This window comes from Pseudorca crassidens, chromosome 5 (assembly GCF_039906515.1).
Source record: "Pseudorca crassidens isolate mPseCra1 chromosome 5, mPseCra1.hap1, whole genome shotgun sequence".
NCBI lineage: Eukaryota > Metazoa > Chordata > Mammalia > Artiodactyla > Delphinidae > Pseudorca > Pseudorca crassidens.
The window spans coordinates 90761851-90833939 of record NC_090300.1 but is presented as its reverse complement, the minus strand read 5'-3'; the positions used below and the strand labels follow the sequence as shown (position 1 = coordinate 90833939).

Here is a 72089-nt window from a genome sequence, read left to right as displayed (position 1 = left end):
ACACCTAAAGCAATTAGAGAAAGAACAAAAAAACCCCAAAGGTAGCAGAAGGAAAGAAATCATAAATATCAGATCAGAAATAAATGAAAAAGAAATGAAAGCAAAGATCAATAAATCTAAAAGCTGGTTCTTTGAGAAGATAAACAAAATTGATAAACCATTAGCCAGAGTCATCAAGAAAAAAAGGGAGAAGACTCAAATCAATAGAATTAGAAATGGAAAAGGAGAAGTAAAAACTGACACTGCAGAAATACTAAAGATCATGAGAGATTACTACAAGCAACTCTATGCCAATAACATGGACAACCTGGAAGAAATGGACAAATTCTTAGAAATGCACAACATGCCATGACTAAATCAGGAAGAAATAGAAAATATGAACAGACCAATCACAAACACTGAAATCGAAACTGTGATTCAAAATCTTCCAACAAACAAAAGCCCAGGACCAGATGGCTTCACAGGCGAATTCTATCAAACATTTAGAGAATAGCTAACACCTATCCGTCTCAAACTCTTCCAAAATAGAGCAGAGGGAGGAACACTCCCAAACTCATTCTACGAGGCCACCATCACCCTGATACCAAAACCAGACAAGGATGTCACAGAGAAAGAAAACCATAAGCCAATATCACTGATGAACAATAGATGCAAAAATCCTCAACAAAATACTAGCAAACAGAATCCAACAGCACATTAAAAGGATCCTACACCATGATCAAGTGGGGTTCATTCCAGAATGCAAGGATTCTTCAATATATGCAAATCAATCAACGTGACACACCATATTAACAAATTGAAGGAGAAAAACCATATGATGATCTCAATAGATGCAGAGAAAGCTTTTGACAAAATTCAACACCCATTTATGATAAAAACCCTCAAGAAAGTAGGCATACAGGGAATTTTCCTCAACATAATAAAGGCCATATATGACAAACCCACAGCCAACATCATCCTCAATGGTGAAAAACTGAAAGCATTTCCACTAAGATCAGGAACAAGACAAGGTTGCCCACTCTCACGACTCTTATTCAACATAGTTTTGGAAGTTTTACCCACAGCAATCAGAGAAGAAAAGGAAATAAAAGGGATCCAAATCAGAAAAGAAGAAGTAAAGTTGTCAGTGTTTGCAGATGACATGATACTATACATAGAGAATCCTAAAGATGCTACCAGAAAACTACTAGAGCTAATCAATGAATTTGGTAAAGTAGCAGGATGCAAAATTAATGCACAGAAATCTCTTGCATTCCTATACAATAATGATGAAAAATCTGAAAGTGAAATCAAAAAAACACTCCCATTTACCACTGCAAAAAAAAGAATAAAATATCTAGGAATAAACCTACCTAAGGAGACAAAAGACCTGTATGCAGAAAATTATAAGACACTGAATAAAGAAATTAAAGGTGATACCAACAGATGGAGAAATATACCATGTTCTTGGATTGGAAGAATCAACATTGTGAAAATGACTCTACTACCCAAAGCGATCTACAGATTCAATGCAATCCCTATCAAACTACCACTGGCATTTTTCACAGAACTAGAACAAAAAATTTCAGAATATGTATGGAAACACAAAAGACTCCGAATAGTCAAAGCAATCTGGAGAAAGAAAAACGGAGCTGGAGGAATCAGTCTCCCTGACTTCAGACTGTACTACAAAGCTACAGTAATCAAGAGAGTATGGTACTGGCACAGAAACAGAAATATAGATCAATGGAACAGGATAGAAAGCCCAGAGATAAACCCACACACATACGATCACCTTATCTTTCATAAAGGAGACAGGAATGTACAGTGCAGAAAGGACAGCCTCTTCAATAAGTGGTGCTGGTAAAACTGGACAGGTATATGTAAAAGTATGAGATTAGAACACTCCGTAACACCATACACAAAAATAAGCTCAAAATGGATTAAAGACCTAAATGTAAGGCCAGAAACTATCAAACTCTTAGAGGAAAACATAGGCAGAACACTCTATGACATAAATCACAGCAAGATCCTTTTTGACCCACCTCCTAGAGAAATGGAAATAAAAACAAAAATAAACAAATGGGACCTAATGAAACTTCAAACTTTTGCACAGCAAAGGAAACCATAAACAAGACCAAAAGTCAATCCTCACATTGGGTGAAAATATTTGCAAATGAGGCAACTGACAAAGGATTAATCTCCAAAATTATAAGCAGCTCATGCAGCTCAATAACAAAAAACAAACAACCCAATGCAAAAGTGGGCAGAAGACCTGAATAGAAATTTCTCCAAAGATGACATACCGATTGTCAACAAACACATGAAAGAATGCTCAACATCATTAATCATTAGAGAAATGCACATCAAAACTACAATGAGATATCATCTCACACCTGTCAGAATGGCCATCATCAAAAAATCTAGAAACAATAAATGCTGGAGAGGGTGTGGAGAAAAGGGAAAACTCTTGCACTGCTGGTGGGAATGTGAATTGGTACAGCCACTATGGAGAACAGTATGGAGGTTCCTTAAAAAACTACAAATAGAACTACCATATGACCCAGCAATCCCACTACTGGTCATATACCCTGAGAAAACCATAATTCAAAAGGAGTCATGTATCAAAATGTTTACTGCAGCTCTATTTACAATAACCAGGAGATGGAAACAACCTAAGTGTCCATCATCGGATGAATGGATAAAGAAGATGTGGCACATATATACAATGGAATATTACTCAGCCATAAAAGGAAATGAAATTGAGTAATTTGTAGTGAGGTGGATGGACATAGAGTCTGTCATGCAGAGTGAAGTAAGTCAGAAGGAGAAAGACAAATACCATGTGCTAACATATATATATGGAATATAAGAAAAAAAATGTCATGAAGAACCTAGGGGTAAGACGGGAATAAAGACACAGACCTACTAGAGAACAGACTTGAGGATATGGGGAGGGGGAAGGGTAAGCTGTGACAAAGTGAGAGAGTGGTATGGACATATATACACTACCAAACGTAAAATAGATAGCTAGTCGGAAGCAGCCACATAGCACAGGAAGATCAGCTCGGTGCTTTGTGACCACCTGGGTGGGTGGGAGGGTGGGAGACGCAAGAGGGAGGAGATATGGGAACATATGTATATGTATAACTGATTCACTTTGTTATAAATCAGAAAGTAACACACCATTGTAAAGAAATTATACTCCAATAAAGATGTAAAAAAAAAGAAAAAAGAAAAAGCGGGAGAGGACTGAAATCAATAAAATTAGAAATGGAAAAGGAGAAGTTACAACAGACACCGTAGAAATACAAAGCATCCTAAGAAGCTACTACAAGCAACTCTATGCCAATAAAATGGACAACCTGGAAGAAATGGAGAAGTTCTTAGAAAGATATAACATTCCAAGACTGAACCATGAAAAAATAGAAAAGATGAACAGACCAATCACAAGTAATGAAATTGAAACTGTGATTAAAATTCTTCCAACAAACAAAAGTCCAGGACCATTTGGTTTCACAGGTGAATTCTATCAAACATTTAGAGAAGAGCTAACACTCATCCTTCTGAAACTCTTCCAAAAATTTGTGGAGGAAGGAACACTCCCAAACTCATTCTATGAGTCCACCATCACCCTCATACCAAAACCAGACAAAGATAATACAAAAAAAAGAAAATTACAGACCAATATCACTGATGAACATAGATGCAACAATCCTCAGCAAAATACTAGCAAACAGAATCCAACAACACATTAAAAGGATCATACACCATGATCAAGTGGAATTTATCCCACGGATGTAAGGATTCTTCAATATACATAAATCAATCAATGTGATACACCATATTAACAAATTGAAGAATAAAAACCATAGTGATCATCTCAATAGATGCAGAGAAAGCTTTTGACAAAATTCAACGCCCATTTATGATAAAAACTCCCCAGAGAGTGGGCATAGAGGGAAACAACCTCAACATAATAAAGGCAATATACGACAAACAGAGAGCAAACATCATTCTCAATGGTGAAAAACTGAAAGCATTTCTTCTAAGATCAGGAAGAAGACAAGGTTGTCCACTCTCACCACTATTATTCAACATAGCTTTGGAAGTCCTAGCTACGGCAAACAGAGAAGAAAAAGAAATAAAAGGAATACAGATTGGAAAAGAAGAAGGAAAACTAGTTTGGAAGTCCTAGTCATGACAATCAGAGAAGAAAAAGAAATAAAAGGAATACAAATTGGAAAAGAAGAAGGAAAACTCTCACTGTTTGCAGATGGCATGATACTATACATAGAGAATCCTAAAGATGCCACCAGAAAAAGATGCCATAGAGCTAATCAATGAATTTGGTAAAGTTGCAGGATACAAAATTAATGCACAGAAATCTCTTGCATTCCTATACACCAGTGATGAAAAATCTGAAAGAGAAATTAAGGAAACACTCCCATTTACCATTACAAGGAAAAGGATAAAATACCTAGGAATAAACCTACCTAAGGAGACAAAAGACCTGTATGCAGAAAACTATAAGACACTGATGAAAGAAATTAAAGGTGATACCAACAGATGGAGAGATATACCATGTTCTTGGATTGGAAGAATCAATATTGTGAAAATGACTATACTACCCAAAGCAATCTACAGATTCAATGCAATCCCTATCAAATTACCAATGGCATTTTTTACAGAACTAAAACAAAATATCTTAAAATTTGTTTGGAGACACAGAAGACCCCGAATAGCCAAAGCAGTCTTGAGGGAAAAAAACAGAGCTGGAGGAATCAGTCTCCCTGACTTCAGACTGTACTACAAAGCTACAGTAATCAAGACAATATGGTACTGGCACATAAACAGAAACATGGATCTATGGAACAAGATAGAAAGCCCAGAGATTAACCCATGCACCTATTGTCAACTAATCTATGACAAAGGAGGCAAGGATACAAAATGGAGAAAAGACAATCTCTTCAATAAGTGTTGCTGGGAAAACTGGACAACTACATGTAAAAGAATGAAATGAAAACACTCCTTCACACCATACAAAAAAATAAATTCAAAATGGATTCTCTAATGTAAGACCAGACACGATAAACCTCTTAGAGGAAAACATAGGAAGAACATTCTTTGACATAAATCACAGCAAGATCTTTTATGACACACCTCCTAGAGTAATGGAAATAAAACAAAAAAGAAATAAATGGGACCTAATGAAACTTAAAAGCTTTTTCACAGCAAAGGAAACCATAAACAAGACGAAAAGACAGCCCTCAGAATGGGAGAAAATATTTGCAAATGAATCAACGGACAAAGGATTAATCTCCAAAATTTACAAGCAGCTCATGCAGCTCAATATTAAAAAAACAAACAACCCAATCCAAAATTGGGCAGAAGACCTAAATAGACATTTCTCTAAAGAAGACATAGAGATGGCCAAGAAGCACATGAAAAGCTGCTCAACTTCACTAATTATTAGAGAAATGCAAATCAAAACTACAATGAGGTATCACCTCACACCAGTTAGAATGGGCATCATCAGAAAATCTACAAACAACAAATCCTGGAGAGGGTGTGGAGAAAAGGGAACCCTCTTGCACTGTTGGTGGGAACGTAAATTGATACAGCCACTATGGAGAACAGTATGGAGGTTCCTTAAAAAACTGAAAATTGAATTACCATATGATCCATCCATCCCACTACTGGGCATATACCCAGAGAAAACCATAATTCAAGAAGACACATGCACCCCAATGTTCATTGCAGCATTATTTACAATAGCTATGTCATGGAAGCAACCTACAAGCCCATCAACAGACGAATGGTTAAAGAACATGTGGTACATATATAGAATGGAATATTACTCAGCCATAAAAAGGACCAAATTGGGTCATTTATAGAGACATGGATGGATCTAGAGACTGTCATACAGAGTGAAGTAAGTCAGAAAGAGAAAAACAAATATCATATGTTAGTGTATATATGTGGAACCTAGAAAAATGGTACAGATGAACTGGTTTGCAGGGCAAAAATTGAGACACAGATGTAGAGAACAAACGTATGGACAGCAAGGGGGGAAAGTGGTGGGGAGGTGGGGGTGGTGGTATAATGATTTGGGAGATTGGGATTGACATGTATAGACTTATGTGTATAAAATTGATGACTAATAAGGATCTGCTGTGTAAAAAAATAAATTAAATAAAATTCAAAAAAGAAAAACTATTTTGATCTGTCAAGAGAGTTTTAATCTCCCAATTTTTTATTGATAGCATGCTCTTACAATATACTGCCATTAGGGGGAGTGTTTGGGTTGTATTCATCTTATGTATAATCTCAGTCTTTATATCTCTAGGTCTGAGAATGTGCTTGAAAGCACACCCCAGCTGAGACAGCCTGGCATGGACACCCTAATGAACCACACACCTTAATGAACACAGGTAATTGGCAGATGTGTGATTTTTGCTGTCATTGTGTATACTTCAAACTTAAGACTTACCCTTCCATATTAAATCGTCCATTTGGTAGCAGCAATTATCATTTTAAAAATAAGTGGAAAAAATTTGTTTATATATCCAATTTCATGAATTAGTAATTTCAATTGAGGTTATATTAATATTACTGTCTTGGAATGTTTCTATTCATTCACTGTCTATTCACCCCTCCCACTGTCACCAGTTGAATGGCTACTCTGATTTGGGGTGTACTTTTTCTGATTATTAATAAGTATGAGCCTGTTTTGTTATGCACTCCCCTTCTGTGAAGTTCTTGTCTACATCTTCATGTGACTTCGGGTAGGTGGACTGTATTTGTAGAAATTGTAGAATATCATAGATTCTGTAAATACCAGATATTTATTACTTCTCCCTATTTGGCCTCACTCCATTAAATTTCTCAGTTATATAATTAAAAGAACAGGGGTCTTTAATGCTTTAATGTTGTTAACTCCATCACTTTTTTACCTACTTTTGAGTTTGGGGTCTTATTTAAGAAGTCCTCATCCACCTAAATTCACAAAAATACAATGATATTTATTTTTCTATTTTTCTATTTTATATTTAGGTCTCTAAACCTTTATACATAATGTAGACTTGATAATATAGTGCTAATTTTCATCATATAATGATCCAGATTTCCTAACATCAGCTACTATACGATATATCCTTTCCTTACTGATGAGTTCTGTTTCCAGCTCTCTCAGGTGGAACTTTTGTCCCATTGTTTAATTTTTTTTTCATGTATACATAGTTTTTATTACTGTGGTCTGTGTTAGGTGTTAAAATGTGGTAGGGAGAGGTTTCCTTTTTTTCTTTTCTAACTTGATATTTCAATTCAGGGATACACAAACATACACATGTATCAAGAAATAAGTTTATTAAGTTCTTAAAAAAATACAGCTGGAATTTTGCTTAGTCCTATGTTGAATTTATAGATTAATTTTGGAAGTTTTGTATCTTTAGTGTAATTTACTCCACCTATAAATATGTTATCCGTTTATTCAAGTCTTTCTGAATGTCTTTTAGGAAAGTTTAAAAATTTTTTCTCTGTAGGTTTTGTGGAACTTTTGCTAAGTTAATTCTTTGGTACTTTTTATTTGTGTGCTATAATTAATGGTATCTTATTTTTTAAATGAAATCTTCTAACTTGTTATTAGTGGTTTAGGAACTGTTATGGATTTTGTGACTTAACCTGTAGCTGGAAACCTTGCTAAACTCTTTATTAACTCAAAGTTTTTCTGTTGATCTAATGATTTTCCACATAGATAACCATCTCCCTTGCACATAATGACATTTTTGCTTTAAAACACTTCTAAATTTAAAAACTATGTCTAAAATTTCTCTAAGTATGATATTTCCTGCAGTGTTTGGTCTTTAAGCATATTATCAAGTTTAGGAGATGTTTCATTATTTCCAGTCTCTGTGGTTTTAACATATATAGGTTGTTGAACTTAAGAAGTAATGTTTTTGTACCTGTTGAGATAGTGACATGAACTTTCCAAAGTGGTTCACTAACATCATAAATTACATTGACAGATTTGCAAATGCTAAACCATTCTGGGAATTTTTGCTGCTTTATAAGTAAAACAGGACTATACTTTGATTTTTTTAAAATCATCTTTCCTTGCTTTGAAATAAAAGTTTCAAATTAAGGTTTTGAAATTAACACTCAAAGAAAGAGCTTAGTCATACAGTATTTCTCTTTTTAGAAACATATATAAGATAGAGATTTCTATTCCTTGATAGCCATCCGGATCTATGGATTTTTTGGCAGGGGAATTCTTTGATTTCATTTATTTCCTTTCAAAATTATTGGATTATTCCATTTTAAATTTCTTATAATTTGTATAATATTATTTCTCTTTTTAACATTTTATTTTATTGTGGTAAGAACATTTAATATGACATTACCCTCTTAATAAAAATCTTAAGCCTACAATATAATATTGTTGATTATTGGTACAATGTTGTAGAGCAGATCTCTAGAACTAATTCATGTTGCTTAACTTACACCCACTGACTAGTAACTCTCTACTTCTCTCTCTCCCTAGCCCCTGGCAACCACCATTTCACTCTCTGATTCTATGAATTTGACTATTTTAGATACCTCACATAAGTGGAACTGTGCAGGATCTGTCTTTTGTGACTGGTTTATTTCCCTTAGCATAATGCCCATGAGGTTCATCTATGTTGTCACATATTTCAGAATTTCTTTCTTTTTAAGGCTGAATAGTATTCCACCACATACACCATATTGTCATTATCCATTCATCTGCAGATGAATATTTAAGTTGTTTCTACCACATTTTCATTATCCATTAATCTGCAGGTGAATATTTAGGTTGTTTCTACACCTTGGCTAATGTGCATAGTGCTGCAATGAATACAGGAGTGCTAATATCTCTTTGAGATCCGTATTTCCATTCTTTTGGATAAATAGCAGAAGTGAGACTAGGTCATATGTGGTTATATTTAAACATTTTTAAGAAACCTCTGTACTGTTTTCCATAGTAGCTGCACCATTTTGCATTCCCACCAATAACAAGCAAGGGTTGTCACTTCACCACATCCTCATCAACACTTGTTGTCTTTTGTTTTTTAATAATAGCCATCCTGACAGATGTCAGGTGATATCTCACTGTGGATTGATTTATATTTCCTTGATGATTAGTGACATTGACTACCTCTTGGGTGTTTATATATTTGGAGAAATATCTGTTCAAATTCTCAGCCTATTTGTTCATTGGATTATTAGGGTTTTTTATTGTTGTTGTTGTGTGTATATTTTTTTTGCTATGAGTTATAGGAGCTCTTTATATGTATATGTTTTGGAGAGTAACCTCATCAGATATATGGTCTGCAAATTTTTTTCCCAGGGTCATGTTATCTTTTATTACTAGCACTGATTAATTTAAAAACACATCTGGAAACATGCTCTAAATAAAATGAAAACTACTTTTAGAAACTCATTAGGTCAGATAATGTGACTATAATTGGAAGAAATTAGGTGCAGAGGCTCAGGACAGTTTCTCGTGCAAGCACTTTGGGGCTGAAGAAAGACCTCCAAGATTCACATGGAGGACAAACCCTGACAGTGACCAAATGTTGTTGCCTATCCTGGAGCTACTTGTCTGTGTAACTGAGTAATTGTTTCCTGTTCCATATCTGGAACACACATGAATAAGTTATGGGTTAACTGTCATTAATGATACTGAGAAACCAATATTTGCATGCTTGTGATGGTTTTATGACTCTTAACGACTCCTGGAAATATTTCTCATATTCTTTAGGTTGCCCTTTCATGCTGTCATTGTTTCCTTTGTTGTGAAGAAGCTTTTTAGCTTGATATAATTCCATCTGTATATTTTTGCTTTTGTGGCCTGTGTTTTTGGTGTCACATCCATGAAATCATGCCAAGACGAATGTCACGAAGTTTTTCCTCTATGTTTTCTTCTAGGAGTTTAACAATTTCAAGTCTTACATTTAAGTCTTTAATTCATTTTGAGTTGATTTTTCTGTATGGTGTAAAATAAGGGTCTAATTTCAGTCTTTTGCATGTGGATATCCAGTTTTCACAACATCATTTGTTCAAGAAACAATCCTTTCCCCATCATGTGTTCTTGGACCCTCCCTTGTCAAGCACCCTTGTCAAAGATCAGTCAACTGTATACATTTGGATTTATTTCTGAGTTCTCTCTTCTATTCCATTGATCCATATGTCTGTCATTACCCCAGTTCCATACTGTTTTGATTAATGTAGCTTTGTACTATATTCTGAAATCAGGAAGTGTTATACCTCCAGCTTCATTATTCTTTCTCAAGATTGATTTAGCTATTGATGGTTTTTTGTGTTTGATATGAATCATAGTTGTTTTTTTCTATTTATGTAAAAAAATGCTATGGGAATTTTGATAGGCATTGCATAAAAAACCCTAATTCTACTCCTTAGAGATCTAGAAAAAGAAGAAAAAACTGAGCGCAAAGTTAGCAGAAGGAAGGAAGTTACAAAGATTAAATGAAATAGAAAATAAAAAAATAATAGAAAAAAATCAACAAAACTAAAAGTTGGTTTTTGAAAAGATAAAAAAATGACAAACCATTAGCTAGACTAAGAAGAAAAGAAAGAACACTCAAATAAATAAAATCAGAAATGAAACAAGAGACATTAGGATTGATGCACAGAAATAAAAAGTATCATAAGAGACTACTGTGATATATTATATATCAAAAAACTAGATAACCTAGAAGAAATTGATAAATTCTTAGAAACATACAACTTATCAAAACTAAATTATGAAGAAATAGAAAGTCTGAATAGACTGATAACTAGTATGCAGATTGAATCAGTAACCAAAAACCTTCCAATAAAGAAAAGTCCAGGACTAGATGGCTTCATCACTGAATTCTACCAAACATTTAAACAGGATTTAATGCCAATGCTTCACAAACTCTTTCAAGAAATTGAAAGGGAGGGAACAGTTCCAAACTCATTTTATTAAGCTAGATTTACCTTGTTACCAAAGTCAGACAAAGACAGCACAAGAACAGAAAAACTACTGGACAATAGCTGTAACAAATATGTATGCAAAAGTCCTCAACAAAATGCCAGGAAACTGAATTCAGTGGCACATTAAAAGGCTCATATAGGCTTGGACTTGGCCAAGATGGTAGAGGAGGAAGACTCTGAGCTCACCTCCTCCCATAAGCACACTAAAATTACAACCATTTTAAGAGCAAATATCAATGAGGACAACCCAAAGACTAACAGAAAAGATCTTCTACAACTAAAGATATAAAGATGGAACCACAACAAGATGGATGGGGGAATGGAGACTCAGTATAGTCAAGACCCACACTGCCTGGTAGGAGACCAGCAAACAGGAGGATAATCACAATTGCAGAGCTTCAGGAGTGAGGGGTCCAAGTTCCATATTGAACAACCCAGCCTGGAGGTCCTGCACCAGGAAGATGAGCACCTAGAAAATCTGGATTTGAAGGCCAGTGGGGTGTGCTTTCAGGAGAGCCAGAGGGCTCTAGGAAGTAGAGACTTCACTGCTAAAGGGTGCACACAAAAATCTCACACAACAGAGACCCAGGGCAGAAGCAGTAATTTAAAAGGGCCTGAGTCAGACCCACTTGCTGATCTTGGAGAGCTTCATGAAGAGGCAGGAGGCAACTTGGTCTCACCCTGGGGATATAGATGCTGGTGGAATCTGGCCTCAGCTGCACCAGGACATGGCCCTGCCCACCAGCAGGTCAGCACCAGTCCTGGGACTTGGCCTCACCCAACAGTGGGCAGGTACCAGCCCTGGGATTCCTAGGCCACCACAGTCAATCATACCAGAACCCAGCCCTACCCACAAGTAAGCAAGGAGCAGCCCACCAACTCTGGGGTGCAGCAGTAGACAGACACAATCCGCAGCACCCCATGGGCTCCAGTCTGGCACACCAGTGGGCTAGCACCAGCCTCAGGACCCCCTGAGCCCAACAGCCAGCTGCAACAAGATTGAGACCCAAAAATCAGTGAGCTGGCACCAGCCCTGGGACTTAGCTCCACCCACCAGTGGCCAGCAACTTCTGTACTAGGCAGGGCCTGACAACCAACCATGCTAAGGACTAGCCATGCTCATCAGACACCCACAGTAGTCAGTCCCACAACAACAGAAGGGCCTATGCAGTCCACACAGGGGAACCCCTAGAGCATATACCTCTGCTGAACAGAGAGGACTGTGCTTCAGGGCTCCATAGGACATCTTCCTCATAAGGCCACTTCTCCAAGATCTGAAAATGTAACCACCTACCTAACATTAGGTTTACCTAATACATAGAAATAAAAGCAGAGTATCAGGCAAAATGAAATAACTCAAGAATAGTTTCAAAATAAAGGAAGAGGTTACAACCTTAGAAGAAGAGGTGGAAGGTGGAGATAAGCAATCTACCTAATAAAGAGTTCAAGGTAATAGTCATAAAGATGATCAGTGAACTTGGAAGAAGAATGGATGAACACAGTGAGAAGTTTGACAAAGAATTAGAAAATATAAAGAAGAACCAAACAAAGTTGAAGAATACAATAAATGAAATTAAAAAAAATACACTAGAAGGAATCAACAGTAGATTAGATGATACAAAGAATGGGTCAGAGAACTCGAAGACAGAGTGTGGAAATCACTCAAGCTGAACAGAAAAAAAGAAAAAAGAATTTTAAAATAAGGACAGTTTAAGAGACTTCTGGGACAACATCAAGTGCACTAACGTTGTCATTATAAGGGGTCCTGAAAGAGAAGAGAGAAAAAGAGACAGAGAACGTATATGAAGATATATTAGCTGAAAACTTCCCTAAGTTGAGAAAGGAAACAGACATCCAGGTCCAAGAAGAACAGAGAGTCCCAAATAGGATCAACCCAAAGAGGAACACACCAAGACACATTGTAATTAAAATGGCAAAAATTAAAGATAAAGAGAGAATTTTAAAAGCAGCAAGGGAAAAGTAACAAGTTATGTGCAAGGGAACTCCCATAAGACTGTCAGCTGACTTTTCAGCAGAAACTTAGCAGGCCAGAAGGGAGTGGCACAATATATTTAAAGTGATGAAAGCAAAAAAACCTACAAACAAGGATACTCTATTCAGCAAGACCTTCATTCAGATTTAATGGAGAGATCAAAAGTTTTATAGACAAGCAAAAGCTAAAAGAGTTCACCACCAAACCAGCTTCATAAGAAATGTAAAAGGAATTTCTCTAAGCAGAAAAGAAAAGAACAAAAACTAGAGGTATGAAAATTATGAAAGGAAAAATCTCATTGGTAAAGGCAAGTATACAATAAAGGTAGTAAGTCAACAAATAAACTTAGTAGGAAGGTTAAAAGCCAAAGGTACTAAAATCAACTATATTCACAATAAGTAGTGAAGGGATACACAAAAGAAAAAGATGAATAATATAATGTCAAAACAGTAAACTTAGAGGGAGGAGTAAAAATGTAAGGCTGTTGAAAAGAGTTTGAACTTAAGAGATCAGCAACTTAAAATAATCATGCATATATAAATAATCTATATATAGATTGCTATATATAAACCTCATGGTAACCACAAACCAAAAATTATGATATATACACACACAAAATGGAGAAAGAAATCCAAAAATAAAACTAAAAATAGTCACCATATAACAAAAGAAGAGAGCAAAAGAAGGAACAAAAAAGGACTATAAAACAACCTGAAAACAATTAACAAAATGGCAATAAGTACATACCTATCAATAATTACGTTAAATGTAAATAGACTAAATGTGCAAATCAAAAGATATAGAGTGACAGAATGAATAAAAAAACAAGACCCATATATATGCTCTTTACAAGAGATTCACTTCAGATCCAAAGATACACTAGCCTGAAAGTAAGGGGATGGAGAAAAGTATTTTTCACAGAACTAGGACAAATAATTCTAAAACTTGTATGGAAACACAAAAGACCCCAAACAGCCAAATCCATCTTGAAAAAGTAGAACAAAGCTGGAGGTATCACACTCCCTTATTTCAAACAGTACTATGAAGCTACAGTCATGAATGCAATATGGTACTAGCACAGAAACAGGTACATAGATTAATGGAACAGAATCAGAGCCCAGAAATGAGCCCACACTTATATGGTCAGTTAATCTATGATATAGGAGGCAAGAATATACAATAGGGAAAAGACAGACTCTTCAATAATTACGTTGGGGAAAGCTGGACAGCTATGTTCAAAAGAATCAAACTAGACTACTTTCTCACACCATATACAAAAATAAACTCAAAATGGATTAAAGATGTAAATGTAAAACTTGAAACCATAAAACTGCTAGAAGAAAACATTGGCAGTAAGCTCTTTGTCATCAGTCTTAGCAATATTTTTTTGGCTCTGTCGCTTCAAGCAAGAGAAACAAATGAACAAATGGAACTACATCAAACTAAAATTGGATATTGTAAATAATGTTGCAATGAACACAGGGGGAACTAACAAAATGGAAAGGCCATCTACTGTTTGGGAGAAGATATTTTCAAACAATATGTCTGATAAGGTGTTAATATCCAAAACATACAAAGAAGTCATATAACTCACCATCAAAAAACAAACAAGCCAATTAAAAAATGGGCATAGGACCAGAATAGACATTTTTTTCCAAAGAAGACATACAGATGGCCAACAGGCACATGACGTCAGGATTAACATCACTAATCATCAGGGAAATGCAACTCAAGACCACAATAAAATATCACCTCACACTTGTTAGGATGACTGTTATCAAAAAGACAACAAATAACAAGTGTTGGCAAGGATGTAGAGAAAAGAGAACCCTTGTGGAAATGTAAATTGGTGCAGCCACTATGGAAAATAGTATGTAAGTTCCTCAAAAAATGGAAAATAGAACTACCATATGATCCATAAATTCTACTCCTGGTTATTTATCCAAAGAAAATGAAAACACTAATTTGAAAAGATATATGCACCCCTGTGTTCATTGCAGCATTATTTACAATAGCCAAGATAAGGAAGCAACCTAAGGTCCCACTGATAGATGAATGGATAAAGTAGGTTTTGTATATATATACAATGGAATACTACTCAACCATAAAACAGAATGAAATCTTGCCATTTGTGACAACATAGATGAACTTAGATGGTATTATGCTAAATGAAATGTCAGACAGAGAAATATAAATACCATATGATTTCACTTATATGTGGAATCTAAAAAACAAAACAAAGGAACAAACATAACAAAATAGAAAAAGTCTTAGATACAGAGAACAGAGGGTTGCCAGAGGGGATAGAGTGGGTGGATGAGAGAAATAGATGAGGAAAATTAGGAGGTACAGATTTCTAGTTGCATAATAAATGAGTCACAGGTATGAAAGGTGTAGTGTAGAGAATATAGTCAATAACTATGTAATATCTTTTTATGGTCTAGGAGGTAACTAGACTTATTGTGGTGACCATTTTGTAATGTATAGAAATATTGAATCACTATGTTGTGCACTGGGAACAAACATAGTGTTGTAGGTCTATTTTACTTCAAAAACAAACAAACAAGTTCATAGTAAAAGAGATCAGATTTGTGGTTACCACAGGCAGTGAATGGGGGGAGGGGGAATTGGATGAAGCTGGTCAAGAGGTACAAACTTCCAGTTATAAGATAAATAAGTACTAGGGATGTCATGCACACCATGATAAATATAATTAACACTGCTCTATGTTATATATGGAAGTTGTTAAGAGAGTAAATCCTAAGAGTTCTCATCATGAGGAGAACAATTTTTCCTTTTTATTTTATTGTATCTACATGAGATGATGGATCTTCACTAAATTTATTGTAGTAATTATTTCATGATGTATGTAAGTCAAATCATTATTCTGTACACCATAAACTTATACATGCTGTATTCTATTATATCTCAAGAAAACAGGAATAAATAAATAAATATATAAATAAACAAAACAAAAATAAATAAGTAAAATGCTCATACATCATCTACTATACAACACAGGGAACCATATTCAGTAACTTGTAATAACCTATAATGAAAAAGAATCTGAAAAAGAATATATATATATATGTATGTATAAATGAATCACTTTGCTGTATACCTGAAACTAACACAACATTGTAAATTAACTATACTTCAATTTTTTAAAAAAAATTTATTGGCGTATAGATGATTTACAATGTTGTGTTAGTTTCTGCTGTACAGCAAAGTGATACATATACATATATGTTATGTTATACATATACATATATACATACATATATACATATATGTATATGTTATACATATACATATATCCACTCTTTTTTAGATTATTTTCCCATATAGATCATTACAGAGTATTGAATAGAGTTCGCTGTGCTATACAGTAAGTCCTAATTAGTTCAATTTTTAAAAAATGTTAAAAAAAGAATTGTAAAGTGAAAACTATAAAATATTAATGAAAGAAATTAGAGAATGGAATGGAATGGAATGACATTCCATAGAAATGGAATGACATTCCATGTTCATGAATTGGAAGATTTTATGTTGTTAAAATGTCAATTAAAATGGTAAAAATTCTTATGCTCAATCTGTCACTTTCAGAATTTTTTAATTGATATGATTGTTTATAATACTGTCTTGTTATTTTTTCTATTTGTTATACCAGTATTATTTCTAACTTTCATTCTATATTGTTTCTTTTTATTTTCTATTTTTCTTAGTAAATTTTGCCATAGGTTTGTTCAATCAATCTCTAGGAAAAAAATTCTTTTATATATATTCAATTTTGTTCCTTTTTATTGATTTTTACCTGTAGTTTTATTGTATCTGTCCTTATTTTGTTGAGTTCAGTGTTTGCTTCTTTTGCTCAACATTGGTATCTGATATATATATTTCAGGTGATAAATTAGCTCTGAGTGCTCCTTTAAATTTGTCCAAGAATTTTAAACATCATTTTTTCCTTTCTTGCAAAGTGTTAAATTATATAAGCACATTTCTTATTTTCCAAAGAATTTTTAAACAATGTTTATGCTCCATGATGGCAGGGATTTTTTTTCCCCTCTTTTGTTCACTCTTCTGCATCCCAAGTCTCTATCTTTTGTGTTTTTAACTTACTTGTATATATCATAAATACTAATATAATAGAACATTTTGTCCATTTTATTTTTGACTTTCACATTTCATACTGGTAACATTTTTCTCTTTTCTCTTATACTGTCTTTCACTAGGTTAAATATTCTTTTGCTAGTTTGAATCATATTTTATGCTATTCTTCTGGTGTTTTGCCTTAACTTACTAAGAGCTTACATTTTTATTTCTTAAACATACACATCTTGGCATAATTCTCACCTACCTGTCATAATCTTATTATCTAACCTCTTACCCCCTTCCATGCACGTTTGAATTATTGAATTATGAGCATACAATTTTGGGAATCTTGCTTTTTCTAGGCAGTTATAAGTTTTGATGAGTTTATTTACCCTTTCTGCATATCTTTCTATGTAGCATACTCCTGGATTAATTTTTCTTTTTTCTAGAATACTTCTTTTGAAAATATTTTCAAGGAGAGTCTTGATGTAATAAATTTTCTGAGATTTATATGCTTAACAAAATCTTTTTTTTTATCCTGTCATTTTATAATATTTTGCTAATAAAATTTAGGACAGAGTCTTTAAGTAGATTTTTTTAAATGTCAAAATATCATCTGCAAAATATCATCTATATACTTGGGGGGGGAAACAATAGAGAAAATTTTAAAGTAAAGTGATAGAAAAAGATAAAACTGGCAAAAACAAAAAATAATCTAACAGCATGGTGTACATGTGTTTAGGAAAAGCCATGTATAAGAATGTTTATAACACCACTATTAAAAATAACCCCAAAACGGAAACAAACAAATGTCTAGTAACAGCAGAATAGATAAATAAATGTGGCATTTAAAGAATGGGATAGTATACAGCAGTGAGAATGAATGAACCACAACTGCATGCAATAACATGGATGAATTTTTCAAATCTGTTGAGTGAAAGAACCCAGATACAAATGAGGACATACTCTATGATGCCGTTTATACAAAGTTTACGAACAGGCAAGTCTAGTCTATGATGTTGAAAGTAAGAGTGGTGGGAAGGTGGCAGTGACAGAAAGGGTAGGCAAAGAGAGTAGGACAGTTTCTGGTGAGCTGGGAATAGTCAGATTTTTATCTGCTTCTGGCTATGCAAGTATGTTTACTCTATGACGATTCATACTGGGTAGTTATGATGTATGCACTTTCCTCTATGAATAAGACATTTAATCAAAAAATTAAATGTATTTTTAAAATATACCTCTGTAGCAATATTTATAAAAGACAAAGTAGAATTCAAAGTTATTTTTCTTCAATATTTTGAAAGTTAACTCATTGCCTTCTTGCATCCAGCACTGCCTTGTGACATTTAAAGTCACTTTGGGGGGCTTCCCTGGTGGCACAGTGGTTGAGAGTCTGTCTGCCGATGCAGGGGACACGGGTTCGTGCCCCGGTCCGGGAAGATCTCACATGCCGCGGAGCGGCTGGGCCCGTGAGCCATGGCCGCTGAGCCTGTGCGTCCAGAGCCTGTGCTCCGCAACGGGAGGGGCCACAGCAGTGAGAGGCCCGCGTACTGCAAAAAAAAAAAAAAAAAAAAAGTCACGTTTGGGACTTCCCTGGTTGCACAGTGGTTGAGAATCCACCTGCCAATGCAGGGGACACGGGTTCGATCCCTGGTCTGGGAAGATCCCACATGCTGTGGAGCAACTAAGCCCGTGCACCACAACTACTGAGCCTGTGCTCTATAGCCCGCGTGCTGCAACTACTGAGCCCACGCACCACAACTACTGAAGCCCGCACGCCTAGAGCCCGTGCTCCGCAAGAGAAGCCACTGCAATGAGAAGTCCGCACACCACAACGAAGAGTAGACCCCGCTCACGGCAACTAGAGAAATCCTGCGTGCAATGAAGACACAATGCAGCTAAAAATAAAAATAATTAATTAAATAAATAAAACACAGCTGTTTAAAAAAATAAAGTCACTTTGATTCTCTTTCTTGGTGTCTCTACTTGTCATTTTTGAAGCTTTAAGAATTTTCTTTCAATTTCTTTCATTTGATCTTAATTCCACTATGTCTATAAGTTGGCTTTCTTTTGTTTCCTGTTTGCCACTCCATGAATATTTTAGTCCTTTCAATGTGTTTGTGTTTTTCTGAAAATCAGTCATTATTTTCGTTACCGCCCTGGAATTTACAGCCCCATGGATCCTTAGGTAAAAGCTCTGTCCCAGCACCTTGTCATAGGGGTGGTGTTAGGAAAACAGAAAAGGCTTTAGGAATTGAACACTTCATTGATTTGTTTGTCTTTCTTTGTTTGTTTAAGAGCCAAGAACTCTGGAACTTGTAAAAAATAAAAAAATAAAATGAGAAGAATCCTCATCATCAGTACAAATGAAAGAAAACTCCACACATAGAGAAAAAAACCCAGTCACATCGTGAGAGGAGAGATCATTACAGCATTGATAGCTTCAATATATAATTTGGTTCTGGATAAAAATAAATATACATTTGTTTTGTAAAGTGTCTACTGTTTAAATTCAGCTTCAAAATATTTGGATTTTCCGAGGTGGTAATTGTGGAAACTGTGTAACGTTGCTCAAAAATCGTTTCGCACTTGCCAGCTGCACAGTGTAGATTGCCATTCCTCCAAGCGCCAACGCAGGGAACAATTCATGTCTTCCCACCTCTCCCTGTTTCCTTTCTGTCTGTACAATGAAAATGGAAACGGTGTATATTTTTTCAAACATTTTCTGTTTCCCCAGTTGCCACCTCTGAAAACTGCGAATCGTTTTGAAGATAGGAAAAGAGGAGTACTATTTATTTTATTTTATCCCCTACAAGTAAACTGGAAAAAACTGGCCTTCACGCCTCTGCTTGGGGGGCGGGGCGGGGGTGGGGAGGAAGGGTATTTGTGTCGGAGGAGGAGTGAGGCAGCTCTCCTCAGGCGCTGGCGGGGCGCATCCTTGCTCCATAGAACTGAAGGAGCTCAGTCTGGTCCGGTGTGAGATCCCTCCGGGCTTCCCAGCTGAAGCCAAACACCCCGCGCGGCCAGGAGCGAGGATGGAGTGGCTGGTGAGCCGGGCCAGGCGTGGGAAAGGGGGCGCAGGATGGGCGACATCGCTCCGGCGGCCCTGGGGCGGTGGCGGGCTGAGAGCGCCGGGCTGCGGCTCTCCCCAGTCTGGTTCGGAGGTGGGATTTCTGCTAGCGCTTTCCCCTCAGCTCTTAACCTTGCTGAGAAGCGGATTTTGCCTTCCAAAGGGTGGTTTACAGGCCGTTCCTGGCGTTCTGGTACTCCGTCCCAGTGCGCTGGAAAAAGGATGCTGCCAGGCGCAGGCTCCGGAGACGCTTCTCCGAAGATCCTTGACATCCTCAGACAGGAACTGGGCTGGGAGGCGGGCGCTGGCGGCGGGGATAGAGGGTGCTGTATTGGCTCCGTTTGGGCCCTGAAACCTGGGGTGGGGTTGCAGAATTTCAGGCTCAGGCTGTCCAGGAGAGCTGGCGCCCTCTGTGATGCTCCAGCCTCTTTCTGCATCCTCTGGGTCTTTGCCTTGGGAAGCCATAAAGGATTGGATAAATCAGGGTTAAAACCCTGAGTATCCACGAGAGACAGACATTTTGTTTATTCAGGACCTGTGTATATGACAAAATGAAGGAAGGAGAGGATTTTCATTTACATTGGTAATTGATAAAAATAATAAAAATTAAAATCTAAATACAAGTAATGCCTGGAGGTAGGTTTTTTTTTTTTTTTTTTGTATATAGTTTATTGGCAGGATCACACAGCCAGTTATTTCACTGTTTTCCTTAATAAAGGAGAATGGTGGCCTTAGAGCTAGTGTTTACTGAGTGCCAGGTGCTCTTAATCTTCACCACTGTCCTTCAAAGGAGGAGTTATTATCCAATTTTACAAATAGAGAAACAGGCAGAGAGGTTAAGCGTTCCACGTCCATGTGACTGTATGTGGCAGGATCAGGATTTGGACCTAGAAATTTTCAGGGAAGAGGTATGTATAGGGGCAAAGTAGATGGGCAGCTGTCAGGTAAGACCCAGGCCTCTGAACCCTGGCCCTCTTGACAAAGGTTATAAATGGACTTCTCTATTTCCATTATTGTGTGATCTGATTAATGAATTTTTTTAAGTTACCTAATATATATTGGCTTTTACCATACCTTAGGCACTGTATTAAGTACTTTAAATGCTTAATTAATTCTCATAGTAACCCAAAGAGATAACAGCAACATTGATTTAGTGCGTATTTGTATCAGTCACTGTTCTAGGAGCTTTACATATACTATCTCATTTAGTCTTTTTAACAGAGAGAAGGTTGGTACTATTATTTTTTTCTGCATTTCAGAGAGGTAAAATGATTTGTCCTAGCTTACACATCTAATATTGGTGCTAGCCTGAACTCAAGTCAGCCAGAGGAAATGTGTATATAATTAATAGCAAAGCTTTCTTTCTAATTCCCTTTGCCTCAATCACTGTGCTTCTGTTTCTTAAACATTGCTGGCCCCCAGTTTGTACATCTTGTGTTTTGGTGTGTGTCTGCTTTCTCTCTTATCCTAAAAGACAGATTTTTACTCGGAAAGCCAAACTATTTGCATTCCTCATCGCAGCCTTTGCTAGAGCCTGGATTTCCATGTGGCATGATGGTGTGGAATTCGAATGCCAAAGAAAACTTTTTAGTTTCAGAAGCCAAAGTTTTTTTTTTTTTTTAACATCTTAATTGGAGTGTAATTGCTTTACAATGTTGTGTTAGTTTCTGCTTTATAACAAAGTGAATCAGCTATACATATACACATATCCCCATATCTCTTCCTTCTTGCGTCTCCCTCCCTCCCACCCTCCTTATCCCACCCCTCTAGGTGGTCACAAAGCACTGAGCTGATCTCCCTGTGCTATGCGGCTGCTTCCCACTAGCTATCTATTTTACGTTTGGTAGTGTATATATGTCCATGCCACTCTCTCACTTTGTCCCAGCTTACCCTTCCCCCTCCCCATATCCTCAGTCCATTCTCTAGTAGGTCTGTGTCTTTATTCCCATCTTGCCCCTAGGTTCTTCATGACCATTTTTTTTTTTTTTAGATTCCATATATATGTGTTAGCATACGGTATTTGTTTTTCGCTTTCTGACTTACTTCACTCTGTATGACAGACTCTAGGTCCATCCACCTCACTACAAATAACTCAGTTTCATTTCTTTTTATGGCTGAGTAATATTCCATTGTATATCTTCTTTATCCATTCACATCTTCTTTATCCATTCATCTGTTGATGGACACTCAGAAGCCAAAGTTTTGAAATAGCAAAAGCCTAAGCATTTGAGTTTTAAAAGCCTAAATGCTGAAAGGCCAAGGACAGGCCTTCATCCCAGAAAAAGTTGATGGGAAGAATACAAGGTGATGGAGGAAGCAGCTTCTTTAACCCTAGGCTGGGAGAGCAAAGAGGGACTGACTAGTGTCAGTTTGTGTCCTGAAAAGGATGCTCTGTGCCTGGCCCCTGGGAGTAGGGAGTCCAAGAGGGTGGTGAATAGAACTTACAGGTAGGTGTTGAAATCAAAGAACAGAAAACACCTGTGCCTTGCTTTCTTGTGGGGAACTGTGGGAAGAGGCAAGCCTGCCCATCATGACGAGGGAACTGTAAAACAGAGAGGGACAGATACATGGGAGTCTAGTCAGAGAGCCTTGCAGAATTCTCCTTTGTTCAGCACAGAAGAATCCAGGAGCACAGAATCTGGAGAATCGGGAAACATGAGAGAACATCCTGTAAGCACAAGATTTAATTGCACAAACCGATGATCAGGATGACTTGAGGGGAACATAGTGCCAGCATGGATAGATGGTTGTAACCAAGGGTTAATGGTCCTGTCCCACGGCTTGGCATTCCCAGGACTGTGGATGCAGTGCCAGAGCTTGGGACAATTGTGAAGTGTTGGTGGGCTAAACTGACAGAGATTATGTGATATTGACTGAAATTAAGTCTCTACCTCTAGTTGGAATGGCAACATGAAATAAAGTTCAAGTTAAAGAAAAATACAGAGAAACCTATATTTCTTACATACTTCAATTATAGAAAAATATAGAATATAGGAAAAAATATAGGGAAAATTTACATTCCTTGCTTATACCCCCTTACGGTGAACACACTAATGTAGACCAAAGCCAGCCATGGGGCTGCTGCAGAGTAAAGTTATTCTGTCTCCATTCCGCTCTCTCATTTTATAGCAAAATTATACCCAGAATAATAGTCCCTTAAATACCACCATGATTTGTAAAAAGGCCAAGGATTTCTGCCAGACACATGAACATAAAGCAATGAAGAAAAAATAAAGCCATTACTGGTTTTGAAAAGGTAAAATTTACATAAACTGTGCAAAATTTGCAGAAAAATCTACCTCAGCAGTCACATATGCTGCCAAGTGGTTACAACCTGAGTTACATTTTTAATATAAACAGATGTGGATTATCTGGGGAGAGAATGTTCTTCAGCATTTGCCGTCTCTATGTTTTCTGAGTATACTCATGGCAGTTGGTTTTCCCAGCAGTGGTGGCTTTGGAAGCAAGGCCTCAAATTGCTTATTGATGGCCATAATGAAGGAACCACACTGCTGCTTTTCCCTTCCCATATCCTGAGCACCCTCTGTTATTTCTTCCATTTATAGTCTCTGGTTCTGCTTCCACAAAACCAAAGGTTTCCGGTGGTTAAAACTTTAGCTGCAGCATTTCCTGAAACAGCGATTAGATTGAAGCTTCCTTAGCTTTGTCCACATCCAAATGCCCACTTCTGTACTTTGCTTTCTGTCTTCAGGTGTTGAGGAGGCTCTTCTGTCATCTGTCTACCTTCCAACTGATTTGGTTCTTGGCTGCCATGATGTTTTGCAGGGCACAAGGTAAAGATACTCAATTCCCCTGCGTGGAATCCAGGAAACAGTTTTTGGAGTGGAAACGTTTGGCCACTCTTGTTTGTGCTGTGTTAGTTCATCGGTCTGCATGAATTATTTAAGTGTGTAATTCGTTTGGAGGACTGGTTCTTTCTGCTTTCCACATTTTTTCCAATGTTTTCAAAGAATTTAATATTAAGAAACTTTTCCTAGATAAAACCAGACATGAAAAAATTCTTCCTAAATTAAGATATCATTTTTCACCTATCAAATTGAATAATGTTTAAAATAATAATTCCCTATGTTTGTAAAGATATGGGAATGCCTAAGGGAGTGTGAATGAATATGGCCTTTTGGGAAGGTAGTCTGGTAATAAGCCTTAAATTTGGGTGTGTCCCTCTCACAGAAAAATACTAAAAATAATGAAATATGGAAGTTACATAGGTTCACATAGTCTATCATATAAAACATACACCTATGCTCTCCACTCATCTGCTGAATTTCCTACTTGTGCCAGTCCCTTCTCCTCGGTTCCATAGGAGAACACACCTCACTTTGCTGCTGGCCTTTTATCACCTTCTGCGTGATGTTGTACTACATCAGCCTTCACAGGGGTAGGAAAGGGAAGTTTCATACCATGTACAACATAGGATTTACCAACCCTAAATGGAGTTTCATATATGCAGCGAAGAGTTATAAACCTTCCACTAAATTATTAGTCAGAGAGAAAAGTTACCCAAGAAGTTAAAACTCTAGTTTTGATCCCTTTTCTACTCTCTATTCTAAAAGCAGCAATTTCTTCAGATCTCTGCTCTGCAAAATCCCAACAAACCTTTTGGAAACCCCAGTCCTAACAACTGGTATTCCCCCCAGAACTTTTCACATCTACCAAGAGTACACCTCACTAAAATTGGAATTATGCAACACTTGTGGGTTCCAATTTGTATTTGTTGCTATGCCCGTCTTTTCATGCTTGATGTTGTTGAGTGGATATTGTTTGTTTGTTTATGCTGCCTTCTTTTTTTCTAATTACTATAACAATTTATCTGTGTTATTAGTCTTAAAAAAATAACAGATTTGGTGTTTTAAGTCAAAATTTTGTGTACCATTTTATTAATTTGTGCCTTCAACTTTATTAATTCACTCCTTTTATCATTTCTTGGGTGGGGTGGGAATTTTGGATATCTGTGTGTATTCATTTTCTTCAGTCTTTCTTGTTTCCCAGTAAATTAAGTTAGGATTAAATATTTCCCTCTGAGAACTGCTTTGTAAATTTCTACAGATTTTAATATATGATATTCTTATTGTCATTCATAGAGATTTATAATTCTTGTTATGATTTCTGGTGTAATTAAGGAGTTAAAAGAAGCATGTAAATTTCTCATTTTATTGCATTATGGACAGAGTTCAAGGTCATTTTTTTGTACACTATTTCAAGTTCAATTTGAGGGTATGTTCCGTATGTTGTTTGAAAAGATTGTATGTTTTCTTTTGGGTAAAAGTTTACAAATACATGCTCATATGCACATACTACACATACATATATAATAAGTTATATATAAAAATTTGTTTTTCAAATGTTCTATATCCTTATATTTGATTTTATTGCTTTACTTACTTTTTTTAACATCTTTATTGGAGTATAATTGCTTTACAATGGTGTGTTAGTTTCTGCTTTATAACAAAGTGAATCAGTTATACATATACATATGTTCCCATATCTCTTCCCTCTTGCGTCTCCCTCCCTCCCACCCTCCCTATCCCACCCTCTAGGTGGTCACAAAGCACCGAGCTGATCTCCCTGTGCTATGCGGCTTACTTATTTTTTTAATATGTGGAAGTGAAAATTCCAAGAGAACAATGAAAAACTCTCTCATTATGATTATGGATTTATGGATTTTTCTTTGTAGTTCTATTAGGTTTTTATGTATTTCAGAGTTATATTGTTAGGTGCATGAAGATTCATGATTAGTATGTCTTATTTTAGATTCCTCCTTTTATCATTTTGAAAAATATATTTTTGTTCCTTACAGTGTTTTTGTCTTCTATTCTCCCCTTTCTCTCCTTTTAAAATGCTTACTGGACTCATGCTGAAACATTCTAGTCTTTGAATTTTTCTTTAATCCTTTCTATATCTTTATCCCTTTGTGTTACATTCTGGAAAAATTCTATGACCCGGTCTTCCTACTTACTAATTTACTCTTCAGTGATATTCATTCTGCTAAGTCTGTTAAGAGTTTACATTTCTCATTTTCTGCATCTATAGTTTCTACTATTTACAGTGCTGGTTCCTTTTCACTCTTAAGATATCACATTTATTCACATCAAAATTTATTTATGATAATAAATAAATAAATTTATTTATGATAACAATTAAATTTATTTATGATATTTTTATTCATTTGGTGAGTTCTTGGGTTTGTAGAGTTTATTATTCCTCTATCATTGTGTTAACTTTCTCAAATGTTTGGCTATTTGTTTTATTGAGATCTCCCATTGAGTCATCTATCATATCAATATGACTAGGCAGCATTGGAGGGGGAAGAAATTATTGCCATACCTTATGTTCTGCACTGCATACAGTAAAAATAGGGGAATGTGTAGATTGTCATTTGGTGGTCAAATCTCTCTGGTACTATCAGCCTCCTGGAGCACTGTCCTGTATATCTCTCTATCTTGTGTTCCTATACTCACCACTGCTTCCTGAAGGCAGACATCACTACTGCTGCTCCTTCCTTTGCAGGTATGTGTGTGGAATGTCCAGAGCTGCTATACCTTCTTCACTTAAACTAATCACTCTGCCTATTGTCCGTTGGCCCTTTCTTATTCCTGTTACTGCTCCAGGCATAAACTCACTTGGTGATGCTTCTATCCTATTTGGCACTTTCCATCTTCAACCTCACTTCACCTAATTTCCAGCCTACAGGGATTCTTCATGTAATTTCTGGTCACTGGGATTTTGCTTTCTTATTTTTCTCCTCTGCTACTCTTAAAGACTGAACAAATATTTGAACTTATATTTCTCTAGCAACATCAGGAAGGTAGGTAAACATTTTCTTTTTTTTGCATTTTTCTGTATCTTTTCTAAATTTGACTTTGAACGTGCATTGTTTTTAATCAAAAAAATGTATATTTGTGTATGTATTAAAATTTAAATGTTTTTTATGATTCCATGATGAAAGTGGAGACCCAAGATGTAAAAGAGTTGCTGAACACACCTGCTTCTTTAAGATGCTCTCTGCAAAATCCCCAGGAAGTTTTGATTGTGACATGGCAAAAAATCAAGGCTGTAAGCCCAGAAAACATGATCACCTTTAGCCAGAACCATGGTGTTGTAGTCCAGCCTGCCTATAAGGACAAGATAAACATCACCCAGCTGGGACTCATGAACTCAACCATTACCTTCTGGAATACCACCTTGGAAGATGAAGGGTGTTACAAGTGCCTCTTCAATACCTTTGGTTCTGGGAAGATCTCAGGAATAACCTGCCTCACTCTCTTTGGTGAGAGTCTCTGAGAATACATTGTCTCTGGCTTGAAATGTTATTTTGCAGAATGTTTGGAATGTAGTGGTAGTGCCTAGTTTTTCAGGATCCTAACCCCAGAATGGCTCATGAGAGGACACTTGGCCTTTCATGTCTACTGTAACTGTGGTTACTGTTATTTGGAGAGTTCAAAGGACTATGTTGAATCTCTGCCTGGAGTTATCTTTGCCCTGACAAATACTGTTGTCAACAAGAGTAAATTAAGGACCATAGTGAGGATAAGTTCTCTATAAGCACTGATGTGGTTCAGACCTGGCTTTGCAATTAGCAGTCATGTGACCCTAGAAGAATCCTGTCCACTCTGTACCAGAGTTTATTTATCTGCACCAGAAGTGTGAAGTAGATCATTTCTAGGGTCTCTAACAGCTTTAGTATTTTTGGATCTAAGGACAAAGCCAGCTTGGGCTAAGCTGGAGCCAGTTATAGGGGTCCCTCTAATTTTGTTTCAGTTTAGCTGTATCAGGATTGATAAGGAGACATGCATCAGAGGCTCTTCATTCCTGATGCCTACTAGGGATTTAACTGAATAATAAGCATTCTTTTAAAATCCAAGAGGCTTAGTTTGATAAGATTCCTTTCTTCTTAACTGATGCTTAGCTGAGATCAAGAATTCAGAATTAGGAATAAGGGGTAACTTTGGAGGATGGCACACTTGGTGGTAGTTTTAGAAGGGAAACGACAAACTTAGACGGGGTTATTAGGAATGTTAAAATGAGAGTTCGTGCACACCAAGAATATTGGACATGGGATAAGAAGAGGCTCAATAAATAAGAATGCAAGGGAGGTAAGACAACACCAAATACAAGTTTCTTTCACTTATTTTGCCTGTAATGAGTCCTCTCTGCAGGATCTTGCATCAGGCTTTCTTCTTGATTTCTATTTCTTTCATTCCTCTTTCTCCCTCTGTCTCCCTGTCTTTCTCTCTCTCTCCCCTCCTCCAATCCTTCCTTCCTCTTTCCTTTCCTTTTTTCCTCCCTTGCTCTTTTTTCTTCCCTCCCTCCCTCTCCTTTCCTTCCTTCCTTCTTTCCACCATTTTTCTTCTTTTCCTTCTTGTGTCATATTTTTCTCATTTCTGTCTGTTTCCTTTTCTTTTTCTTTTTTGTTCATCTTTCTTTCTCCTACTCCCCCTTCTTTACTCAGAATCTTTGTATTATTTTTTTGCCCAAAAAGCAGACTCTCCTGCATCTTCTAGCGAGTAATTCTGTAGTCCTTTTCCACACTGATCCTTTCCAGCCACAACTTATAGCTTTCATCTAAGTCATTCTTTGATACACCAGAGAACCCTGCTGCCAATCTGGCCACGTCAACCATACTCATCTTCCTTTACCTTATGTCTCTTCCTCCAGGGCTTATTGATGTTAGTAATCTGGGCACTCTGGACAGAGCCACCGTCCTATAGGCTCATTTTCTCCAGCCTACTGCCACCCACCCACTTCTTGAACTTCTGAGCACAGACAAGCTTTCATTTAGCATTGCCCTTTAATTATCTTGTGGGCTCCAAAGCCAACCACAGAAAGGCAAGCTTACATTTGCTCAGCAGAGATAAACTGTATATTCCAAAGAAAATGAACTCATTAATCAAGGGACTTTTGAAAGGGAACAGGGTACAGCTGACCTAAAAATAATGTCCTTTTTTCATAAGCTAGTTATTTTCTGTTAACTCCATAAGGTGATCTCCACGGTCCTTACAACTGTCATTCTGTGATTTTCTGACTACTGACTATGAATTTCTAATTGACGTTTTGTATAGATATTTCAAGCAGGGACTTGCCAAGTCTGCTCCATGCATCTTGCTCCCTGGCCCACTTCCAAACAGAAAAAGGCTTTCTCTAAGCAGCAGCCCCCCCTACGGGCTCTCTGTTCTGAAACTGCCCTCGTGCTTCTGAGAAGTGCAGACTACTTGTGTGGAGGTGCCGATGGGTGGTCATTGTCAAACAATTTGAGAGGGGTACCCAGAAGAAGGCAGAGAGCTTACATTGCCCATGGAAGAGAAAAGAATAATTAGGCTCTGCACTGTTTGGGGGAGAAGGTACCTTCTGTCCATCCAGCTAATTCTCCTAGAGGCAAACTACAGGGAGAATCGTACTTGTCACAGGGTTGTACTAGGCCAGCCTCCATCCTGCAATTCAGAGAATTAGACACAGAAAGAACCCGGAAGGCCGCAGTTTGGATTGGATGTGCTACCTTATCTTTCTAGCCTCCACTGTCTTTCTGTAAAGATCTTTTTCTCATCTCTCTGAGGAGAGTGTAGCACTCACACCATGCTTGACTGATGGCAGATCATTTTTTTTGTCCCAGTACAGCCCACAGTATTCCTTCACTATAAACTATCTGAAGACCACCTAAATATCACTTGCTCTGCCAATGCTCGCCCAGCCCCTATGATCTCCTGGAAGGTCTCTGGGTCAGAGATTGAGAACAGTACTGAGATTCTCTCACACCCCAATGGGACAACGTCTGTCACCAGCATCCTCCAGATCAAAGACCCCAAGAGTCAGGTGGGGAAGGAGGTGATCTGCCAGGTACTGCACCTGGGGACTGTGACCGACTACAGGGAAACTGTGAACAAAGGTAAGAGAGAGAGGGCAAGATTTACCGTGGTCACATTTGTGGACACACACCTGCAAGGTGGCGAATGCTCTGCAGAGCCTCTTGGCCTTTAGCAAAGGAGCTGATAAGGGAGAGAATGGGATAAGTAGGGAAAGAAAAACAGAGTTGAGGAAGCCAATAAAGCCGATTTTACCTTGGCAAATGTGGTATGTTGCCCACATACTGAACGCTTTTGCTGAGATCCATCCATTGATTTATTCTTCCGTGCTACTTACTGAGCATTTGTTATGCCAGAAACGCAACAGTGAGGACTCAGTCCCTTCACACAGGGAGCTTCTAGTCTAGGAGGGAATGCAAAAGGAGCTGGGCAATTGTAAAACTTCATGATAAATGCTTCAATAAGAAAGCTATAGTAGGAGTTCGTGTTTTTCAGCATGAGCCACCTGTTCTTCTTTGGCCCTGCAATAAACCTTTCTCTACTTAAAAAAAAAAAAGACAGCTGTGGTACACCATGGGAGGACTGAGAGAGGGGAAAAGGAGCATCAGCTCAATCTGGAGGGATTAGGATGTTTTCCTGGAAGAAGCCACATCCAGGATGAACCTTTGCATAATCTACGCTGTGGGAAAGGGGCTTTTAGGAAGGGGGCCAATCTGAGATGTTTTCCTCACCCCCTTTTAAAATAAACTGCCTCCTGTTCAGGACCTCTTTTGCTCTCCTGCGTTTCTATCTAAACTGCTGTCTCTGGGCCTCATCAATACAAGAGGTAAAGATTATGGGAGAGAGAATAAAGAAAGCGGTGGTTTTAGAGACAGGACACTTTAGTGATGACAGCCACAGTTTTCTTTCTCTATGCAGTTTTGAAGCACTAACTCTGGATGAGGCACTCAGCAATAAGCCTCCTATAAAAAGATATTGCTGCTTTTTTTCTGGGCGCATTGTAAACAATAAAAGCTGGAAAAGTTTAGACCTCGTTGGTATGGTGGCCTCTAGTGAACATATCCTGTAGTCATTTCTGGGGTCCTTGAAAAAGCAGACTAATCAAAAAGTAAACGTTTAGGTAAATTTGCTCAAGAGGTTTGCAGTATTAGCTTTGGACATTTGTGAAGAGATCCTCAGATTCAGCCACGGTGAAGGGTAAATTTCCCTGAAAAACAAAAATCTGAAAAGGAACATGTCTTTCCAAGAGTGCCAAAATTGACATATCATTTATAATGTTTACGCATCCTTTGTATAATGTTTGTTCATTCTGCGAACACTTACTAAAAATCGTTCATGCTTAAAGCATTATGTCGAGCACTAGAACTAGTGAAATTAGACAAAACTGAAGGTGCTCAGTTAAAGTATGATGTGACAAATTCCATGATAAAGGTATGGAGAAGATGCTGGAGACTCGCAAATCAGGGAGTGTTTCTTCTGCCTTTGTATTACACAGTGACACTGAGGGGCTGACATTCAGGCTAAGTTGCATCTATTGACTATTGGAAAGAGATTTAATAACAAAGGCATAGATTAGAAGCAACACAATAAAAACATTGAGATGAGTTATTCCTGGGGGTTGGAATCACGAGATTCATTATTCTTTTCCTTTATATTTCTCTGTATTTTTCAACAATTCCTCAATAAACATATTACTTAATGGACAGTATGGCAAAGAATATGTGCTTTGAAGGCAAACAGACCTCTGAGCAAGCCTTGTTCTACCACTTACTACACTGATTTTGGGCTTACGTAACTTCTCTGAGTCTCAGTTGTTTGTTTTTTTAATCTGTTAGATAATTATAATAAGACCTAACTCTTGGGCTATTTAGAGGATTAAATGAGGTAACACATTCAAAGCTCCTACAACTTAGTAACTACATAAAACATGTTAGTGATTATTATTATTTAAATGTTATTAAAATAATGTGAGGTCATGAATATAGACTTCAGTATATATATATATATATATATTTAAGAATAATTTTCATCGAAAGCTCAGCTCTAGTAAAAACTCATCACAACTGTCTCTTTTTCGCTTTTTGCCTCTACAGCTTCCACTTATGACTTGTTTTTCCTTTTCTCCCTTCAATATCCACAGGCTTTTGGTTTTCAGTTCCACTACTGTTAAGTATTGTTTCCTTGGTAATTCTTCTGGTCTTAATTTCAATCCTACTATACTGGAAACATCGTCGGAACCAAGACCGAGGTGAGTTCCCATGAGAAGTACAAAGAAGGAAAAAAATGATTGTTTAATGACAATTTGGGGGTAAAATGAAGATATAAGTAAAGGGGTGACAACCATGTGTTTGGTTTGGTGTTTCCAGAATACATAAATGTTGATGGTATTTTAAAACACTTCAGTGTCATTTTCTTGCAATTGGACATTAGTTTCTGCATTTCATTTGCCAAGATGGTTTAAAGGCCAATTATTTTATAAATTCAGAGTAAGGATTGATGAGAGGACATGTGGAAAATGTTTATTCAATCACTATGGAATCATCTAATGGCAAAAGCAGGGAAGTCTTGGCACCCAGGCTGTGTTCATTCTACCCAGGACAATCTCTTCTCTTTTTACAGCATTCCACAGGTCAGCTACCCCACTTAAGAGACTGTGAACTTGTCTGATATGATCACTAATTGAGTAGTGCTTTCTATGTTATACCCTCACTATGGCTCAGACACTCTAGGCAAACATACAGGTGATCCATACTTATAATAACTGCATCATGTCATTCTGCCCTTATACACTGTTAATTTCTCTCCAGCCCCTACAACAACTATCACAGTGCCTTATGTATACCAGGTGGTCAATAAATGTTCATTAAAAGATGAATGAGTGAATGAATGGAAGGGTAGATTTTCAAAGGGATTTGTTCAATTCCATTTTTTTTTTTAATTGCAAATTCAGTACCTCATAGATGCTGAGTCTTAAACACTGTGAGACAATATAAAACAAGAGATGGTATCAAACAAGAGGTGTCAGCCAGCTGGGAAGAATTAAATTTCTTTAGTTTCTGAAGACAGTGCATAATTTATGAAAGCTAATGCAAAGCTGCGGTTTATGTTGTATGTAATGGGAATTTCCCAAGATGAAGGGGTGGTGTGGGAGTTTTCTCCAGCTCACATGACTGACAGAGAGGAAAGAAAAAAATGTTGGCTTTGAGTGTTATTTTACATTTCTATTAAAAATCTCACTCAGGGCTTCCCTGGTGGCGCAGTGGTTGAGAGTCCACCTGCCGATGCAGGGGACACCGGTTCGTGCCCCGGTCCGGGAAGATCCCACATGCCGTGGAGCGGCTGGGCCCGTGAGCCATGGCCGCTGAGCCTGTGCGTCCGGAGCCTGTGCTCCACAACGGGAGAGGTCACAGCAGTGAGAGGCCCGCGTACCACCAAAAAAAAAAAAAAAAACTCACTCAAATGCTACCTTTTTTCCTTTTTATTTTATGTCTCATAGACGAATATCTTTCACCTTCTAAGTTTTTTGAACATTTAATTTTGCATAAGCCTTATATAAACACCTGATTAATTCTTGTGACTTTATAAGAAAAGCAACAAATCACCAGTGTCAATGACCCTTTTGCAAAAGTAGATAAAGGGATTTGTTCTGTATGGGACAGGAGATTGCAAATCAGATAATCTTATTGCACATAAACCTAAACCCATAGAACTCCTTAGCACTCTGCAAAATGTCAAAGGCAGAAGGCCGTTTGATTCCACTTTTTCCAAACATTTCACTTTTCCAGTTAGGAACTGAAGTTGACTTCCTTCCCTAAGGTCACACAGTTAGTTAACAGCAGGCCTAGGATTAGAATCCGGGTCTCCTGACCTCTGCCGGAATGTTCTTTCAGTTATAGTTTCCTGACTTGAAAGGTGCTGTTGTTAGTTGCATTTATTTCTGTCTGTGCTTGCTGATATTACTGTGTTCTTCTGTAAAGTACAAGCAGAAAAGTATGAAGTGTTTAAATTCATTTTAAAAATCCCCTTGGACAAGAATCTTATAATACAACCTATTCAAGCCCAAGGTAAATTTCAGTAGAAAGGGGCATTTGAAAATAATTGTCCTTTGTTCATTAAGTCTTGTATTTTCTGGGAAATATGTTTGTTCAATGCCTTATTCAGTTGCTGAAGTGAAGCGAGTCAGCTTAAGATTATTTGGTTCCATATACTTAAATAGCTAGTAAAATCAAATGTCAATTATGCTGGAGACAAACCCTCAAGGCTGAGGGAATACTGGTTTGTTAAGACCAAAACTTAAGTAATACAAAAAGCTGGGAGAAAGGGAAGAAAATCATCAAAGATAGAGACATTTTTTATTTCTTCAAGTAACAAATTTTGATTGTCAATTTGTGATGAAAGTGAATAGTGCTACCACATTTGCTTTCCGTCTTTCTTTTTTTTTAATTTTTATTTTATATTGGAGTATAGTTGACTTACAATGTTGTGTTAGTTTCAGGTGTGAAGCAAAGTGATTCAGTTATACATATACATATATCTATTTTTTTCCAAATTCTTTTCCCATTTAGGTTATTACAGAATATCTTCCTTTACCCTTACTTTGTGTTTTTTTGCTTTCTCTCTCTCTTTTACTTTCTATTATCTTCTGAAACATAAAACTTTTGGATGGGTGGGGAAACATGATCAGTCAAAAATGACACCAAGATTCTGGACCCGGTGACCTGAAAAAATGGTGATATGAACAGAAATAGAAGTGGAGAGGGGGAACTGAGTGTGAGAGTGTGTGTGTGTGTGTGTGTGTGTGTGTGTGTGTGTGTGTTCAGAGTTTGTGGGGAGAGAAAGAGTAGAGATGAATTAGTTCTTGAGCTTATTGAATATGAGTAGACAAAGAGTTATCTCCTTGGAGCTGCCCAATAGTAAGACAAATCTGGTAAGTAAGAAAAGTCTGTTAAGTAAAGTTCAACTCTTTGTTAGATAAATGACCAAAAAAAGTTTATTTTAGATTAAAATCACTAATTTCTTGCTCACAAAAACATAAGCAAATTTATAGTTTGTGGACAGAGGGGTAATCTCTAATGACAGATGTTATTTTCATAGAGAAGTCAGGCTCCCTGTAGTTTTCCTGTGATTCTGTATAATGCCAGAGAGTGTGATGTTGGGTTTTTCAACTGTAAAGCTGTACTAGTGATGAGCTAGAGGTGACTTCTCTTTGCACCATTCCTAATGGAATCATCACAATTACTTCCCATGAGACTACAGCAATACAATAATAGGTTAATAGGTTTTCAAAGAACATTCTTTTTTTCTTTGATGAATCAGTACTTTATTACTAAATAGAAAATGGGAAGAAATTAAAATTTCCTAGGGAAATTTTCCATCATTTCATGATAGTTCTTTCTGTTAAAGCCAGTTGTTGCCCCTTCCACACATACTACAGTGAAGTAAAATTTGAGGTTGAGGATAATCTTTTATTTCTCATTAGCCAACCCACCAATGATCACAAGCTTCTCAGAAACAACAACTTCACTTTAGGGCAGATCATCATAGATAATCACCTAATTTTTAGAAATCTTTATTTTGAGTAGCAGTCTTCTTGTGTTTGATTGGGTCAAGGCTGATTTGGAAACCAATAGAAGATTTAGACAATCATATGAAATGCATATTCCAAACCTCACTTTTCTTCAAGTATCTAACTATTTCAGGTAAAAGTGGGTTTTTTTAAGCCCACATTATCTACATAATTGCCTTGATTTTTTTCAGTTCGCTTCACAATAATCTAACCTTATAAATAGGTTCTTTGCAATGCTAATAATGATAATGTTGGTAAACACTATATCTTGGGTGGAATCATGTCACTTTCTCCTATTAATTTTTTTTAACATCTTTATTGGAGTATTATTGCTTTACAATGGTGTGTTATTTTCCACTGTATAACAAAGTGAATCAGCCATACATATACATATGTCCCCATATCTCTTCCCTCTTGCGTCTCCCTCCCACCCTCGCTATCCCACCCCTCTAGGTGGTCACAAAGCACCAAGCTGATCTCCCTGTGCTATGCGGCTGCTTCCCACTAGCTATCTATTTTACGTTTGGTAGTGTATATATGTCCATGCCACTCTCTCACTTCGTCCCAGCTTACCCTTCCCCCTCCCCGTGTCCTCGAGTCCATTCTCTATGTCTGCGTCTTTATTCCTGTCCTGCCTCTAGGTTCTTCAGAACCTTTTTTTTTAGATTCCATATATATGTGTTAGCATACGGTATTTGTTTTTCTCTTTCTGATTTACTTCACATACAGATTGCCAACAAACACATGAAAGGATGCTCAACATCACTAATCGTTAGAGAAATGCAAATCAAAACTACAATGAGGTATCACCTCACACCAGTCAGAATGGCCATCATCAAAAAATCTACAAACAATAAATGCTGGAGAGGGTGTGGAGAAAAGGGAACCCTCTTGCACTGTTGGTGGGAATGTAAATTGATACAGCCACTATGGAGAACAGTATGGAGGTTCCTTAAAAAACTAAAAATAGAACTACCATACGACCCAGCAATCCCACTACTGAGCATATACTCTGAAAAAACCATAATTCAAAAAGAGTCATGTACCACAATGTTCATTGCAGCTCTTTTTACAATAGCCAGGACATGGAAGCAACCTAAGTGTCCATCGACAGATGAATGGATAAAGAAGATGTGGCACATATATACAATGGAATATTATTCAGCCATAAAAATAAATGAAATTTAGTTACTTGTAGTGCAGTGGATGGACTTTCTCCTATTTTAAGCTTAGTACTACATCAAATAACAGAGGTGCTCAGTAAATAATTTGTGTTGCGGAAATTGGTGATTAGTTGGAAAGATAATACAAAAGATATATGTTTCCAAAAAAAATGAGAATCCTTGCTTTGCCAAATAATTGTACTTACACTTTCCAGATGAAGGCTGGGTGAGTGGTAACCTTCACCTCTATCCCAGTGTCCTCCTAGTTCCAAGCAGAAGAAAGGGTGCTTTATATGAGAAAAGTGTGAAGCAATCTTTATTGAACCGACTAGGTTAGAATTGCTTGGAGGAATCTTGCATTCCAAGGCTACTTGTCTACAAAATTTCACCCTTGAATGGGTGCAAATGCCACCCATCATATCAAAATGTCATAACAAAATCCAATCACAAAGTAGGTGGCTAACAGACCCATAAGCCTGGGCATTCTTGCCTGAGCTGTTCTGTCTTTCACGGCTGAACAGATCACTGATACTGGAAATGTTGGCACAGTTAAAACATGCAGAACTTTGCAGTTTCTGGTAAAGAATTACTTCAGATTACATGGAGAGTGAGATGTGGAACCAAGATGATATCCGAGGTCTTTTACTTCACTGTTTACATGCCTTGTAGAGAGGCTCACATGCTCCAAGTTTAAGTGCTAGAAAGCTAATAACCTTGAAAGGACCTCTATCTGTCTACTTTGTGACCATTCCCAACCCGATCTCCAGTAAGTGAGTATCCACAGGAAACAAAGCCCAAGGTTTTATAAATAAAATACATGTAGATCATTTGGAATTCTTGAACGTGTTCTTTTTCTTGTAGTCTTAAGTGTATTACTGAGCAAGTACAGTCTTACTTAGGAATAGCAAACTATTATTTCCTAGAATTACTCAGGTCCTTTTAAAGAGAGTCACAGTTGCCTCACATCATGTTGGGTCAGGAATGTCTACTTCCTTCTCTTGGCTGATGAAATATACACAGGAGAATTCTGTGTTTATTGATCCTTCTGTTATTTATCTTCTTAAAATCTATTAGAATAGAAATTATAAATGTTCAAAGTTAATATCATGATCTTTCTTTTACCCAGAGCCATAGAGGAGTCACACAGAACCCTGAAAGTTATTCCCTGGTCTACTTGAATCTGACTCAGGAGGCAAGCAGGAGAAAGAGTGTCATTCTTCAAGGAACCTAAAAGAGCAAAAGAAATTGGAGTCAAAGGCGTAAGAATTTCAAGACTTTCTACTGCCATCTAGGCTACCCAATGCTTCTGTGAGTTCCAAGAGGAAGTCATTTTACCTCTCAGGTCTGTTGTAGGACTTGATTTTGTAAAACAATGCCATGTTGTGCTGTTGAAAGGGTACTGGACTTAGAATCAGGAGCCACTGCTCAGAGACTGACTTTGACTCCGACTGGTGGCAACTCTATGTTAATCACTATCTCAATGAGCTTCCACGTTTGCATACAGAAAATTAAGGATTTGGACCAAATAATTTGCCATTCTGCTCCAAAAATGGCTGTAATTCCAGGAAAAAAAAAAAAGGAATAAACAAAGAGAAAAGAAATGAAAAAGAGAGAGAAGAATACAGGAAGGTAGGGACCAAAGAACTTTTCTGAGACTACCTTTTGCCTTTCTGTGGCTATTCCACCTCTTCTTCCCTTCTTCTTTGGCCCGTTAAGTCTATTTCCTCATCACTTGGTATCTAGTCCACCACCTGCTTACTGTTTTGCTAATAACTGGTCTTTCTAGAACCCTCAGTTTCACTGCTATTCTTCATGTGCTTCTGTGATATTAACCACAGTGGAAGCGGAACTGAATTTATTGTGAAGTAACGTTGGCAACCTTAACTTTACTTATCTGTTTTTATAGCAGACTAAATATTATTAGTCTCAGCAGCTCATATTTTTAAAAAGGCATGCATTTCTCATCCATTTGTTTCATAATATAACCCAGCCCTATTTTAGTCATTCTAAATTCAGCCTAGTATAATGAAGACATATTTAGAAAATACGGCATTTAGAAAGTTCCCTGAATAGCAGTCAGCTAATTCAAATGCTTTGTCTCTCCCAGCTTCTTTTCTCATGAGTTAACTTCTCACAATAGCAGAGGAAGCATGTATGGGTGTACAAATCCCTTTGTTGTAAACATATGGTTCTAACTAGTGGAACAATTTTGAACTCTTAAATAATCATACGACCAAGTTGGTGACTTTTTCAGTATCTTTTGCCTTCTTGTCTCTATCCAGTGACCTAGGAACTAAAAACTAAAACTTAAGTTGTTTTCACTGTTGAATTGAATATTTATATATTTAGTAAGGTTTTTGTATGTTATTTAATTCTGTATTATTTCGTATATTTGTATTAATATACTGAATAATTAAAAGTGTCAACTCTAAATATTTGGTTCATGATATTCTCATAGGGAATGTGGAAAATGTGGGCATTAATGATAATCTGTATATTTTTGCTCTGTGTGTGAAATCCTCCCATCTCTTACCCCCTAAAAGATGCTGATGGCATTTATGATTTGTCACAACGTCACAGATCAGATGTTCTTGATCTGACCAGTGAAAGCTGCTTCATGTTGGTGCCTGTGTTCTTTTGATATGACCCGGTCAATTTTGGAGTACTTCCTTATATGTGCTGTTTTGATTTTGCTTTTTTGTTTGTTTGTTTGGGGATATTTTAAAATTTAATTTAATTTATTTATTTTTATACAGCAGGCTCTTATTAGTTATCTATTTTATACATATTAGTATATAGATGTCAATCTGATTTTGCTTTTAGATACCAACCTTTGCAAATGGATTAGCTCACACAGTTTTGAATTTAGTAGGAATTATCATCCTGCTTCTGGTTTTGCTGCTTTTTCTGGTATCTCAGCTGCCAGATCAGACAGGGTAAATTAAAGCAGCAGTTCTCAAACATTTAAAGGTCTCAGGACCCCTTTACACACGTAAAAACATTATTGAGGACCCCAAAGAGCTTTCTTGTAAAGCGAATTATGTCTGTTGATATTTACCATATTTGAGATTAAAACTGATAAACTTTAAAAACAAACATCTACAAACATGCATTTCATTAGTCATCAGAGTGATAACAACATCACACATCAGGTAGCTTCTGGAAAGCTCCGCAGCACACTTGTGAGACAATGAAAATAAGGAATTGATGTGATTATGACAGTAGTTTTGACTTGAACCCTGGAAATGGTCTCAAGGACAATTTTGAGGACTGCTCACTTAACGTATAGGCAAAGAAGAAGACCATCTTATGAGATTTCATGAGTCTCTCCCAAAGGCTCTCCTTTATGAAACAGCTATCTTCACAGTGCCTAAGCATTCCACCATTCCACCATAATTTTAGTTAGGCCATTATCTTTCTGGGAGTTCCGCTTAAAGTGCAGAGAGGCCTAGGTCTACTCCTTCTTCCTCACTAGCAATTCAACTTAAATTGGCTTATTAAATGGCTTATCAGTTACCTTGCAGGGTATTGAGAGACTTGGACTTAGAATAGGTAGGTTTTGATGGGAAAGACTTGGGAGGGTCATAGAGAGCAAAGAGAGGAGGTGGAAGGTGTGACTCAGAGCACATGGCTCTGTCTGACAAGGCAGATCCCCGGGTAGCACCAGTCTTGCCTTGTGACTCCTGCCCTTTCACCCCTGGGAGGGTCTCACCAACTGCCCCTTACTCATCCTGAACCTTTCAATTAGGAGAGTTTCTTCCGAATCTATGAATTGGAAAGAGACAGTTTGGGCTTTGTATGCTTCAGCAAGGTTGGGAAAGTTGTAAATATTTGAGTCACTTTGAATAACTCAATCACAAAGTTTTCTTGGCAGTAAAAATTTAGAAACTTCCCAGGGTGGTGGTAAATGAGCTCAGAGATAAGGGAAACCAAAAGAAGTTTTTTGTGCTTAAATAGAACCAAAACTGAAGGTGAAGATTTGGGGGGAGCGGTTGGAATTTATTAACCACCAACTAGGTAACATTTCATAAATACAAGTTCAAAGAGTACAAAATCCCATAGTATGACTACGGATTATGAGGCTTTGGTTAAAATAGTTCTCTTGGACCAACTTTCTTCTATGGTTATTTAGCTCGTCAAGAAAGAGATTTAACTTTCTAAAAATAAAGCTTCCTAAAGTAATTCTTCACAACTGTAATGTTTTTGTTTTTTATATTTGCTCTTAAAATGTTCCAGATAGGACTTCAGTCTCCCTACCACAGTCACTTAGGCTAAGAAACTTGGACAGGGTCACAGAGAGCTGTGATTCAATTGTAAGCAAGCCAACTTTTGCATAGACATCATATTCATTTGAGCTTTGTGAGGTCGGGAAGGTTTTTAAGCCCATCTTTATAGGTGTGAAAAATGAAGCCTTAAGCTTTTCAGTGACTTTCTTTGGGTAACACTGAAAGCATGACATGGGACTAAAACTCCAATTCAGAATCCCAGACTTCCTGCCCAGTGCTCTCTCTGTTCCCTCCACTCTTACCGTCATTCATCCCAAATCCTACTTGTCAGTATATCCTATTTGCTCTATCAATATATTTAGAATCCAACTCTTACCCCCAATCTTACCACCTGGCCCAAACCATCATTATCTTTCTCCCAGATTGTTGACATAGTTTTCTAATTAATCTCCCTGCTTCTGCTTTCTCCCCTTTTTAGTCTCTTCTCACATCAGTTTTAAAATATAGGTCAAGACAAATCGTGTCATTCTTTTTCACAAAATCTCCAAGTGCTTCCTATCTTATTTAGAGGAGAAGCCAAGGTCTTTACATGGGCTGTATGGCTGTACATTATTGGGCTCCCTGATACTCTCTGAAATCACTTCCTGCTGCTCTTTCTCCTGTTCATGCTCTGCCAGCCACACTAGCCTCCTTGCTGTTTCACTAACATTCAGACAGGTTTCCACCACAGGACCTTGGCACTTACTTTTCTCTCTGCCTGGAATGTTCTTCCCAAAGGTGGCCACATAAGCCTTTTCCCCAACAAACCCTTTCTGTCTCCCTCTCCTTCTTCATTTTTCTCCCTTGTATCCATCAAAATCTAGCGTGCTACATACTTTACTTGTTTATTTTATTATCTGTCTCTTTCCAATAGATTGTAAGCTTCATGAGGGCAGAGGTTTTTAAATCTGTTGGCTTGCTTGCTTGCTTTTTCCTAGCATCTAGTATAAGCAGTCAAGCAGTATTTCTTGAACAAATCAATTTTATGCCAATACATTATGGGAGGGAGGAGTAGTTCAAACAGCTTTGTACTGGAGCATCTCTCCTTCCCTGTGGGAGAGTATGATTGAACTAGAGAGTAGAAAAGGACTTTTAGAAATTGTTGGTCATAAGGCATAGAGACAAGCATAATGGATTTAGAACCAAAAGAATGGGGTTTAAGTTCCATCCCTGATATTTAGTAATGTGTTGACCTTGGACCAGTCATTTAATCTCTCTGAATTTATATGTCCTCAATTTTAAATTGCGTGTGCACCAAGTCTGTCTTCTGTAAAGGTTCAAGTATGAAGGGGTATAGCTCCCAACATGCGCAAGTTTATGTGCTGAGGCGTGTCTGTCCTGTGACCTCAAAACCCCCACTGAAACAACACAGGCCTCTTGTCCTTCCCAATTCCTTCTCACAGTCAGCCCCACCCTTGTCCAGAAGTGGATGTGGGGTTGAGGTGGAGATAGGAGTGCTGGCAGTGGGAGCTTCCTTCTGGATGAACAGAGAGAAAACCTACTGGTCTTTGTATTAGGGACCCTAATACATCATCCAGGATGATTTGGCCTTTCCTGTGCTGAGGATAGGACCAAAAGAATAAAACACACAAAAGTTAGCAAGAAGGTGCTGTCTGCAAACCAGGAAGAGAGACCTTCCAGAATCCGACCATGCCAGCACCCTATAAAAACAAAACCCAAACCAAAAAAATCCCACAAAAGTTAAAGTCCTTTCTATTGAGCATCAGCTTCTGAATACAGTTTTGCCACCTTGCTCCAGAGTATTAACAGCCACCACCTGCCGTAAGAGATGGCATAGAGCTCTCCAAACACTTAAAGAGGATGCAAAAATTGATACCGCTGAAAGCTCTCCCTAGAATTATGTTGCTTTACCAGATTTGATAATATGTCATGATAGAAGGACCTTACCAGAATTTGAAAGGTTCCAGAGAATTCAACAGATACTTAGGTACTTTTCACCTAAATCATATTAGCCTAGAGAGTGGAGCACTCAACTCAAAGAGTTGGAACTCAAAAGGAGAGTTGTGTTTTTCTGGAAGTAGCTTTCACTTTCTAGTCCAACAGCAAAAGGCACTGAAGACCAGCTGCTCAGATGATGCATTTCAAATACCACATGATTCTGGATCTGTCATTGCTGTTTAGCTTTGTATATAATTCCCTTAACTTGTACACACATTGGTTTCCCTTTTTATAAATCAAAGACAATATTGTAAATATCTCATATAAAAATAAGTCAGATGATGTCTTTAATTAAATGCTCTTTTGTAATGTATTGATTAGTAAACCCGGTGGTTCTTACTTAAGAAACATGAGGAAGCACTAAAATTTCAGCAACAGTGACCAGTTGGATGGAAGCACACTGATACCGTCAGTGGTGGGTAGCCCTGGCCTAGACCAGTGTTTGTGAAATATAGCTCAAAGATAGCTTAGAATTTTATTCCCCTTTTTCAGTTGTCCCAGTGAGTTTCTGGGAGACCAAGCTAGTTCTGCAGCTGCCCATGCCTGGCTGGAACCACTTGGGGAAAGGAGATGCTTTTCTCCACTTTGTCTTAGAGCCTACTTTAATTTACAAATCGCTTGGAAAGAGAGAATATATTCTCTGAGGGAACTCTAGGCCTACCAAGTTGTATTTGATTTGACTGGGTCCTACCCTCAAAGTGTCATCAGAAGCCACCATCTTATGTAAATAAAGATCATCAACAATTCCTGACACTTCAGGAGCTGACTGACACTTATGCCCCTGGGTAAGCTGATACTTCCTGTTTCATGCCAAGAGGCAGTGAAAGAGACTGAGTTAGAATCATAGAAAGTCAGAATGAAGAGATTTCAGAGACAAGAAAACAGGCCTCAGAATGCCAAGTGACTCACTAAAATCACACAGGACTTTACCAGGACAGAGGAAAAAACCAGGCAGCAGAAATTCCCAATGTAGTTACAGACAAAAGACTTACACGGCCTGCCGTAATCTGGTTAGCCAAGAAAAACCGTTTCCTAAGTTTAAATATATCTGCAGGCCCACAGGGCTTACGGGAACCCCAAACTTTCCTGAACGGCCTCCTTCTGCATGAGGTTCAAAGCTGTTCCCGTCACTGGTTTTTGATGTACCTCCAGCTTCTCTGGCAGCGAACAGGTAAACATCTGGTTTGATATATAATATGTAGTTTTGACTTGATGCTTAAATTCTGGAAAATTCTTTTCCTTGACTGGAATAGTTTTGATTGTTTTCAGCAAAGGTAATTTTGAGGGTGGGTGGGTGGATCTTGATGCAAGAGAGGAGAGAGAGAGAAAGAGAGAGAGAGCAAGCACATGCTTGGTTAGGGAGGAGAAAGTTTCCAGAGATATCAGATTAAAAACAAATATTTAAAAAGCCCCAAGAATCACTTATAAAGCTAACTCTTATAAAGTCAGACTTGAATGAATTTCCACTCATCAGGTTTCAAAAGCAAAACGTATTAAAGGGAACATTACAAAAATCGTGAAAAGATGAAGAGAAAGAAAAAAAGTGATTTCACAGGTTTGGGGTTTGTATTTGACTTGGTTTCTTGAATAAAAAGATGGAATAGAGGTGATAATGTCATTAGATGAAGTTTGTGATAATTGGCTTTTATACCAATTAAATATATAATAATTTCTAACCATATAGCTGTTAGAGAGCAACATTGCATTTATCTTTGCTATTTTATCAATATTCTGTTAGCTTTGTTTACGGTGATCAGAACAGCAGCATGTATCTTGCAGTGGATAGCATTTATGAAGCACTGTTTCAACCACCCAACTGTCCTGGGTCCTGAGAGAGAGTTGCAGAGGGAGGCATGGAAAAAAATTCTTTTCCTGGAGAAATTTAAAACTTAAGGACAGACAAAATAAACCTACCTGCATGTATTTAAAAACAGCTTGTGAAATTACATGAAGTACTGTCATGAATGGGAAATAAAAGTTACAAATGTATTTATTATAATTCAATTTATACTTTGATTCCACATCATTACATGTGTAACGATATGATATCTTGGATATGGATGATAGAGAATAAGATTGGCCAAATGTTGATCACTGTTGAAACTGAGGTTCTTTATACTCTACTCTCTACTTTTGTATATGTTTGAAAATCTCATAAATCAAATTAAACAAAAAAGAACTGTGTTCCAACTTTGCTACTAATGGGCTACTCGAGCGAAGACTTTCCTCTGAGCAAGAATACGATTATCAGCTCTATTTTCACAGTCTATTCATCTCTGCTGCATTTTCATCTGGCTTCCAAATAAAATCTTTCCTCAGTCAACAACCTTGAATTCCATTACTCTAGATCTTTATCAATGGAAATATAATCCCAAATTCTCTGCGCTCAATCTCCCATCAAAGCTCAGGTGTTAAAATGATTTTACAATCACTCTCTTGACAAAGGTCATAATAGGAAAGAGTTGACAGGAAGATCAGGCACTGACAATTTGGGTAATCAGGCAGGATTTACTTTTGGATTCAAAAGAAAATCAGCATGATCAGGATACGTGGCAGAGAGCTTTGCAATAGTTTCTTTGACCAGTCGAGATGACTCTCTTGACCTCCAGTGCTTTATCAAAGGGTGCACTGTTGCAGATGATACAGTTGGAGTGATATTTACTTCACACCTTCTGGTAGTGTCACTGTCTTCCTCAGTGACTAGAGTGTTCCTACTCTTAGTTTAAAGTGGCTACAGGCTAAGGGCCACCCATCTAGACCAGGTATTCCATCATTTCTGGAGTTATACTATACACAATATTATTGCAAAACTTTAAACACATATTTATCATCCCCAGATACTCCAAGCAGTTATAGCCAGCTCTGAGCACATTTTCAAACTCAGTGCTGATGAACCAGATCCAGGAGTGATGCCTTTCTACTCACTCTTGGGCTCACTTCACAGTGATCTTTAGGAGTAATTGTCTAAGGACCACATAATCTTAGTCCATTGCAGAATCACATACACCTTCTGCTTTTTCTGATCAACGCTGCAAGAAGCATCTGGGGGCATTGTCAATGTATTTGCTGAGAAATTATGCTGAGTTCAAAGTACATTATACTGATTAGTATTGAAAGTAAAAACAATACTAGAAAAACTTATTTTCCTGAAGGAATTGACACACTCGCTTCTTTCTGATTTTACTATATAAGTATAGTAAAACTTTTTTTTTTGCGGTACACGGACCTCTCACTGTTGTGGCCTCTCCCGTTTGTGGAGCACAGGCTCTGGACGCGCAGGCTCAGCAGCCATGGCTCACGGGCCCAGCCGCTCCGCGGCACGTGGGATCTTCCCGGACCGGGGCACGAACCCGTGTCCCCTGCATCAGCAGGTGGACCTCTCAACCACTGCACCACCAGGGAAGCCCCTAAGTGACTGACTTTTTCCCCTCTTCCCTTGACTATCAAGAAGGTAACATTTAGTTAAGTAGCTTCTTTCTGATTACGAAAATAATAAATAGATACATGTTCATTATAGAAAAATTATAAAGTACGGAAGAGTAAAAACAGGGGAAGGAGAGACATAAAAAAATTAACCCATTATTCCACCATCCAGAAGAGCCAGAGCCACTGCTAACATTCTTGTAAGAGACAAATATGACACTCAATTGATGGAATTGAATCTACCATTATGGTTGATATGAATACTTACCTTTCACTTGGTTGATTTTCCAAATTTACTGCTTTTTAAGTATATATTTATATATATACACATATATATTTTGAAACTGCTTCAAGTCACTTTGGGGAAGAGAAGGGACAAATAAAAATTATCTTTAAACTAACATTGGGGTAATATCTTGCCGAGTCTAGGTCTCCTGACATAATATCTACTCAACTGTGGGATTATAAGTATTAAATTAGATGAATCACTGGTTACACATTAAAAACTTCAAAGTACTATAAAAGAATAATAATAACAACGAACATTTATTGAGCAGTGTGATATTTTGGCAGGCATAGTGCTGATTGCTCTTCATATATTATGTCATTTAATATATTCACAACAACCCTGTGAAAGGGTATCATTATCCTACTTGATAACAACAACAACAAAAACAACCATTACAGCTACAACAAAAATCCTGGAGGCTTGGGAAGGCTAAGTAATTTTTCCAGTTATAAACTGGCAAAACGACATAATTAGATGAAAAAAATGTGATGTGATATAAATTTTTGAAGTGGTTTTGATCAAAACTTGGAGAATTTCTCCAGGAATTAATACTTAAAATCCAGCCTTTGGTGCTACGAAACAGTCCACTTCACTCTTCTGTAAGATAATGAGGTCCACATCTTAGTCCCTAGAACCTAAGAATGTGATATTATTTGAAAATTGGTCTGCACAGGCATAATTTAAGATAAGGACCTTGAGATGAGATCATCTTGGATTATCTCAGCATGCCCTAAATCTAATGAAAAGTGTCTTAATAAGACACATATAGAGGAGAGGAGAAGGCAGTGTGACCATGGAAGCAGAGATCAGAGTAATGTGGCAATAAACCAAGGAATGCCTGGAGCCACCAAAAGCTAGAATAGGCAAATAACAGACTGCCCACAAAGGCTTTGGAGTAAGTGTAGCCCTGTGGGCAACCTTGATTTTGGACTTCTAACCTCCAGAACTGTGAGAGAATCAATTATGTGGTTTTAAGCTACAAAATTTATGGTAATTTGTTATAACAGCTCCAGGAAAATAATATAAAGATCCAGAGAACAGAAATAGAACCAACTGGGAGAAAGTGAAAGGATGAACTTTCTAATTATTAGAATTGCTCAAGAGTGTGAGGGACAGAATTATAAAATTCCTGGCCTCTGGCAATTGGAGTAATGGTTCAGCCGTTGAAGGGTCAGGAGGGAGAGAGTCCATTGCATGGAATCGGGAGTCAGATTTACATATTTCTGACTATAGTTTTCTGGGATCACTTCTCAGGAATACCCAGGTTTTATTCAAATCATCGTCCATTATCTCTGTTTGGGTTAAGAATAATACAGTTAAGTCCAAAGAGGAAGATTTGTTTCCAGGGCAGGAGGAAGCCAATGTTGACCGTGCTTGGAAAATAGATTGGGAATACCTGGCAGAGCGTCATATCTGTGCAACCATTTCCCTGAAGTTGATTTCATCTGATGCTTTCTACACTTGGAGAGGCACAGACTTTCTTACAGGCAAATATGCCTTCTTTATATTACTATGACCTCTTTCTTTGGGTCACTAGCCTACCTGAAGACACAAAACTCACATAATTGCAGTTGGCCTTAAAGTCAACTAAAACATTTCCCCTGTCTTTGAGATAGTAAAGAATTAATACTTTGCATCCAATTAGGTTGTCTGATTAGATGGCTTTTAGGAAGACACAGGTAGGAGTTTTTAACCTGGGTTTCAGGGGTATGTGATGGGATACCTCTACCATCCTCTTGAAATTGTTAGCAAAGTTTTGCTTTTTGGAAGGATTCTGGTGACCTCCATATCACTACATTCAAGGAATATTTCTTACCTCTTCTCACAGTATCTCACATTAGACTCTCTTTCTTTAAACTCTCTCTTCCATTATCATCTGTGATATTAAGTGCTCTTGATTTTCCTCTTTATCTTTCCAGCCCATCCTCCTGTACCTAACCTTTTAATTTTGCAGTTCTTGAAAGCTTGGATATAGAACCTGTCATTTTCTCACTCTGTACTCTTTCCCTGTATGACCTCATCCATGTTCATGGCTTCAACTATGATCAATACACTAACAGCTCCAAAATTACTACTTTTAACCCAGACCTCTCCTCTGAGCTTCAGATGAATGTATGCAACTCCTTACCAACATCTCTACCTTACAGGAGACTCAAATAGAACAGGTCCACAACTGAACTCTGGTCTTTCCCAGACCTACCTCATCCTCCTCCAGCTTCCCCTATCACAATAGATAGTATCATCCATCCAGGCATATTAACCAGAATCTGGCAGGCATGCTTGACACTTCTCTCTTCATCTGTCCCCATATCCAATTACTCAAAGTTCTATTACTGTTACATCCTAAAAATAAAATATACATCTCTGCATCTCCACCACTACTACCTTTATTCTAGACATTATCATCACTTGTCTGAAATATTGCCAATCCATTCCCTACAAATGTACCCAAGGAGTCTTTCTAGATTCTGATTATGACATCCCTCTGATTTACATATTCCAACGGCTCTCTATGGCTCTTCGAATATAACCTAAGATCTATAATAGGATCAGCACTTATTGTACCATTTTCCCCGACTCTCTTTGGCCAAAAGGACTGTGCCAGATATCTAATGCCATGATTATGTTGCAAACCACTGTCAAATATCAGGGTGTATGACCATTTTGTATGGCTCATGGATTCATCATGGTTGGCTGGACAGCTTTACAGTTCTTGGCTAGGCTTGCTCACATGTCTGAGAGTCAGTTGGCAGTCACCCAGGAAACCTTGGTTCTACTCCATATATCTCTCATCCTCCAGCAGGCTGTCTTGGGCATGTTCCTGTAGCAATTAGAGAAGGTACAAGAAAAAGCAAACGGAAGTGCACAGGCCTAGGCTTGGAACTGGCACATGCCGTTTCCACCACATTCTATTGATTGAAGCAGATTCAAGGAGTATGAAAATAGAAGGGTTGGTCACCGGGAAAATGATTTAGTTGACTTTAAGCCTAAGTGCAATTATGTGAGTTTTGTGTCTTCAGGCAGGCTAGCGACCCAAAGAAGGAGGTCATAATAATATAAAGAAGGCATATTTGCCTGTAAGAAAGTCTGTGCCTCTCCAAGTGTAGAAAGCATCAGATGAAATCAACTTCAGGGAAATGGTTGCACAGATATGACGCTCTGCCAGGTATTCCCAATCTATTTTTTAGTAAAAGGAACTTCAAACCGATTGAGCAAAGGAGAAGATAAAGGGTGAAGAGAAGACTCAGGATCATCATTACACTCTTTCATCTTTCATTTTTTTGCTTTTGTCTTAGGGCCTTGATACATGCTCTTCAATCTGCTCTTCAATGAGTTTTCCCCATCTTAACATCACCACTCCAATTGACTGGCTAAATTCTACTGAATCTTCAGCTATCAACTGATAAAATTTCCTTTAAAAACCTTCCAGAACTGCCCCCTCCAAACTAGTTCAGATATTCACACCTCTTCACTGTGCCCCATTTATATACTCCTTGAACGAGTATTTCAACCAAAGTGAATAATTAATTGTATAAGCTGCTATTTAATGTCTGACCACCCTTCTAGAACATAAGCTCTGTGAGTGCAAGAAAGGGTATCTGTATTGTGTAATATTGTGTCTCTAGCCCTGAACATAGTGCTTTTCACAGATTGAGTTTTCTGTAAATACCTTTCAAACATGTGATTGAATGCTGACATCTGAGAAAAAGTTCCATAGCTTTCATTAGAATCCCAAATGGGTTTGTGATCCTCTAAAAAGTTAAGAGCCCCTACCTGAAGGTGATGTGACACAGACTATGGGCAGATATATTTGGGGCATGGAAGCCTGAGGGCTTGGAGAAGTTAGGGTCTGAGTTGAGTGCTCCACTGATGGCCCAGAGTCCAACATATAGCATAAGAATATCTAGGGTCTTTTTGAGGCTTTGGAGGTGAAGGGTTGGTCACAAATTGCAAACTTCTTCTACTTCATGTTTTTGCTCCCCTCCTGGTCCCTTTTTGAGCCACTTTGACAGAACTATTCTGGTAATTCCTTTGGAGTTGCCATCACCATAAAGAGATCATAGAATCAAATTATAGAAGATAATGCAAAATATAACAGGTATTTTTTGAGGGGGGTGAGTGTTCCATTCTATATTTACTCAAAGACTTCATGCCATTCTAAAACTACTATTTCTTTCTAAGATACTGAAACTTATTTTTCAGTACCTAAGCCATGAGAGAGACTTAGAAGCCCAGGATTAATTCCTAGAAGAGTACTCATTCCTTTAGACACAAAATCTTTATAAGGTGCTGTGAATTCCCTTCCCTGACCATGCCTCCTACCAATCCCCAACTCCTAAAATCCTTCAACTCTGTTCCCTGGAATATATGACCAGTCATCAGCAAACTCCCCTACATCTTCAACCTTTTTCTAAAGGTTTCCTTTTTATCTCCTGCACTAACTGAACCTGGTGCCCTTTTGAGAACAGTGTTCCCCTGAAGTCCTCTGCCTTGGTTTCGCTTTCCTTGTACCACTGGACTGGGCTATGGTGTGGGGAGGTATCTTTTTTGCTCCTTGTTGCCACTTCTAGGTCATTTTCCTTTCTGATTCCATGAAAAGCCCCTTCGTTAGGTTTCAAATCAGCAGATAATTTACTAAGCTCTCCTCCTTCTTACAGTTATTACCTTTCCCAGGTCACTACCCCTCATTCCTTGAAGATTTTAATTCCTGTCTGTCACTGGCTCCAAAACTACTTCTGTCGTAATTATTGATTATGTCAATATGTACGTAGATGATTCTTTCATTCCCTGGCTTCTTCCCCTACACTAATCTAGTTCTCACCCTTCTTCAGGCATTCATTCCTATGCTCATATCCTAATCTCTGTTATTACAAAACTGCTACCCTTCATGACCTCCTTTTCACATTTCACACTTCCCACTGCCATAAGAGATCCTCCTATTTTTCCTGTTTTTATCCTCAAGTACTCCAACTCCAGCTATCCTTTATCTGTGGTTTTCTTTAGCCTTTATCTCTAGTTCTCAAATGAGGGCAATTTTGCCCTCTAACCTCCAACCCCCAGGAGACATTGGAAATGTCTGGAAACATTTATGGTTGTCACAACTAAGAGGGTGCTTCTGGAATCCACCAGGTAGAGGTCGTCAGCTAAACATCAGACAATGCACATGACAGCCCTCCACAGCAAAGGATTATCCAGTCCAAGCTGTCAATAGTGCCAAGATTGAGAAACTCTGCTTCACATGACCAGGATCTACAATCCATTGATTCTACATGGTGTTATAGATTGAATTGTGTCTTCCAAAAAAAAAAAAAAAAAAGATATATTGAAGTCCTAACCCCTGGTTCTTCAGAATGTGAATTTACACAGAAATAGAGTCATTGAAGATACAACTAGTTAAGTTAAGATGGGGTCATGCTGAGGTAGTGTGGGCCTCTAATTTAATATGATTAATATCCTTATAAAAAGAATACCATGTGAAGAAACAGAGACACAGGGAGAACTCCACATGAAGACAAAGGATTAGAGTGATGCATCTGTAAGTCATGGAATGCCAAAGATTACTAGCAAGTCATCAGAAGCTAGGAAAAGAAGGGTCAAAAAAGAATTCTTCCCTTCAGGTGTCAGAGACAGCATGGCCTTGTTGGCACCTTGATTTTGGACTTCTAACCTCCAGAATTGTGAGAGAATAAGCAATTCAGTTTGTGGTACTTATTACAGTAGCTGTAGGAAGCTAATATGCATAGTTTCATTAAACTTTACTCCATTTATGTCCTCATTTCTTGCTTTGCCCAACTTAAATAATGGTGGTTGTTAAAGCAATAAAATATACAATATTGCACAACTGTATTTATTCCCATCAGAAAGCAAAGAGATTGAAATCTGGGTATGTGTTACAGTACTCATCTAAATCATGTAATAAAATGTTGTAAGTAAATATGATAAAATTTGGGTAAGGGTGATACTGAAAAGAGGGCCAGGACTTACATGATGCACTAAATTGATATACTAGTGGGTTCTCCACTGACATAGCAGAATCCTTGAAGAGACTTACCCTGTAAACCTGAGCTGAATCTTCTTGGGATGTGTTTTGTGCTGGTTTACATCTTCCAAGTTTTAATTCCTTGACCAATGACGAATAACCCCCAATCCATAGCATTGGTATCAAATCTCTGACCGAGGACTCTGAGTAAATAATTTCAGCTACTATGGTGGGCCTGAAATCATGATTCTGTTCTACTCAGCTAAGTAAATGACTTTGCAGACCTAAGACTGTACAAAAAATAAATACATAGATGTTGAAAAACTAAATATGATGTTTTCTGCAAAAATTTATTTTAATGCAAATATATCAAGTTTAAAAAAATCATTTTACTGCTTTGTATATGCTTTATATTAAAGATACTTAGGAGAAACTAACATAGTAGACAAATGATTTTTACTGAAACACTTAAGAGATTTTACCCATTTATGTTTGTAGTCAATTTTCAATACTTAAGATAATCTGATTTACTAAATTTATGAGTTTAAGCTTTAAGATGTTGAAATGCTTATGAGAATCATGTAAATGTACAGTTGACTACTGAACAACAAAGGATTAGGGAAGCTGCCCACCTCCCCTACCTCTCTTTATCCACAGTTCTGCATTCATGGGTTCAACAAGCCATGTAGTACTGTAGTGTGTATTTACTGGAAAAAGCATCCACATATAAGTGGACTCATGCAGTTCAAACCCGTGTTGTTCAAGTATCATCTGTATAAGTTTTTGCTATTATTAGCTTTATTATAGCTGCTTATGTGTTTAGGAAGGTTTTGTTTATGGGGTTTGCATGTCTGCTTTCTTAGTGGCTTGCAATTTCTGAGGAAATCCATTATATGAAATGTTTTTTGCAGTTGTGTTTAACAGTTTAAGAAGAGCAGGGTTTTCAATTTATAACTGTAGAAGATGCAACATCACTGATAACACAGGCTACTGTAAGTATTGTTTCCTACACACAAAAGCTTCTATGAGATTAAAAAAAAATACCAACTAATGTCACTCTGGGATGGATCCAAAAATTTTTTTGATAAAAGTGACTCTGAGGCTGAAAATAAGGAATTTGAAGGAAGGCCAGAACAGAAAGAGCCTGAGCAGGAGAGAGAAACAACAGTGTTCAGAGGACTATAGAATTTCATTCTCAGTGGAGCAGAGAGAATGTATTAGGGATCCCTAGGAAGGTAGATGCCAAAACCCCTTAACTGGAAAACTGTGCAAGGGGCAGCTAAAAATCCCTCTCCAAATGGCTCCCACTTCCAAAACACACACACATACTTGATATGGTAAAAATGAATCTGACTGGTTCCTTCCAGAACTCTTCGCCCTGAAGAAGTTTTGGTGGGCAGTGCCTGGTTGGAAAACAAGGCTGTGATTTGTGCCTTTTCAGCAGAGCCTGGTGCCTGTTCTGTGACTCAGGAAACAGAGCTCAATTGTCCCTCCCTCCCCTTGCCTCATTTTTCAACATAATAAACTTTCCTGGCAGGCAGTGCTACCAAGCCAGACCTCCTCCGCTTGTAGGTGCCGGATCTCCATCTGCACTGAGGTCAACACGTGGGCATGAATGGGCAGAAACAGACAGGAAAGCAGATCAGGAGAAACATGTTTGGATGCAATAAAATGTAAACCCGGTAGACGTCTGCCCTGTTGCTGACCCTCCCAGGCTGCCCCAAACTCCTCCTCCTGCCAGCGCCTTCTCTTACAGTGACTTCACACAGCTTCACCACAGTTGAACCACACGGAGCTTGGCTGCTGGCAGGCATCTGCTGGGTTTCAGCTCAGGGGTTTTATCCGTATTTGCTGTTTCCTCTACCTCAAATATGAACCTTCTCTCTCTTGTCCACTCCTATACTTCCAGTGTCCAGAATCGTATCTTCACATAACAGCCACTCGGAGAACATGCGTGGACGCCTGAGTGGAGAACAGGAAATGCAAGAATGCGCTTTCAATGGCTTCTTCAGCATTTTCCGCTTTAGTTCACCCAAGGGGCAGAGAAGACCCTTCAGGTTTTGCTTTCCACCTTCTGCACAAGAAAGAGGCCTTTTGCCATTGTCCTTAGGGGCTCAAAAGAGAGGAACAGGCAGCTTTCTGGAAAACTCATAAAGCAAAGCTTTTTAAAGGCACAGATAAGGACTTCCCTGGTGGTCCAGTGGGTAAGACTCCGTGCTCCCAACGCAGGGGGCCTGGGTTCGATTCCTGGTCAGGGAACTAGATCCTGCATGCATGCAGCAACTAAGAGTCCACACGTCACAACTAGGAAGTCTGCATGCTGCAACTAAAAAAAAAGTTACCACATGCCACAACTAAAGATCCCGCGTGCCGCAACTAAGAACTGGCACAGCCAAAATAAATTTATAAATAAATAAATAAATAAAATAAAGGCACAGATGGACTCTGTACTCAGTCCCTTTTTTTCATACTGGTGTCCTAGGTCCTGCTCGATCCCACAGAAGAGAACGCCAGGTTGGTATGCAAGAGCCTTGGATTGGCTCTGTCTCTTCTATTTACTAGCTCTGTGACCTCAAGCAACTCACTGATCTTTATACATCTTTTTCCTTATAAGTAAAAGGAGTTAAAGATAATACTTGGCCCATAAGTTTGCAACGAGGAACAAAGAAGATAATGTTTGCAAAGATTTAGTTAATTTTCTCAAGAGGTGTGTGCTCAATCTATGTTAACTATATTACGGTTATTGATGATATTATTATTTATCAAATCAAGGAAAATCTCACTTGGTGTGTTTCAGATGACTGGAGGTTTCTTAGAGGTGCTTCAGGTTCAGCAACTGTTTAATTCTATTTTTTAATAGACTTTACGTTTTACTGTTTTTTAAAAAATAGACTTTAGTTTTAGGTTCACAGTAAAATTGAGCAGAGTAAAAATGAAGTTTCCCAATACTCCTTGCACACTGCCCAGTTACAGCCTCTCCGAGTATCAACATCCTGCACCAGAATGGTACATTTGTTACAATCAAAGAACCTACATTATTACCCAAAGTCCATACTACACATTAGGGTTCACTCTTGGTGTTGTACCTTCTATGGGTTTCAACAAATGTACAATGACGTGTATCCACTATTATAGTATCATATAGAATAGTTTCATGCCCTAAAAATCCTATGTACTCTGCCAGTTCATCCCTTCTTTCCCCCCAAGCCCTGGCAATCACTAGTCCTTTATTCTCTTCAAAGATTTGCCTTTCCAGAATGTCATATAGTTTAAATCATACAATGTGTTACCTTTTCATATTGACTTCTTTTACTTGGCAACATACATTTAATTTCATCTATGTCTTTTTGTGGCTTGATAGCTCATTTCTTTCTAGCATTGCATGATATTCCATCTGGATGGACCACGGTTTGTTTTTTCATTCACCAAGGACATCATGGTTACTTCCAAGTTTTGTCAATTATAAATAAAGCTGCTATAAGCATCCCTGTGCAAGGTTTTTGTGCAGACATAAGTTTTCAGTTCTTTTGGGTAAATACGAAGGAGTGCAACTGCGAATCATATGATTAACAGAGTGTTCAGTTTTGTAAGGAACTGCAAAACTGTCTTCCAAAGTGGCTGTAGCATTTTACATTCGCACCAGAAATGAATGAGAGTTCCTGTTGCTCTGTGTCCATGCCAGGACTAGTATTGTTAGTGTTTGGATTCTGGCCATTCTAATAAGTGTACAGTGGTAGCTCATTGTTTACACATGTGCTTATTTGCCACCTGTGTATCTTCTTTGGTGAGTTGTCTGTTCAGGTCTTTGGCCTTTTAAAAAACTGGGTTGTAGCCTGATTGTTGAGTTTTAAGAGTTCATTTTATATTTTGGATAACAGTCCTTTATCAGACATACATTTTGCAAATATTTTCTCCCAGTCTGTGACTTGTCCTCTCATTCTCTTGACTGTGTCCTATGAAGAGCAGAGACTTTTTATTTTAATGAAGACCAGCTTATCAATTCTTTCTTCAGTGTATCATGCCTTTGATGTATCTAAAAAGTCATCACCATGCTCAAGATCACCGAAATTTTTCTCTTATGTTATTTTCTTGGGCTTTTCATAGTTTTGCATTTTATATTTAAATTCAATATCCATTTTGAGTTCATTTCTGTGAAGGGTATAAGATCTGTGTCTCTATTCTTTGCCCCATTGTGTTGCCTTTGCTCCTTTGCCAAAGATGAGTTGACTATATTTATGGGGCCTATTTTGGGGATCTCTATTCTGTTCCATTGTTCTATTTGTCTATTCTTTCACCAATACCACACTGTATTGATTCCTGTAGCTTTATAGTTAAGTCTTGAAGTTGGGTAATGTTGGTCTTCTGACTTTGTTCTTCTCCTTCAATATTGTCTGGACTATTCTGGGTCTTTTGCCAATAAACTTTAGAAACCATTTTTTGCTGCCCACAAAATAAATTGCTGGGATTTTAATTAAGATTATGTTGAATCTATAGATTAAGTTGAGAAGCACAAACATCTTGACAATAATAAGTCTATCCATGTACATGGAATATCTCTCCATTTATTTAGTTCTTAGATTTCTTTCATCAGAGTTTTGTGGTTTTCCCCATATAGATCTTGTACATATTTTGTTAGATTTATATGTAAGTATTTCATTTTGGGAGGTAATAATGGAAATGGCATTGTGTTATTCATTCAAATTCCAGTGGTTCATTGCTGGTATATAGGAAAGTGATTGACTTTTTTATATTAATCTTTACCTGCAACCTTGTTATAATCACTTCTTAGACCCAGGAATATTTTTGCCAATTCTGTCGAATTGTCCACATATGTCATCTGCTAACAAAAATAGTTTTATTTCTTCTCTCTCTCTCTCTCTCTCTCTCTCTATATATATATATATATATATATAGTCTTTCTGCATTAGCTAGGACTTCCAGTAAAATCTTGAAAAAGAGTGGTGAGAGGGGACATTCTTGCTTTGTTCCTGATCTTAGCAGGAAAACTTCTAGTTTCTCACCATTAAGTATTATGTTAGCTGAATTCTGTTTTTAAGAATATATTTAAGCTATTATAAATTTAAATTAAAAATAACTTTCAAGTATGTTTGCATGCCTAATTTTCAATAAGTGTGAACAATTAAGGCACTATATTTTTCTTCCAGGGTGACTTCTGGGCAGTCTTGGAATGAAGGCCACTTCTGCATCCCTGAAATTCTTTTAAATTTGTCATTGATTCGGAACATTTTAGGTCTGGAGTAGTTTTTTATTCCTTGGAAGACAATGCTCAGCTTCCTCATCATTCCTTCTAGAGAAAGTGCCAGCAGATTAATGGACTATAGCTGACTCAGTCAAACTCTGATCAAACTATAGGATATTTTGACATGGAATTCAGATCTAGTTCACTAATAGCTGGTTTAAAGGTTGAGAAAAGATCATTTCCTTACTGTAGACTCTGTGCTTCCCAGTACTGAATTAATGGCAGATATAAGTTGGGTTAAAGTGACTCCATAATAACTTCCGTAGAGTCATATTAGTGTCTTGGGTCCTAAAGGGCATTCAAAAAAAGTATTTTATCATATGTTCAGACTGTTTTACAAAACTTCATTATGGATAGAAAAACAGAGAAGTGAGCTGGTTAGTAAAATCCTCCCAGATGCCAGCAGAATGGACTCCATGACACTCCTAGACCTTCCCCATAGGAGGGTTTTTAGAGGTTTGTCTGCTCACTCCTTGCCAGCTTCAGCTTCAGCTTCAATTCCTCCCTGACACTACAGACCCTACACTTTGGCAGGGGACAAAATAATGAGATTTGTTTTGTTAGTTCATAAAATTTGTTTTTATTTATTTAAAACTAATTTATTAAGAAAGGCTTTATAAGGAATAAAGAGTAATATAATAAATATGAAATCCACTGACATGAAATTTAAGGAATAGATCATTGTCAACTACCAATGTTGTTTAAACACTTAGGCGGGCACTCTTAGTATTTATTTCTTTTTCTAGATTGTTAGAGTTTTGCAATCTTAGTATTTATTTCTTTTTCTAGATTGTTAGAGTTTTGCAATCTTAGTATTTATTTCTTTTTCTAGATTGTTAGAGTTTTGCAATCTTAGTATTTATTTCTTTTTCTAGATTGTTAGAGTTTTGCAATCTTAGTATTTATTTCTTTTTCTAGATTGTTAGAGTTTTGCAATCTCAGTATTTATTTCTTTTTCTAGATTGTTAGAGTTTTGCAATCTCAGTATTTATTTCTTTTTCTAGATTGTTAGAGTTTTGCAATCTTAGTATTTATTTCTTTTTCTAGATTGTTAGAGTTTTGCAATCTTAGTATTTATTTCTTTTTCTAGATTGTTAGAGTTTTGTTTTTTCTTCATACCTTTTGGAAATAATGGAATTTGATGTGGGAACCAGATGTCCATTTTTTGTGCCATCAAATGTTATACTTACTGCCAAACAAGGACAACTGTTATACGTGCCATAATGACTCTGATTCATTTATTCATCCATTCAATAAATGTTTATTGAGCTTCTACTATATGAGAAGTGCTTGTGTTTTGCTTGGCATCCAGTGACGGTGCTTTTTAATTTTAAGTGAGATGATTCCTATAGCTTATTCCTTGGGCCATATTGTTAGTCTTATGGTTCTTTCAATACCATCTCTGAGGGAAGCTTGATGCAACTCTGTTCTCTGAGGTAAATGGATCCTTCTCATTTTTGCCTAAACCTACATATTATACTTACATTATACTTATAGCTGTCTGTTCTGGATTTTCAAGAGGAGTTCTGTGTTCAAATTTTTGCCTTAATTTTTGGCTCATAAATGTATATGTAAATGGTTTCTTTGCACTTGTCTTTGTTGAGAACAAACCCTGTATATTCATCATATAGGGAAACTTTTCTGTAAATATTTGTTGAGTAGATTGATAAATATGTTTTAATTGGAGACAGAATTTATCAGAAGGAAAAAATTATATATTGCACTTACTTTTCATCTAGATTGGAGTATTTTTTTTTTTTTTTTGCTGTACGCGGGCCTCTCACTGTTGCAGCCTCTGCCGTTGCGGAGCACAGGCTCCAGACGCTCAGGCTCAGTGGCCATGGCTCTCCGGCCTAGCCGCTCTGCGGCATGTGGGATTTTCCCAGACCGGGGCACGAACCCGTGTCCCCTGCATCAGCAGGCGGACTCTCAACCACTGCGCCACCAGGAAAACCCCAAGATTGGAGTATTTTTAAAGGGAAAATAAGATCCTTATCACCTAAAGCTTCTATGTTTGCCCATCTCTGACTCAAAAACCTCTGTTACAACATTTCACATTGCTGTGTTTGTGTTCATATGCACACTTTTCTCTGACAAGGCAAACTGTCCCTCCACTTCTACTCCCCTTTGTAAATTTTCCCCATCCCTCAAAGGCAATTCCCCCAGGAAATTCCCCCAGGACCAGTCTCTATGTTCCTTGACTAGACATGTAAAGTCTTTGGATAAAAAGAGAAAAATTCAAGTTGTTTTCTCTAGGCTTTTGTTCTTTTGCTTCCCAACTTCTTCAAAAGAAAAACAAGAGTATGAGGGCAAGGGGACTCCTTTCCTCCAGAGTTTTTCAATAAGACAAGTATATATTTTAAGTATAACAGACTGAATTGTTTGAATAAACAACTCAGGTGTTGCATAATAGACTTTCACGCCTCCAAACAACATGATTTTAGATTTGCCAGTTATAAAAGGAAAAGAAAAAAGTTCTGTATATTTCCCCTTTTTAAAATGTCAGTCATTTCTAACTTCACTCTCCTAACTTACAGTTTTTGACGCACATTTGGAAATTAATCATGTACTGACTCATGTGATGATATATATCATGTTACTTAATGTCTGTAGAGTTGTCTAATAGTTTATTGGTTTAGAAACATGATAAGCGTTCCAAGAAGATACCCCAGGAATATTGGAAGAAGGAGAAGAATTATTTGGGGGTTAATTGAAGTGTTGGGGCACTGGAATTGAGATTCCTAAGTGAAAAGGAAAGGTGTGGGAGCAAAGTTTGTTTATGCCTCTAGAGTGGGAGCATAACCCCAGATGCCTGCTTACAGGAGTCAGCAGAGATAAATGAAAATAGTTTAAGAAGAACAGGGAGTTGCAGGATATGAGTCAGACTTGAACTCAACTACTAGATAGTGGGAAATAGAATGGCTAGGAAGGTGGAGAACTGCCCCTGTGGCACTGAGATAATGGTTTGTGGTAGATTGAAAATTAATATTTTTAAGTGTAAGTCCTGGCCGTATTGTTCAAATGTCCCAAAATGTCCTTTGACTGAGCCCAGGGTAATTTTTCCCAAATTTCTCAATGGAGTATCCAACCTGACTTGAAGCTCCATCCTCTCCATCTCACTTGGAATTGCTATTCTCAAGTGAAGAGTAAGGGGATTATAATGAATATTGTGCCCCCTGGAATATTTTAAAGGTTCTTATCTCTATCTTGGATGCCTCAATAAAATTCCTCAAGCTCTGTCTTTGTAGGCACTTTTTTTTAAAATTAATTAATTTATTTATTAGTTTTGGCTGTGTTGGGTCTTCGTTTCCGTGCGAGGGCTTTCTCCAGTTGCGGCGAGCGGGGGCCACTCTTCATCGCGGTGTGTAGGCCTCTCACTGTCACGGCCTCTCTTGTTGCGGAGCACAAGCTCCAGATGCACAGGCTCAGTAGTTGTTGCTCACGGGCCTAGTTGCTCCGTGGCATGTGGGATCCTCCCAGACCAGGGCTCGAACCCGTGTCCCCTGAATTGGCAGGCAGATTCTCAACCACTGAGCCACCAGGGAAGCCCTGTAGGCACTTTTAAGCTAGTCCTTGCCTTTCTCCTCACCATTGTCCTGGCCTCTTGGCCTTGCATCTGATTCTCTCCCATGAAACACACTCTCACCCTATTTAAAGAATTCTTTGTTTGGACTGCTCGACTCACAACTTCACTTTCTGCAAGATTCTGTTTTGTTTCCCCTTTGCTTGACAATCTTTTCCTTTGTGAAGCCGCATGTTCTTATCAGACTCAGTGCCAGCCTTCAGAAACCCAACCAAGAGCAAAGCCCTCAGGTCCCTACATACTAAGGAAAGGAACTTAGACATGGATAATGTCACAAGGAAACTAAGGGAATTGAGAGAAAAAGTTACCCAAGAACAGCAAGAGCTCCGATAAAGGTGAATGAGTGGAGAAAGAGCCTTCCCCACTTTGGCAATGATAGCAGCCATTGGGATTGGTTTTTGCAACAGTTAGGCTCAGCTGCTCTCCAGTTAGCAACAAGGTTTCTGCAGCCACACACCTTCACTGGAAAATAGAAAGGAAATGGGAGAGGACAACTCTTGAAATCCTTAGTGGAAGGAAACCAGTGTTAAAGATCACTGGGATTTTTGTTGTCCTTCCTCTGAAGGTCTGCTCCCCAGGAAGAAAAGCTACAGATGTTTCCTCAACAGAACACTTTGAACATAGTAGAACAGTGCAGCTATTCTAGACTTGGAGTCAGAAAACCAAGTTCACATTCTGTCACAAACGTCATTGTTCCATCTGCCACAAGTCAGTTACCCCTCTAAACCTTGACTTCCCCATTTAAAACAAAAGATTCATCTTGTACTATTGCACAAGAGGTAATGTATATAAAAGAACTATCAAATACTAAAGTACCTCATTAATTTGAAGTTGCATTGTGACTTAATACTTTAGCACTTATGATATTCATACTACGTATTTGTGATTTAAATGATACAAATTTGAAAGGAAATTTGGATTTTCAGTCCAAAACAGTGTGAGTACTAAAAGAGACCCCCAGCAGGATAGAAATAAGTAGTATAATAGTATGATGGGGTTTGGAGTCAAACCTCAGTGCAAATCCAAGGTCTGCTATATACTAACTACGTAATAATAAATCTGACAATTTTATGCCCACATGTCCTCATCAGTGACTAATTCTTGGCATTGTTTTCAATGGGATTAAGTGAGAAAGCAGAGCAGAGCATAATGTTAGTTTTCTTTCTTTTTGCATTGACGAGGAGCAATAACAGGGAAGTTCTGACTGGTTGGACATGAAAAAAGAGGAAGCTGAGGACACAGAAATTGCAATGTCGTGTATAATAATACTTTTGTGATCAAAAAATAAAATAAAATTGGACACAGACTGCAAATAAATTCTCAGAAAAATCTCTCCTAAAGGGCCAATCAATCAAATCTTAGCATAAGTTTGAGAGGACACACACAGGGAGAAAAAAAAAACAAACCAAAAATGTGAGTTTAGTGATAACAGTGAAAGAATATCTCATTTTATGTGTACTTTTCCCCTTTTATGAGAAGATAAAATTATAGATTATAACTGGTTTTACTTAATTATATAGGCACAGTGAAACGGTTCTGATCAATAATTATCAGTTAAAAAAAAAGACTTAGGCAGAGAGAATATCTGCCTTAAATGTTGCTCCTTTGACTAGTCACTCACACCTACCTGGTATGTTAATAAAAAATTATTGCAAAAGAACGGAGCAGAGACTGAATATAGCTAACCTCTTCTCTTTAGCTATACCTCAACCTGGACTTACAAGTGACAGACACTTGTTAGAGTCATTTGATGGTAAAGTTAGGTGAATAAGTATATTCAGGAGACTGGTTGTTGGAAATTCTAGATAGGATTAGACAGAAGTAAGTCTGGGTCTTCAGGAGGCTGTTGTAAGCAAATTCAGCAAGTGTGTTTTGCAGTAACCACTCTTATTTAGAATTCCATCTACTGCAGCTTACTTCCTCATTTCATGATAACAACCCTGAGCGTGCAGTATTTCTGAAATAATGCAAGACCCAAAACATAATAATTCTTTCTTACATGATTAATGATATCCTTATATCAAAGCACTTTCATAAATTTTACTACATTTATTGTCATTTTACATATTAGGAAACTGAGGTTCAGAAATGTGATGGGATGGACTCAGTCTCATAGCTAGCTTGTGGCAAAGCCAGGACTCAAATCCCCTTCTCCCAACACCAAGGACAGTGCCCTTTCCAGTGTACCTTGCCTGAAAGAGTATCAGATACATGAAAAAATTAAATTACATTTTCTTTCCCTTTAGTATGGGAGGGGACATCCTGACTCATTGACTGAATTGATAGAATAGAAAGTGATTAATCCAAGGCAAACAGACTGACCTGGGAGCCCAAACAGAGATGTCCTTCATTCCAGACCTCTTTCTACTGCTTTATCCTTGCTCATTTATTTGTCATCCATTCCAAAGATTAAGAAACGGAAAGAAACTATTACAATAGAAAGTTCAAAAGGGAACTATTTGTAAAACATGTGCCAAATATGATCAAATAACGTTAGATTATAAACCTGTCACTTCATCCATTTAAAGTTTTAAACTTGTGTCAAATTCACTTGACACTTGAAAACAAATAATTGAGTCTGTCATTTATCTTATTTGTATATAGTTTATTAGAAATTATGCCCTTAAACAGTCATGAGCTATGTTTTTCATTCCCCAAACCGCCAATACTTAGAACAGAGCCTGGCACACACTTGATGCTTAAAAACTATTTGTCTAATGAATGAAAGTACAAATTGTGCAGTGGTAACGGGAGGCTGAGAAGGAATAATGAAAGGAAAGACGAAAGAACTGTATATTACAGACATGACCCTTCTTCTATCTGCCTGGATGGTGACAATGAAAAATTACACAACTTTGGCAACAGTAGAAAGCTGATTAGGAAATTTTTTAAATAGGATGCTTCATATCCAAGGAAATCAGAGAACAAAATTCACTGAATTTAGTTTCCTTGTGCATTCAAGTGGTATTAGTAATAGAACTCATAAAGACATTTTTATCATGTATCAACAGCAAGGAAATTATCAGCTTCTTAGACAACATTGTTCTTGGGTTATTCTAGTGCCTCTCAAACTTTTATGTGAACATGAGCCACCTGGAGAACTTAAGAAAATATAGCCCTTGTAGATTTGGTTGAATGAGTCTACAGTGAGGCCTGAGAGTCTGCATGGCTAACAGCTCCCACACGCTGCCAACACTGCTGATCCATAGATTACACTATAAATAGTGTGTGTTTTGTTTAGTTTTGGGGGGATTCCCATATTTTCCTTCATCTTCACTAAAACCTTACCATTTCACTATAAATATAAACTCGATGTCAAATATAAAGGTCTGTGATGTGCCTTAGGTGAAATTTTGGATTGATCCTTCATCCTTGCTGTATCACCAGTATACTTAGGTCACCAAGTCAGACTATTGATGTGAGATATTCTGATTCGTAAATCTTATTATTATGACAATTTTCATCATTGAGAATGTCAAATTAACCACGTTAGGAAAACACTGACATCCCACCTGAAAATGATTGATCATAGTTTCTTTAACAGGTTATCCCGCCATCAAAAAATTCTCTTTAAAGAATTTCCTTTTTTTTTTTTTTTTTTTTCAGTTTATTGCTATTACCTGAGGCTATGAGCTGGGTCACACCTCTCTGAAAATTAATGTTAAGCAACCATTTTCAATTATGGTCTCTGTAGGTTGTGAAATGTTTTGAAAGCAATTTTATGGTGAAATTGAATATCATAAAGTAGTGAAATTGGCAAAAGATTTACATTATTTAAAAACTATAGTCCAGGGGCTTCCCTGGTGGCGCAGTGGTTGAGAGTCCTCCTGCCGATGCGGGGGACATGGGTTCGGGCCCCGGTCCAGGAAGATCCCACATGCCGCGGAGCGGCTGGGCCCGTGAGCCATGGCCTCTGCGCCTGCGCGTCCGGAGCCTGTGCTCTGCAACGGGAGAGGCCACAACAGTGAGAGGCCTGTGTACCGCAAAACAAAAACAAAAACAAAAACAAACTATAGTCCAGTCAAGGTAATATTTCTGCCAGTAGTTCTCAGACTTGAAAATCAAAGTCACTTGGAAGACTTCCTAAATCACAAATGCTGGGCCCTGCCCTCTGTTTCTGGGTGGGGCTTGATAATTTGTATTTCTAACAAATTCCAAGATGATATTCTATACCACAGTTTCTCAACCTCAGCACTATTGAAATTTTGGTATGAATAATTCCCTATTATCCAAAGGATAACAAACAAACCAAAGGAACCAAGGAAACAAAAAAAAGGACCTACTGTATAGCACAGGGAACTCTGCTCAATATTCTGTAATAACCTAAATGGGAAAAGAACTTGAAAAAGAATAGATACATGTATATGTATAACTGAATCACTTTGCTGTACACCTGAAACTAACACATTGTTAACCAAATATACTCCAATATAATTTTTTTTAAAGCAATCAAAGACTAAAATTGTCTTTGTGGTGTTATCCAGCAAGAGGCCAAAAGCCCCACACCTGCTCCAACTTCAGTCTCCTGGAGCCCTTCTTTAGCCATGCTCTGTTCATTTGGTATCCTCACCTTTCTCCAGGAGATTGTCCCTATTACTGGTGTATAGAATATGGGGAACTTGATCCCTTTCCTGAATGAAGAGATATGTTCCCAGAATCCAACGCTGTGAATTTGAATGCATTTTTATTGTGTCACAACCTTATTGGCTGGTAAGTCACTACTGTTGCAGAATTTCAGACATATCGAAGGTTAAATAGGTTGTTACTGATGTTTTAGGACACGACTGTCCTAACTAACATTGTTCCAAGACCTAAACAAAAGACTACAGATGGACATTGGAACACAGTCCATTCTTATGGCAGGGGTTATCTCCTGATACCAAGTAGCTTGTCTAGAAAACACATGTGATTCATCCAAAATCACATCCTCTCTCTTTCTCTCTCTTCTATTTCTCACTTTGTCTCCTGTCACTGAACTGCACTCTCCCTGTGTTTGAACAGTATTTTTTTAAACTTTCCTTTGGATTCTCCATTAAAAATTTATTTTTGCATACAAGAAGTATTATGTAATCTTTGTAACTTCATTATGATTGTGTATTTCCTTCATTTAATTCATTGAGTCACTTTTCTGGGGAAAAATATTACAAGAGACTTATGAAAAATCCAATGAATAATGATGCTATTGATATCAATAAAAGGCAATTTCTTCCTGTTAAAGTTTAACTTTCATATTGACCCAGAATTCTTATTAAGGGAAATTTCTCAAAACATATTTTTCTTCATTTACTGAAAGAAGTCCATTAACACTGAATTCAAATTTCCATTGAAACATGAAAAACGGCTCTCTTTAGAAAATGTGATTCAAAGGCACAAAATGAATTCCAGAAGTCTCAAATAGTGAAGACTAATAGAGGGCTGAAGAAGAGAAGAGGGTAGATTTTCTTCAGACAAATTCTGCAGTTCCCTAGTCTCCTTCTCTATCTTCCTTTTGCTCTCCCTACCCCATCTTCACTAAAAAAAAAAAAAAAAAAAAAAAAAAGACTGAGAAAGGCCTGAGTAAGATGCCATCTGAAGTGGGAGGATCTCTTCTCTAAGGAAGGGGAGGTTTTAGAATATGGGCAGTACAAGGCTATAAGAAAAACAAGTAAAATTCCTAGTGATTTTCTGAAACTCATCTCAGGCTTTACATTATTGTTAGAATAGAATCCTCACATGAGGTGTACATTTTTGCTAGTTAGTTTGCTGGTCAGTCAGACTCCATTCCCTATCCGTCCCTGAAACATAACTCCAATTTTTATGTGTTTTTGAGGAAGGTGATCCTACCCATAATCTAAGTTGTCTTAAAGGGTGGGCCTTTGTTGGTTTCATCCAATCAGCACATAGCATTTGTCTTATTCAGGAAACACATAGCAACTTAAGAAAAAGAGACTGCAGGAGGTGTTTATTGGATTCTTAGGGAAAAGCAGCATTCTACTTTTCCAAGAGAGAATTGAGTGAGATTTCTTTTTGTTTTTTCATCTTTTCCTGATGTGAATAAAGAAACACAGAACCTCTAGGAAAACTGGCAGCTATCATATGCAAAAAATGGAACCATAGTTACATTAACACTGTAAGACATCTGCAGAAAGCAGAGAGGGTGACAAGTAATAAATTAGTTCCTTTTGTCCATATTTGAGTTGCTGGATATACCCTTGCCTGAAGCTAGTTTACCACTATTATGGAAGCCAGTGATTTTTTTCTTTTTTTATGACTTAAGCCCGTGTGAATTTCTTTCTGGCCTCTCCCAGCCTCTTTAGTCTCATTCTACCCCTCTAAATGAATCTCTCTGGGCCACATGGCCTTCTTTCAGCAGTTTGACCACATTGAGGGTTTATCAAAGAGTTTCCTATGTATTTTTCCTTCTTCCTGAAACATATTTTACCCCTGTGCCATTATCAATGTATTGCCTCTCAGCTCCAAATTCACCTTGTTGCCTGATCTGTAAAAATAGATCTGGGCCCTTTCAATATTTTCCTTTTGGCAGCTGACATGATGTTAAGCCTTATCAGTTGAGGGCACTGGAGAGATACTGTAAGAATAAGGCGTTTCCTTCCCTTTCCAGTGTCTCATTTGCCAGGCTCCTGGAGAGCATGGTTTCTTCTTCAGTTCTTGGACCATATAGTTTTCATCACTGTGAGATGCCTGAATGGCACAGCTTTCCCCAGCATTTGGCCATATGTTTTCTTTAATTCTTGACTAGAGCAGTGGCTCAGATAGTGTGGGCGTATTCCCTAGCTCAGGTCATTGTTTTTTATACTCTCAGCCCCATGTGCGCACATGCTGGCCCTGAGCTGCCCTAGCCTGAGCTGCACATGGGAGTGTACTGGGTTCATATAAAGGAATCCTCTCCATTCCAATGGTACCCTCAACTCCCACTGTGTGCCCCACCCTTTCTTCATGGCTGCCTACCAGTCTGCCTGCCTATTCCCTGCCCAGAGATTGTGAACCAGCTCTGGCTCAGGCCATCTGGCAATCTTCTCCACCCTCCAGTGTTCTACAACCACATCTCTTTCAGCAACCTCTTTCAATGAAAGCTGAACCTTCCTTGCAAATTTGTCCTTCCTTAGGTATGCTACCCAGCCCTAAGCTACCTTTTAGAGTTCTCTTTCCACGTACATAGTGAGTCTCTATCTTAGCTTGATAATTTTTATATTAAACTTCCCCTGTTTAAATTACTGTCACCTGATGGGACTCAAGATGATGCACCCCTTTTCCTATGGCCGCTTATATTCCTGATCTCATTTTCTCCAGCAAACTTCCCTTAACCTCCAGACTAAGTTAGATCCTCATATTAATTAGCTCTCATTGCATACCACAGATTTTTTTTTTTGGTTTATAATGCTTACAAACGTAATTAATGTTTGTGTGGTTATTTGTTTAATATCTTAATTACTATCCTGGAAAGTCAATGAAGAAAGGGAAAAGGTCTTTCTTGGATTCCTAACATCTAACACAATGCCTGGTACAACATAGCAGGTTTTCAGAATACTGATTTTTTTTTTACCTTATATTATGTATGTATGTGAATTTTATGAAAAGCCCAAAGTAGCTATGAATGGGATAAACAGGGAGTATGAATTTAGGCAGGTGTCACTCTGTTAACCAAGTTCACTCTGGTAGGGCTAACAACATTTTGAGTGTTCAATAAATAGTTTATTGACTGATGGCAAAGAAAGTATGTTTCCTCCTACATTTGGACAGCACTCCCTTGTACCATGAAAGGAAAGAGCTTCAGAAAGTCATTTATATTCTATCAACCTCCTCAGACTAATGACTAAAGAGGGCCCTTTCTTTCCTGTCAGAATCTTGGTAGAGTGGAACATAGACAGCATATGTGGACCCTTAGAGTTCAGAGTGAACAAGTTCAAGATGAATAATTTTATCTGATCACTAGCTGACCCCCCAGGCGTTGCTATTCAGAATGTTAACGATTGTCAAATTAAATAAATTCTGTTGCTGCTTAGTCAGGAGATAGTTCTCCTAAGATGCAGCACAGTGATGGCTTAATACTGGAAAGCTGAAGCATCTGCTTTTATGATTTTTATTTTTGGCTCGTACTGGAAGCCAGTGTTTTCTTTATTTGTTAACGGCCTTTTACCATGAATGGTCTTTCCAGATCAGCAGTTTATGGGCATCTTTCCAAACATCAATTTGATGTTTCCGGAAGAATGACTGCTTCTTTCTGGGAAGCCCCCGAAATAACTTTTGTATGTACTACAGAGACTATATTGTATATCAGAACATCTATAATGGGCATTTGTTGGTCTTGCTACCAAAGTCAAGACTCTCATCCTGTGGGCACAGGATCCTGATTTGCTTTTGGGGAGTCACCTTCCCAAGCTTCTTTCCATATGTGTAGAGTGAAGTTGACCTTACACCTGGCTCTGGGGATGCCCTTGTGGCCAAATCCTAATTCAGACAATACATTTGTGCACCACAGTTTGGTCTGGTCACAGTTTGATTCATGAATGTGTATAGGGTCTAAGTCTGGACGACCAATCACTGAGATGCCGTTCTGAGGCTTCTCTCTGAGCTTCCTGAGACCAGGACTTTCTCTTTCCTGCTGCACTTGGAGTTCTAGAGCTGCTGCAGACAGAGCCTGACTGAGGGTTGATCCAAAATGGAGGTGAGCAGAACCAAAAGATGGACTAAAATATCCAGATTCTGATAGTTTTAATATAATCTTCTCATCAAGCTTCTCCGAAGATGAACTATTCTAGACTTTTCAATTATGTGGGCTTATAAATTCACTTACTGATTAATCAATTCACTGTGTTAAACACACCTTTTAATCTTGGTGAAAATCCATCTACCTGTTTTCAGATGTAAAGTGATGAGCTTGAATAGATGAGAGGCAGAAAATAAATTTTGGTCACATAGATTGGAAAAAATAAATAGTGATCAAGCACTGAGATAAGAAATGCTTTTATCAGTCATTTGTTTAGTACTTAAAATACGTTTTGCAAAATTCAAGAGATGGTAGAAGTGTCAAAATATAAGCTGGCCATAAAGTCGGCAAGCAGGTGCATATCATAGAGCGTTTGTTGATATTACAACACAAAAGTGTAATTATGGATAACATTATTTGACGTAAACCCCTCTTAAAATCTACTTTTGTGTTTTAAGACTAATTAATAGACCATAATACTGAATAATACATGTGTCTAAGTTCTTTCATGATGCTGTAACAAAAATACTATAGTCTGGGTGGCTTAAACAACATTTATTTCTCACAGTTCTGAAGGCTGGAGTCCAAGTTCAAGGCACCTTCAGATTCGGTGTCTGGCTTCCTGTTTCATACACAGCTGTCTTCTTGTTGGGTCTTCATATGTTTTTATGTGGTGAAAGGGGTAAGGGAGTTCTCTGGGGTCTCTTTTCTTATTGTAGTTAACTTACAATGTTCTGTTAGTTTCAGGTGTACAGCAAAGTGATTCAGTTTTTTATATATATATATATAATATATATATATATATATATAATTTTTCAGATTCTTTTCCATTATAAGCTATTACAAGATATTAATATAGTTCCCTGTGTTATATAGTAGGTCTTTGTTGTTGATCTATTTTATGTATAGTAGTGTGTATATGTCAATCCCAACATCCTAAATTATATCTTCCCCACCCCGCCCCCCCACCGTGCTATCCCCTTTGGTAACCATAAGTTTATTTTATATGTCTGTTGAGTCTTTTTCTGTTTGTTTTTTAACATCTTTATTGCAGCATAATTGCTTTACAATGGTGTGTTAGTTTCTGCTTTATAACAAATTGAATCAGCTACACATATACATATATCCCAATATCTCCTCTCTCTTGCATCTCCCTCCCACCCTCCCTGTCCGACCCCTGTAGGTGGTCACAAGCACCGAGCTGATCTCCCTGTGCTATGTGGCTGCTTCCCACTAGCTAGCTATTTTACATTTGGTAGTGTATATATGTTGATGCCACTCTCTCACTTCGTCCCAGCTTACCCTTCCCGCTCCCTGTGTCCTCAAGTCCCTTCTCTACCACTGTGTCTTTATTCCTCTCCTGCCCCTCGGTTCTTCAGAACTATTATTTTTTCTTTTTAAATTCCATATATATGGGTTAGCATACGGTATTTGTTTTTATCTATCTGACTTACTTCACTCTGCATGACAGGCTCTAGGTCCATCTACCTCACTACAAATAACTCAATTTCATTTCTTTTTATAGCTGAGTAATATTCCATTGTATATGTGTGCCACATCTTCTTTATCCATTCATCTGTTGATGGACCCTTAGATTGCTCTATGTCCTAGCTATTGTAAATAGAGCTACAATGAACATTGTGGTACATGACTCTTTTTGAATCATGGTCTTTTTTTCAGGGTATATGCTCAGTAGTGGGATTGCTGGGTCGTATGGTAGTTCTATTTTTAGTTTTTTAAGGAACCTCCAAAGTGTTCTCCATAGTGGCTGTATCAATTTACATTCCCACCAACAGTACAAGAGGGTTCCCTTTTCTCCACACCTTCTCCAGCATTTATTGTTTGTAGATTATTTAATGATGGCCATTCTGACTGGTGTGAGGTGATACCTCATTGTAGTTTTTGTTTTTTTGTTGTTGTTTGTTTGTTTGTTTTTTGCGGGAC

General features: G+C 37.7%; 1 protein-coding gene across 2 annotated transcripts; it reads left to right on the top strand.

The window, feature by feature from the left end:
* Nucleotides 1-19938: 19938 nt before the first annotated feature.
* On the top strand, nt 19939-41423 carry CD200 (CD200 molecule). Of its 2 annotated transcripts, XM_067738910.1 has the most exons (6): nt 19939-20109; nt 23845-23926; nt 27100-27420; nt 29761-30033; nt 32091-32198; nt 37806-41423. In XM_067738910.1, the coding sequence occupies exons 1-6, from the start codon at nt 20098-20100 to the stop codon at nt 37811-37813; spliced, it is 804 nt and encodes a 267-aa protein (XP_067595011.1). In that variant the 5' UTR covers nt 19939-20097; the 3' UTR covers nt 37814-41423. The 2 variants fall into 2 exon arrangements, with proteins under 2 accessions (XP_067595011.1, XP_067595012.1); XM_067738911.1 differs by lacking the exon at nt 23845-23926 and having other exon boundaries at nt 19942-20109.
* The last annotated feature ends 30666 nt before the right edge of the window (nt 41424-72089 follow it).

What these genes read in the sequence shown, in the direction of transcription:
- CD200 (XM_067738910.1), top strand. An exon ending in GATGTTTTGCAGGGCACAAG is followed by an intron (nt 23,927 to 27,099) that starts GTAAAGATACTC and finishes CCATGATGAAAG; the next exon opens with TGGAGACCCAAGATGTAAAA. An exon ending in AACCTGCCTCACTCTCTTTG is followed by an intron (nt 27,421 to 29,760) that starts GTGAGAGTCTCT and finishes TTTTTGTCCCAG; the next exon opens with TACAGCCCACAGTATTCCTT.